General features: G+C 49.7%; 3 protein-coding genes across 3 annotated transcripts; all 3 read left to right on the top strand.

The window, feature by feature from the left end:
- The first annotated feature begins 22090 nt into the window (after positions 1 to 22090).
- LOC103781943 (lymphocyte antigen 6E-like) lies at positions 22091 to 25966 on the top strand. The gene is made up of 3 exons (XM_008949709.1): positions 22091 to 22165; positions 24742 to 24861; positions 25758 to 25966. The coding sequence occupies exons 1-3, from the start codon at positions 22114 to 22116 to the stop codon at positions 25964 to 25966; spliced, it is 381 nt and encodes a 126-aa protein (XP_008947957.1). The 5' UTR covers positions 22091 to 22113.
- A 4518-nt stretch (positions 25967 to 30484) lies between these two features.
- LOC103782049 (lymphocyte antigen 6E-like) lies at positions 30485 to 35565 on the top strand. The gene is made up of 3 exons (XM_008949821.1): positions 30485 to 30536; positions 34627 to 34746; positions 35357 to 35565. Exons 1-3 carry the CDS (start codon positions 30485 to 30487, stop codon positions 35563 to 35565), a joined length of 381 nt encoding a protein of 126 aa, XP_008948069.1.
- A 5632-nt stretch (positions 35566 to 41197) lies between these two features.
- On the top strand, positions 41198 to 46707 carry LOC103782146 (lymphocyte antigen 6E-like). Its single transcript, XM_008949932.1, has 3 exons — positions 41198 to 41249; positions 45277 to 45396; positions 46496 to 46707. Exons 1-3 carry the CDS (start codon positions 41198 to 41200, stop codon positions 46705 to 46707), a joined length of 384 nt encoding a protein of 127 aa, XP_008948180.1.
- Positions 46708 to 59589: the final 12882 nt, after the last annotated feature.

Here is a 59589-nt window from a genome sequence, read left to right on the forward strand (position 1 = left end):
TTCCCTGGGACTTAAGCACTGAAAAATGTGTGGAGCTCTGAGGTGGGGACAGATCTGTGTCAGGGGATGAGAACCCACCTTCCTGTCTTGATTTTTGAGGAGGTCACAACCAAGATGAATACAAAGAATGAAAGTTGGAGGACCAAGCACAGATAAATCCTTGGGGAGGAGGAGAAAGACAGGGAGAAAGAACCAGAAGGAAAAATCACTTCTCAGCCATGGTTGTTGGACTCAAGGATGGGAAGTGCTGGATCTTGCCTTCAACTGTGGGCTTCTTGACACACACAGACACCTCTTCTTCTCCTAGGGCAAGGCATGCTTCAAACTGTTGTCTTCCCTCCCAGAAACAAGTTGGTGTCGTGTTGACCTGACCTCTTCCTCCCCCACAATCCCACCCAAAATGAAGGATGGGGAATGAGACTGGGTTAGATTCTTCAATTGCTTCGATGGGTTTTATTTAGGGCTAGAAAATACCTGCTGGTGCAATCATAGGATTATTTAGGTTGGAAAAGACCTTCAAGATCAAGTCCAAGCATTGCCCCAGCACTGCCAAGTCACCATTGAACCATGTCCCTCAGCACCACATCTTCACAGCTTTACATCCCCCCAGGGATGGGGACTCCATCCCTGCCCTGGGCAGCCTGGGACAAGCCTGGACAACCCTTTTGGTGAAGAAATGTTCAATCTAAACCTGCCCTGGCACAACTTGAGGCTGTTTCCTCTTGTCCTGTTGCTTGTTACTTGGGAAGAGAGATTGATAGCCCCATCATACCTGGTGCTGAGAACCTCCTCTGTCTTGCAGCCCCTGCCATACTAGCAACTGGGTGGGAAATGGCAATACACACAGATGAGGATCATGCTGGAAAGATTTGAGAACCTTCTGAGATGCAACCTAAGAAATGATGAGGCAGATGTCATGCTTTGACCACAGGGAGGATGAATAATTGGATCCTTCAGGGGAAACAAAAGGAAGAGACCCCATGGAGACCAAGTCATGACGTTCTTGTTCCTCCTTGTCACTGTGATTCCACATGTGAACGCTTGTCCTGAGGCCTTTTGTGAGAAGATCCAAGTATGAGGCTCCCAGAAGACAAGCAGATCCCTTGCTGGCTTCTGTTTGTTGACTTCTGGTCTCTGTTCTCCATCCAGGAAGACTCAACAGCCAGAACATTGCAGAAGGCAGCCAAGTAAAGCTCTTTACCAGCCAGCCCCAACAAAACTGTGCCACATGGCCAAGAGTGAAATCAAGGTCCAAGTTCTCATCCTGAATGTGATTCATGTGCCTGCAAGGTTCTGCTCTCCAAGGCTGCCCCTAAGTAAGAGACACAGAGTTCCTGGGAACTGATCTGTGATGCCATCATCCCCAATATTTAATCATTTTAATTGCTAGCACATCCCCTGGTGAGGTTTCAACATGGACACCATGGTCCTGTGCAACATCTGGTGGAAAAAAACAGAGCACAAGGAGAGGACTACTCAGAGGTCCTGTTGATGTCCACCTCTTGGCCTCCATGCTGGAGATGGTCTTGGACCCAGGACTGCTGTAGCTGCTGCCTCATTTTTGCTTTGTGATGGTGGGTAGGGGGACATGTTTGGGGTTTTTTTTGCAGCTCTCTGCCCTGACTCAGCCCAGCCAATGTTGCTTCCATGTGTTGGCCACTCAGGTGCCACCACCATCTCCAGTCTGTCACGTTATTGCTCTGAGGACATGTCAGCCATGGCAGTCTCCCACCTCACACCTATGCATCAAACATACCTGAGGCCAGCATGGTAACTCCCCAACTATCTAGCTCAATGGGGCCACTGCAACCTTCAAAATGTCATTGTGAAACCTTCAAAATGCCATCGTGCACCCTTGTCCACCAACCCAGAGGACCAGTGGTCGACCACTTCCCATGGCCTTGCAGATCATCTTCCTGCTGTCGGTGAGGAGCAGACTTAAATCTCTGCACCAGGTGACTCCTCTGTGTCAGAGAGGAGATGTTCACACCATCAGTCCTTGGACATGAGGGGATAAACTGGAAAACATCAACCTGAGCAAAGCCAACGCACGTGGTCGGTGATATTGAAGAACAACCCAAGTTTTCTTGACTCCCTCAAAACAAACCCAGTCCAATCTGGTTGAAGCCAAGTGGTTCATCAGCACAGAGCTTTGCCAGGGTGCTCCTGCTGCTGCAGGACACCAAGCCTTGGCTCCTCAGTCTGTTGTCCTGGCTCCTCTGAAGACTCATCCCTGCGAGAGGACACCACACGGTGAATCACTCCGGGCCACCCTTATTCCTCAAAAATAGCTCTGGCTCTTTGGTTGCTGCCCTGTGACATCTGGGAGGGTTGACACACCTCCTGTGGCACCCACGGTGGCATGCAGGCCCCGAGCCTGGTGGAATTTCACGGGTTGGGCAAGCGCTGTGGCTTGTCCTCTCCACGCCCAGAAGCTGCACGTCCGTTGGCGAGGAAGGGTTGGTGCTCATGGAATTATCAGGGTTGACTCCAGCATCCTGTTGATCCTGCTTTGTCAGCTGCATTGGCAGAGCCAGGGCTTGAACACCGCTGTCAGAAACCTCAAAAACATCTCCAAAGCAACCAAAAAAGCTCATCCTGATAATCCCCTTATTTTTTTCCCCCTTTTTTTGATGTCTTTTTGAACTTCCTCTGGTGATGCCTTCCCTGGGATGAGTCATCAGGAGTCCCATCAGATGCTCCACATGTCTCTGATGAGCACAACCCTTGCTTCATGGCCTCATCTGACTCATCTCCTGCCCAGAAAAGTTGCCTCCAAATTATTTCAGCCCTTGCTGTGTCCATCTAATGTTTTTCTTCCACGTTTTCTGAGCCTCTGCCTCTTTTCCTTCTGCATCTACATCTTCTAAACCCTACACTGTGTAGCTGCAGCTGGATCTCTGTTCTTTTTTCCTCCAGACTGAGTCTTTCAGGGTGGAGAAGGAAGGGATGAGCAGACAGCTGATTGCCCAAGTGGCTTTGTTCAAATGGGCTGCTCCTGCTTCACCCTCTCTGCTCATTCTTGGTAAGTGGTGATTCATGGAGATGTCTGCTGATCTCCAACACTAAACTTCCTTGTAACTCTTCCCTTGGAAGCAGAAATGGGACAGGCAGTCAAACGGAGGCCCCAGAAGGGCTGAAATTATCAGCTCCAGCTCCACCCAAACATAAGCTGGCAGAGAAATTGTAAAGGCTGAGAACCTGGCTGGTGTCTAGGAGGACTTTGAATCAGATGCTCCACAGAGAAGAGGGACAAAGATGTTTTTACCCTTTGCTCAGATGTTGCAAAGGTGGAGACCAACCTCTAGTGTCCCCACTGCTGCATTTGAACCCCAAAGCCATTGCTCTCTTGCTACTCAAAACCAGGAGACAAAGTATTTAGGATTTCATAGATAACCAGCAGCTTTTTTAGGCAAACAGGAAACAAGAACACGTTTCCTGTTTATATTACCAACCATGAATATCCAGCTAGATCTACCCTGGCTGTAGATATTGGGAGTTTTCCACATCTAACCCTGGAAATGCACTTGCCAATAGTCCACCCAGATGAAAGCCATCCATTTCTGCCCCTTATTTCCCATTTTGCTTTGAGGAGGTGCCTCCACTGCTCTACCTGCCCACAGACGAGCAGGTTGGAGCTAAACAGCACAAAACCCCCACCCAGACATCAGTAGCACTGCTCCCCTGACCAGAGAGAAATTAAAGTATTAAAAGCAACAAATGGGACGAATTGCTTCAGTGCTTTCACTCCTCTCCAGAGCCACCAGAGCAGCCCGAAGGCAACGCCGAGGTGAGGAGACAACCCACGTGCATTCCTAGCCTCTCAAAGAATGCCTGATCCCTGCCCACTCTTTCAAAATTGTTGTCTTCATCATCGCCCAGCCTGATGGCAGGGAAGATATATATCCTGTCCCCAGGTGAGGGTGCTCTTCCTGGGCTGAAGAGGAGACTGAGAGAAGATGAAGGCCTCGCTCTTTGCCGTGGTGGCTTTGATCCTATGCGCAGCTCAAGGTGAGGTACCAGGGCTGGGAGTTAGACTAGGAAGAGTTGTGGGCTTTGAAGGCAGGGAGACCTCCTAGCCAAGGGAAGAAATCACAGGAGATGGGGCTGTAGCTCTTGAGATGGTGCAGCTGAAGGACATGCTGCTCCTCTTTGGGTTTCTTATCTGTAGTCTTGGTGTGGATATGTAGAGAGGTTGATTCTTCTGGAGATACATACTGGACTTCTATGAAAACATGGCAGAAAAAAGAAAAGGAAACAGTTGCCACCCTTCTGCCTCATCAAGAGACTTTCCAGTGAGTTTGTCTGTTGAGATAATGCCAGGCTGTGGTTGTTTCTAAATCTTGATGAAGTGTTTCAGCCTACAACAGCACAATACATCAACAGCTCCATGAATCTGGTCCCTTCTGCAGCCAGTGACACTGTTTATGGCAGCAGCCAGGGGTCTGGGCCAGCTCTACAACATCTGACCATTGAATGATGCTGATTTCTGCCCAACTCTGAGAGCCAACTAGCTTCTTGATTTCAGAGATTTTGGGACAAAGGCTTATGAGGAGCAGCTGAGGGAATTGGAGCTATTGAGTCTGAAGAAGAGGAGGCTCAGAGACCTTCTCCCTCTCCACAGCTATGTGAAAGGAGGTCGTGGAGAGCTGAGTGATGGTCTTTTCTTATAGGACAAGAAGAAATGGCCTCAGTTGTGCCAGAGGAGATTTAGGATGGGTATTAGGAATGATTTCTTCCCTGAAGGGGTTATCAAGCCCTGGTTCAAGCTGCCTGGGGCAGTGGTGGAGCCACTATCCCTAGGTGTGTTTGGAAGTCATGTAGATCTGGTACCTGGGGACACTGTTTAGCCACAGGCTTGGTAGAAGTCAATGGTTGGACTTGATGATCTTAAAGGTCTTTTCCAACCTAAAGGATTCTCTGAATTAGGGAGAAGTTGGGTTGTGGACCGAACGCGTTAAGCAGCCTTATGCTGGGATACTGGGTGGAGATGTCTATTTGCATATTATTTGCATTATAGGTTATGTATTTGGTTTCACAGAGCGATTGCAAACGAAATTAGTGCCCTCTTAATGTAGATAACCTCATAGCCTCCATGCACAAGGCAATTAAGCAACCAGAGAGAATAAATGTTCTCCTCATTTTGTGAAGAGCAGCAGGATTTGCCAACCCTTGGAAATGGGCCACGTTGTCTGGTGCAAGAAAAAAATGATTTTTAGTTATTTTTTTTAGTTATTTTTGCCTCCTTGTGGCCTAAGGATCCCTTTCTGCTCTTTTAGCTTTGTTCCCTTCACAGGAATAGTGATTCTGACAAATTTCCCAGTGTTAACAAGGCCCAGGAGACAGAGAGCTTGTTCTTCAGTGCCAAAATGAAGACTGCCCTCATCTGCATGAGGTGACCCAGGCAGGAAAAATGAAGTCACTGCACGTGTCTCAGGGCTGGATCCATGCAGCAAAGAGTTAAAAACCCTTCTCCTCACTTTTATTTATTTATTTTTTAAGCTCAGGTAATGATTTTATGTTTGAGGGCATCCAAGTCCCACCCAAAGAGATGGGAATAGGAGACTGACTTCTTTAGGCTATGGAGGTCCCAGTCAACCCTCTTCAACTTCAACAAGGAAGCACTTTAACTCCTAACAGTCTATATCATAGTGTCTACAGCAAGTAAAAAGGGTGACCCCAAAACTTTGGCCATCCTTGTAGGCTCCTACTGCCCTTCCCAGCTCAGCATCCCATCAAACCCAGTCCCCTTGGCCCATCCCAGTCCTGAGAGCAGGGCAGGAAGGGTTGATCTGCACCATCAATGTGTGTATGCACAGAGGTGGGTGTTTGAGGGCATGTGTTGGGTGTCCATGTCCAGAATCTGGATGGCAGAGCTGGTTTGGGCTGGGTCTGGCAGCTCATCACTTCCACCAGACCTCACGTGTTTGAGAGCCAACGGAAAGCGGGTGGTAATCTTTGCTGCCAGGACTGGTGGCCTTTTCTCTCCAGCTTCCATCCCCTGTGTCTTCTCCTGCAGCATCTGCCTTGTACTGCTACACCTGCGAGTGGGAACGAAGCAACTGGAACTGCCTGAAGGCTGAGAAGTGCTCTGACAAGGATGAGTACTGTGTGACCAACGTGGCCTCTGTAGGGATTGGTACGTGCTGCTCCTCTGTCCTCTGAGGGAGACCCAGGAAGGGGATGTGGGGTTTTGAGTGGGTTTGTTATGGGTGCCCTTTGATGACCATGGGTTGAGGAGTCAAAGGGAAGGACACGTGGGAGGTGGAGCCTTTGCTAGCCCAGCCTGTCCGTGCTGAAGGTTGCATGGTTAGACATCCTCCTCCCCATCACACCTCGAGATCTTCCCCTTTAGCCTTTGTTTTATGGCTCCATGGGAAGGCAGAGGACACTGGGAGAAGAGGCAGAGCAAAGAGGATCCTTCAGAGGAAGAATAAATCACAGAAGCAGAGTGGATGGGGCTGAAAGGGATCTCTGGAGATCATCCCATCCAACCCCTCTGCTAAAGAAGGTTCACCTAAAGCAGGTTGCACAGGGTTGTATCCAGGTGGCTTTTCAATATCTTCAGAGATGGAGGTAAATTAAATTTGAACCTTGATTAGACAAGGAGATGAAAAGAAGCAGGCAGCCAGGGTGGATGAGAAGGTCTAGAGAGACACAGAGTGGAGTGAAATGATTGTCTCCAAGCAGAGAACCTTGGAAATCTGCCTTCAATCCAGGCATGGACATGGTCCCATGGATGCCATCATACACCCAAAACCAACCCTTGATGGATGAGGGTCCATGCTGGGAGGTGCCAGACACCCAGAAGGGATATTGAATGTCTTGTATTGTTGGGTTGGGGTGGGATCAGGGTGGGTCTCGTTGGCCATGCTCAGCAAGCTCTCAGTGACAATGCTGCTTTCTCCCTTCTCTGGGCAAGGCTTTTTGTCTTTGTGGAAGAGGATCACCAAGAAGTGCTCGGAGACCTGCCCACACCACAACTTCAGCCTGGGCCTGGCTTCCTACACCTCCCACTGCTGCCAAACCTTCTTGTGCAACCTGAGTGCTTGCCCAGGACCCAGGCTAGCTCGGCAGTAGAGATGGTTGAGGAGCCCCAAGCCAGTGTCCTCCTTCAGGTGCTCAACAACGGTGGGAGAAAAGGGCTCCTGAAGACCACGGTCAGAATCCCCCAGAAGGGTATGGTCCTCAAACATGCTGCAGGACAGATAAAGTATTTATGACCACCACCACTTGCCCTGTGTTGCCTTCCAACCTGTAGCTTCTCACTTGCTTCTCATGCCTGAGCTCTGTTGCCTTGGCAGCTTGGTGGACAAGCAGCCGTGCTATGTCCTGGAGCTTGGGGGAGAGAGATGTTGCTTCTGCATGTCCTGCAGATCTCTGGAGGTGTTTCTCCTGCAGTCTTAGCTCAGGGGCAGCTGGGAGCCACTCAGCAAGCTGCAGCTTCCCAGGCTTGGGGCAAGGGGGGAGAAAAAATAACATCCCCTCTGCACCAGCTCAAAAGGGGAGTTGTGAACTCATGGTGTTGGTCCTGGAGAAGGGAAGACACCAGTCCTGGGTGCTAACCACACCCTTCCTCCCTTGCACCTCTCCCCAATTCCATCCAGTCTCACTCCCAGCCCCAGCTCTAGGGCCTGTGACCCCTCCGTGCCCCATTAACAGCCAGTCCCACCAGCCCCACGCCTCTTCCCCTTGGCTGTGCCCTGTGGTGGCCCATTTTTTGTCAAAATGCTGCTTATCTCCCCAGCCTGCACCCCTTCACACATCTGCTGCTTTGGGGTCCTTCTCTCCACCTCCTCTTCCAGCACCTGGCCTTGGGTCATCCCTGTTTTCAAGCTTCTTTGCTTGCTTCTGGCTCTTGGTTGAGTTAGGAGATCTCACCCAGGGCTTGGTGCTGCCCTGGACCTGCCACTTGGCCTCGTGTCTTCCAACAAGCTGCTCTTTTACCTGTCCCTCCAACAGCCCCCAAAGCAACCACAGGGTGGTGAGATGTGTCTGCAAACGTTTGGGTTGAGGAAGAGTGGGGAGGTTTATATGAGAAGAACAGAGATTGGCAAATGTTTCAGGTAGATGTTGCCAAAGGCTGCAGAGAAATGGGGGTGAAAAGAAGCTGAAAAACACACGCTGCTGAGAGCTCAGAGATGTTTTCAGTGCTAGAGGCACTGCTGGACCCTTTTCCCTCCTCCCAGGCAGCACTTTTTGGAGGAGTTTTGCTCTGGCCAAAGAATGGAAACGCCAAATTGGGTCAAATCTGAGAGAAACTGCTCAGCCAAAAGATGGGGGGGAGACAAGGGAGGCGAACCCAGCCCTGGTAAACAAGGGGGACAAAAGGGGCTTTGAGCTGGGCTGAGCCTTGGGCTGGTGCCCATGGCTGCTCTGCATGAATGGTGCCTTCTGAAGTGCTGCAAGAACGGGAGCCTCTCTGTGTGCTCTCTTATTAATCCACTTCTCTTTTCCTTTGCCCTCTCCTCCTCACAGCTACGAGATCTCCGTGCCCAAGGAGCCACTCTGGGTCGTGCACCTCCCTTTCCCTCCTCGTTAGACCTCCCTCTCTTTCCTACCTCATTTAGGAACCTGCATTTTTTACCCTCAAGCAATCCAAGCCCCCTCCTGTCCTTCAGCTCCAACGCCCAAAGGCTCCAATTTACTCTTCTCACCATATCTTCTCATTAAATAAAAAAAAACAGAAAAAAAATAGAGATTTATGGGAGTTTTTCTCCTGAGTGGTGGAATTCTGCAGCTCTCTGAAAGCACAAATACCAGTTGAACAGCCTCTATTAATTAATATTTCATTGTGTTGGATTTGCAGTAGGGGAGACAGAGCCCTCCACAGCCCGCAGGAAAAAGAGTTGGGTGTTTTTTTGGCTGCTTTAAAGGGAAAATGGTTGGGTTTTCTTCACTTGGTTGGGTCTGATTTTGCTGCAGAAAAGCATTTTCCCATCCCATGGCTAAAGGGAATCCTTTATCCCGTGGCTAAGGGGAAATAAATCATCCTGGGAGTAGCTGAAGAGCACAAGGTTATTTCCCTTGCCCAAAGGGCACTGCAGCTCAAGGATGTTAAAATCTGCCCTCCTCCCATGGTGCAAAGCCACCCTGGTGGCAAATTCCTCCTCTCCCATACCTCTGAGATGTACAGGGAGGAAGAAGTGGTGGGGGTGGTTTCTAACCACTAATTCTGAGCAGGAATTTTGGACCACAGAGAGATGTCAGTCGTTAACAGAGGGATGAGGCTGCCCAGAAAATGACCCCAAGCCTGTGCCCCTGGATGGGGTGTTGTGCAGGACAAGGTTCATCCACTGGGTCTGAAGGAGGCTGCAAGGGACCTCCAAAGGTCATCTAGTCCAACCCCTCCACCATCAGCAGGGACATCTCCAACGAGATCAAGCTCCTAAAGGTGTCTGGAGGACCCTAAACAGAAAGGGCTCGTGCAGAGGGTGGAAAGGAACGAGTTGTTCTCATGACTACAGGCTGCCCTGAGCATCTCTGACCCCGTGCATGACAGGATGGAGATGGGAGAGGTGGGAAAGAGGTGAAGGAGCCCTTCTGCTTGCCCCAACACAAGGCAGGGCTCAAGTGCAACACCCAAGTGGCTCAGGACATCCCCTAGTGCAAAAGAGACACTTCAGCTGGAGATGGTCCAGGGTGTAGGAGGAAATTGCTACAGAGACTTGGCAAGGTTGCTCTTGCAGGCATTTGGGGAGGGAATATCCACCCAGCCAGGCAGGGGGAGAGGGAGCTGTTGTCCTCCCAAATGGTGAACAGAGCCCAGTGCAAGGCCTGGAGAAAGGTCTGTGGGGACAAGTGCCCGAGCAGGAGGCAGCACAAAGCAAACCCAGAGTCCTGTCGGTGGCTGGAGCTGGAGCCACACAGAAGAAACAACAAAGGGCACAATAAATGCCTGGCTGCAGATAAGAAGACGTTTAAATGCCTCAAGGACTCGTGAGGTGGACGTCAGGGGGAGGTGTGAGGTGGATGCTTCAGGTGCAGGCTGTAGGAGGGTTGGGCTGGCTGTGTGTGGTTGTCACCCTTCCCTTCTGCTAGCAGAGCTCCCAGCTTGCAGCCTTCAACAGCCAAACTCCTGGGATAAATTTAGCCCTGCTCCAAGCTGAGCGTGTGGGCAAGGCTGGAGGGGCTCTGGGAGGGAGGCTGGGAGCAGGATGGAGCTGTCAAGCCAAGCAAAAACAGAAGCAGCAGTGCCCCAGGCACGGGTCCCCAGAGGAGGAGATGTCAGATGAGGGCAGCCAAGCTCTCCTGCATCCCATCTGGCCCATGGCCAAGCAGGGTGAGTAGCACACCAGGCAGGAAAACACCAAACCACCTTTTGGAAGAGCAGCCCCTGATGTGGTGCCCTAATTGATCACAAGACTCAGGGCAGGGGGTGAGGTCCATTTTTGGGGTGGCCAGTATCCTCAGGATGTTGGTGAGACCTCCTAGGTCATGCAGCCCGGGGAGGAGGGACCTGGCTGCCCCCAGAAGGTACCAGGGTGGTGCTGCAGGTTGGGCAAACACCTCTCTGGACTCGTGATGCTTCCCTGCTGCAGGATGGGATGGAAATACAGTGGGAAAATCAGCTTTGGGGGAAAATCCAGCTCCTTGGAGAAACCAGTTTTCCAATCCCAAGCTCTTCAGGCATTTCCCAGGCGCCGTTTGGGGTCAGGCCACGTTTTACTTCATGGTCCAGATCAAAACAGGTTGGGTTGGGTTTTATTTTTAGCTTTTATCCTCCTTTCTTGACTTTTGACTTTATAAAACATACTTGATCTCAAACATTGCCTTTGTGGCCTTCACTGGTTCATCTAAATGCTGGAAGCCTCAGTCGGTGCTGGGCACTTTTGGGGTGCCACCCCCTTCCTAGGACAGGCATCAAAGGTGGTGTATGAAGGACTCTTTCCAGTGGTCCAAAGTGAATCAGAGAGACCTACCATTTACACGCCTAAATGAGTTGCTTTTAATCCCAGCCTGCCTCAGTCTGTGCTGGGCACTTTTGGGGTGACACCCCCTTCCTAGGAACAGGCATCAAAGGTGGTGTTTGAAGGGCTCAGTGGAGACCCTCAACTCTTTCCAGAGGTCCAAAGTGAATCAGAGAGACCTACCATTTACACGCCTAAATGAGTTGCTTTTAATCCCAGCCTGGCTGAGAAAAAAGGGGGAAAAAAATCCAACAAAAGTGACAAAACTATCCAAAAATTCCGCCTACGAGAGGAAAACTTGCTGAAACTTGGCACATTTCCATAAAACTTCCACGTCTGGCGAGCTCATGAATATTCTGAATTAGGAGGGGGTGGGTGACCAACAATAACCCCGTTTTGCCTTTGAAATCCTGGCTGCTTTCCAGCACAGAGAGCCAGACTAAGCCCACGAGAGGGAGCTGGTGCCTCTGCACCGTGCTGGCCACAAGATCCTGCTTGTCCAGGGAAAATGGATTTTCCTAGAGCAGTTTACAGAGGGGGAAGTGGGAGCTGTGGGAGGGGTGAGAGGGCTGGAAGCAACCCAAGGAAGAAGGATGGATGCAGGATCACGTTGACCTTGGCCAGCCTCCAGCATCTTCTCGCTCCCACGCTGGGGACCTGCCTTGGGTTGGTCGTGGAGGAAGGTTTTGGTGCATCAAATATCAGCTCCTGGGCTGCCCCTGCTAGAAGAAGGAGTGCTTGCATCCAAACCCTGAAGATCTGCAAGGTCTCAACCCAAGGCCTGTGGCTGTGAGGGGTTTGGGAGTGGGTTGTGACCCTCTGTCCCTCCTTCTCCTGCAGCTGCAACGCTCCTGGGAGTCCCCAAAACGGATGGGGTGGTGTTGGCTTGGGCCTGGACACGATGGGGACGTGGTTATCTTGGCACCCAGGAGGTCCTGGGGAGTAAAGAGGGGATCAAATCAGAGGGTGCTGTGCCTTTGGGTCCTGTTCTGGGTGACTCTGTCCCCTCTGTCTGATTTTCCTTCGTGTTCCCTCCTTGCAATGACTCCTTGAACATCTCCCCACCCACCCAACACTAAACTCTGCTCTCTCCATTCCTCCCATAAATGGAACAACAAGACTGGCACCTGCAACCCCCCCATGCATGCAAATAAGGGGAATTTCCCCTTTTTATTCCTCATCCATGGGTTCTAACCCTGTCTCCAACCCCCTGCCTGATGCCTTCAGTAACTCTACGTCAACAGAGAAGGGAAGAAGTCCACAAAGGGCCTTGGGAGGTGGTCTAGGCAAAATTCCAAACGAAGCTCCACCACTTCTTCTTCATGTCTGACCTTGGCAGAGTCATTTGGTGGCTCTGATTCGTGTGCTTGGGATGGAGATAACCATGGAGGGCTTCTCCCCGTGGCTTGGAGGGTTCTTTGGTTCTCAGCACTCAGTATCTCACTGATGTTTCCCCCAGCTGGTCCAGGGATGTCCTTCCACCAGGACCAGCCCGTGCAGATGTCCGTGCACTCAGAGCTTGGCTCTCCCAGGCCCCTGCAGCCCTGTGCTGCTCTAACCCCTGTGAACACCCATCCTCTCCATGCTGAGATCCAGAAACCTGTCGTGGCAAAGCTGGGGCTGCTCCCACGTCACTCCCTCCTCCAGAAATGCTGGTTTTTGACTCGTTGTGGTGCTGAGGAGCTTGTGGTAGGAGCTCAGTTAGGAGCTGGGCGTGCAACCAGCACAGAAAGAGGTTTCTCCCCCTCTTCCCCACCCCAAGTGTGGTCGCTGCTCGTTGCATTGGTTGTTTGGCCACTGCTTGACTCGTTCTTTAGCAGGGTGACAGGTCTCGTGGTGGGCTCAGGCTGCTCAGAAGGTCTTGATGGGGTGTAGGACCCCTCGTACAGCTTCAAGTCTTCAAGGGCAAAGAGAGAAGCTCCAGGGCTAGAGCTTCAGCCCTGGAATGAGTCCAACACCAGGGTGAGATGCAGAGCTCAGAGTCCTCAGAAAGCCTCAAAAGGCAGCAGGAGGGCTACAAGAGGGGGTGACCAGCCTCTCCCTCCAGCAGACAAGCTGTCCTCCTCCCCAGCACAGGAGACCAGAGCCCAGCACTGCCCATGCAGACAGAAGAGCAAGGAGGAGGTGTGGGGGATGTGCCTGGCCCTGCCAAAGCTGCTCTGTGTCTCTTTTCCCCACCCTGAGAGCGTTGCAAACCTTTCCCTGGGCAGGTGGACCTTGCTGCTGGAGGGGATGTATTTGGAGACAGACGTTGTCCCCAAGATTTGCTGCCTGCTGTGGGGCTGGAGGATCCAGAAGCAGCAGAGCTTCATTAGTTTCTAGGTCTGTCTATATTTTCCTTTCCCAAAATACACCCTGTCACCAAGGCTGGGTGGCAGAATCCTCCTGTTTCCTCTAGATGCTGTCCTGCTTCCAAGGAAACGGGCAGGAGTGGTGCTCACATCTCCCAGGCATTGCTGAGATGGTCCTGCCTGCAGGGGCCCTTCCTCTGATTTGGAGCTGGGTTGGAGGTGGTCACAGCAACCCCCTCCCCCTAAATAATCTCACCTCCCACTCCAGACCTCCCACACTAAACCCTGCACCACAAGCCTTGGCAGGAGTGAAGACACCAACCAGGCTCCTGGGCAAGGTGCTACAGGGAGAGGCTCCATCCAGGCAGGTAAACAGCACCAGGCAGAGTCTGTCCTCCAGCCAGGAGGCCACGTGGGGTGGCATGTTTGTGGCACCCTCTCCAGCCCCAAAACAGGGTGATCCCATCCACGTGGCTCGTTGGCCCTGGGCTGTCTCCTGGGCGTGGCCTGGGAGGTGTTTCTTGGCATGGGGGAGAGCTGGTGGTGGGCAAATACGCAAGCCCGTGCCCTGCCCTTGACTTCTTGACTGGTGTAGAAGTCCTCATGGCTCTTTTTTTGTCATCAGAGCACTTGGTGGGTCTGGCCAGGACCCCACCGTGCCCTGCAACCCTCAGGAGAAGCCCAAAGGAAGCATGTGCAAGGCTTGCTGGCTCAGGAGGAGGTGTCCCACCCTTCCCTTCCTGGCCACCCTTTCCCTGGGGAACTGAGCTGGGGTGGAGTGGGTGGACAGGACCCGTCCCACCATCAGAACCAGGTGGCAGTGAGGGTGCTGGAGGTGTCATCACTTGGGTTTGGTGGTGGAAGTGACACCAGAGGCATCGGCTGGTGTGGGAGGAGAGGAAAGAAGAGGAGGAGGAGAGGAGAGGAGATACCTGGTGGTCTGCCTGCTGTGAAAGCCATGCCTGGAGGACAAGGAGTGAGCTTTTGGCTGCAGAACAGGTCTCCTGTTGCTAAACCCATGCCAGATTTGTTTCTGTTGGTACTTTCTTCAGCCCATCTCCTTTTCAGCTTGAATGAACAGCAGGTTTTCCTCCACAGGGGGAGGCAGGAGACAGAACCTGTGAGCACAACCAGGGCCTGATGCCAAGCACTGTGTTTACAGCCCAGAAATGAGAGGGCCACGTCCCTGGGCTTTGCTTTCAGGGGAAGCAAACCTTCGTGGGCCTCTTTTCCCCTCAGAGCTCCTCTTTTGTCCCCGGCCCTGCTCCTGCAGCAGTGGTTGGGTTGCAAAGTGAAGCAGCCGTGAGCATCTGCTGCAGGGTGAGGAGCAGGAGCCACCACTCTGCCACCCCTGTGACTTTGGCCATGCCTCTCCTCACTCAGAGTCAATTTTGAGGCTTCACTGAAACACTGTCAAACCCCTTCCAGGTGTCATTGTCTTCTTCTAGCATTCCAAGAAGCTGGGAGGGGGTGAGAGCCTGGCACACAGCCTGTACCCTCCAAACGGGGCGAGTTGTTCCTACCGTGCCCTCTCCTTGGCAAGTGGGTGGGTGTCTGCAAGCCCAGGGTGGCTTTTCCACCCTGCTATTTGCTCTTTGGCTCAGCGGGGGTGGCTTTTGGTTCCCATGCCCCTCCCAGGCTGCCATCCCTGAGGTTTTACAAGCCCTCGTTGGGGAGTTGGGCTGGGAGGGGCCACTCTGCTAGAGGATGGGATGGACCACGGCACGTGAGCTGCTCTCACCAGAGCCTACAAGTGGTGGGGAGGGAGGGGGAGAGAAGCTAAAACTCAAGCTGCAGCGTGCAGGGATGCTGCTGAGATGGTCCAAGGCCTTCTCCTCCTGCCCTACCACCAGCACAAACCCATGCCCTGCTCTTCCAAACCACACAGCCTTGAATTTTTGGCTAACCCTCCTGGGAAAACACCCTTCTGCTCGCTCAGAGAAGAACACGATCGTGTTCCCAGATAGCATCCTGTTTGTTTCTCTGCCCCGCTGATCACACCCATCAGGCTGGATGTTTCCTTGGTCCTGCAGCTCCTCTGCCTGCCGTGGGTTGTCCTACAAGGACTCCTCCTGCTCTCCTTGCCCTCCTGGGCAGCCGTTGCAGAGGTTTCACCACCACGGCTATTACCTGAGGTGTGACAAGTTTCTAGACGTAACGAGGGATGGCCCAAGCTCTTGTTCTCACCAACTTGTGCTCTTGTTCTCACCATGCAACTGGGGTTTTGATGTTTAGACGTGACCAAGCCACACACATGGGTCAGCAGGTGCAGGTCAGGAGAGAAACCAGAGCATCCTGATCTTCTCCCCACCTGTACATTGAGTTTTTCTGTTCTCATGGAGTTTTTCGGCTCTCAGCTGGGATCTTCTTGTTCAAAACCAGACCCAGAGGCCCTAAACCTAATTAAGAGTTGAGATGTTGAGCTATGGAGCTCATCACAGCTTTTCCACAGGCAGAGAAATGAACTTTTCTCCTTTTCCTCTCAGCTTTCACTCAACCCGTTGAGCGGAGTGTCAACGCAACTCAGAAACTTCAGCTCTTGGGTTTCAGCACAGGAACTCCCATCCTAAAAAAAAGAGGAATCAAGGATGGAAACCAAATTTTTAATAAAGGGGGAAAAAAGAATGATTTTGAGAAGCCTGCCTGTTGCCTTCTGGGGTGGGTGGGTGCGTCTGCCCTTTGGAACGGGGTAGACACGGACAACTTTATTTCCTACAGAAGCAGAATGGATGAGCAGATGTCCAAAGAAGGCCTTCTTGATGTCTAAGCAGACAGCTGGAGGGTCTCCAAGGCCACCTGCTACCACAGCTGTCTCATAGCTGAGTTACTTTCACACATCACTGACTTGGCAAGTTCAGATGGCTGCTTTCTACAGCACCGTGTTATCTCCAGGATCTTAAAGTTTAATTAAAAAAATAAACAAAAACAAATCACAAAACGAATAAAAAAACCCATACAGGGATCAGACAGAGAATTGTGAAGACAAACATGACAGCTGTCATCTGCTTGACTTCCTGGAGGAGCTTGGCCAAGATCTTCCATGGCCAAGCTTCTGATTGACCTTTCGTAAGTGTTTGCACTGGGGTTGAGGAGCAGCCACTCGAGTGCACAAACACCATCCTGGGAGCTGCACACACAGAATCCCAGCACGGTGGGGGTTGGAAGGGACCTCTGGAGATCATCTCGTCCAACCTCCCTCCTAAAGCAGCGTCAAATAGAGCAAGGTGCCCAGGAACACATCTAGGTGGGTTTGGAATCTCTCCAGAGGAGATTTCACCACCTCTCTGGGCAGCTGCTCCAGGTTTGGGCACCTTCATAGTTACACCTGAATCTTTCCACGTAGGAATGGAATCTCTTCCCATGGGGTGACTCCAGTGAGCCTCTTTTGTCTCCCCTCTCAGACTTGGGTGCTTTTCTTTTCCTCAGGTTCAGCCCTAGGTTTCCTGGAGCAGAAGCTTCAGCATGGAATCTTATAAAAATAATTTATTCAGATGGCAAAGTGGAAAATAAAACAGCTTGAGCTGAGTGCCTCTGGAGAAGGACCCTGAACAAAGGAATTCCTGGGCAATTACACCCTTGCCATCCAGGTACCCGCCCCTGAGGTGCTCTTCATGTGCCTGATCCAATGGTGATGCCTGGTCTGGGATCTCCTCACGCCTCATTGGATTCCTTCTGTCTCCATCGAGGCTATTTATGGTTCTTATCTTGTCGAGTTGCTGCTGATGGCTGTAGCCTCCTTATCTCCTGGTTTGCTGGGGCTCTGGAGGCTCTTTTTAGGTGATAGTTCAGCGTATCTTGGTGAAAGGTCACAGCTTGCTGACTGAGGCTTCAGCAAATCACAGAACCATGGAATGGTTGGGGTTGGAAGGGATGTTAATGATCATCTAGTTCCAACTCCCCTGCCACAGGTAGGGCCACCTTCCACTAGAAGAAGTTTCTCAGAGCCCCATCCAACCTGACCTGGGATGGTTCCAGGGATGAGACTTCTACCACCTCTCTGGAGAACCTAGGTGGCTGTTTCTCCACCCTCAGGGTGAAAAATTTCCTCCTTCTATCTTTTCTATATCTCCCCTCTTTTAGTTTAAACCATCCCCCCTTGCCCTGTCCCAACAGGCCCTGCTAAAAAGATTATCCCATCATTTTATAGCCCTCATTTAAGTACCAAAAGTTTGCAACAAGGTCTCCCCAGAACCTTCTCTTCTCCAGGCTGAACAACCTCAACACCCTCAGCCTGGCCACACACCAGAGGGGTTCCAGCCTTCTGATCATTTTTGTGGCCTCCTCTGGACCCTCTCCCACAGGTCGATGCCTTTCTTGTGCTGAGGACTTCTAAGTTGGACCCAGCACTGCATGGAGGGGTCTCACCAGAGCCTCCACGACTTCTCTGGGCAACGTGTTCCAATGTCTCCCCATCCTCACAGTGAAGAAAAATCTACCTGCTCGTGCTAAGTGAGTAAAGCTGCACAGAGAGTACAACAAATCACAGAACCTTCTGCTGCAACCCCTGCACCCTGACGTTGGTGTTGACTCTGAGGGATTTGTTTAAAACTTACTTATTTAAGCTAAACAACTATTATTTCTTAACACTGACACGATTCAGGTGCTTATCCCAGCCCAAAATTTCCATAGGTCAGACCCTTGCTTGCCAGGACCAGTGTGAACACGCCACAGAGGGGACCATCCAATTTTGGTTTCATGTCATGAAAGATCAGGAGAGCTGGACCCTGGGCAAGGGGAAATTCCCACTTTTGATGGAAAAGTAATGGCAGATGTGGGAATGACCAACTGAACTTGAACTTACAAGGGCAAACTTCAATAAACCTGTGAGGATCATTCCTCCCCAAACATGGTTGTGTCCAGTGGTGCTCTCCTTGGGGAGGACGGACATTAACTCTTTTGGGAGAATCCCAAGAGGGTTTTTCTCTCTCACCTCTTTTTGTGCCTCCCAGCCATCCTTCTTCACTGCTTCTTTTCCCTCAGACCCTGCAGGTCTCCAGTCTTCCCCCTCCTAGCTGCAGAGATGCCACCACAGAATAATGAACCTTGGCCCTGGATCCAAGGAGGATGACTCACATTCATTACTTTAATCTCTTTCTTCTCCAAACAGGGTGATTACATCCAAATTGCTTGCAATGAGCAGCCCCATGTCAGGGAACTGTCTGCTTGGGGTGTGCCCAAGCCTTGTTGATGGTCCAATGGCATGGATGGCATCGGGGCTGGGCTTCTACCTTGTTTGATGAGTTACTCTGGATCTGATCCTTCAGGAAGGGCATTGGTGGGGATGTGAATCACAGCGATTGACTCCAGGCGTGATGGTGCTGTTTGATATCTCCCAGTGAGCCTCCAAAGTGATGGGACTCTTAGGACCTTGGAGGTTAAGGGGATGTGACAAAATGGGCTTGGTTCCCTGTTGGTTGGTAGCTGTGGCCTCAAAGGACTCAGGCTCCTCACCCACTGTGACTGACAGCAAGTGTTGAGACAGAAACCTATCCAGATCACCTTGTGCTTCAGCAAGACATGGAGGGTCTGGGCTACCCTTGTTCCTCCTACTTAAAGGTTTGGTAGCCTCTCTTTCCACGAGGAGCTCCATCCTGTTGTTTGGAGCCTACCAGGTCAGCTACAGACCCAGATGTGCTTTGGAGAAAGGCAGAATAGAGCAGGTTGCCTGCTACAGTCAAGCCTTAGGTGGGAAAAGCAAAATATCTTCCTTTTTAACTGGGGTTTTTGGATTCCATGATCTCCTCCTTCCCAGCCATTGCTTGGCCAGATGAAGCAATCCAACCTTCCCTGACCTAGCGAGGAGGGGGAGGACACAACCAGATCAGCCTGATGCTGTCAGGGGCTGGACTGCTTGCCCTGCATGCACCATCTGTGTGACTCAGGGACAGAAGGAGCACTGCCCATGGCTTCCTTCTTCTCACCTTGTCCCATGGCCTCTACAGTTTACAACCCTGAGCTGGAACAGAGAGTTTCCTCCCCGCACCATCGAGGAGAGCTGCGATTCCACCCTCCAGAAAGAAAAAGGGAGAAAGTGAGGAGAGCTGATGTTAAAACCTTCTTTGAGCTGGCAGTTTGCTCCACCTGGCTGCTCCACCACAGACTGAAAACATGCTTTTTCTGGCTTCAGTCACACAAAAGGGACAGGCCCTGCCCAACGCCCTCCCCAGGTCTTGCACAAACACACGTGGTCAGCTGCCAAGCTCAAAGTGGGTTAAAGTTCCTTCTGTAGAACTCCCAGGCTCTGTTAACTATTTAACACCCTTCATGAGACCCACCTCACCCAGCTTCTGCAGCTAGATTCACCCTACTGCCCTCCTCTCTCTTCTTTTATTTATGCCCATAGCTTCAACACCTCCACGCTGGGTTCTCCTGACACCATCTGCACTTCCCACTGCCTCGGTTGTCTTCGTCCTGGATTTCTTTCAGTCCTCTTCATGCCTTCCTTGAAAAAAACCCCAGGGCTGCTCTTTGCTTTGAAGCACACACCCCTCCCCTCCCCACCACCCTGGTGCTGGTTGGAGCCCAGAGCCCTTGCAGTGGCCCTGGGCGTGAGTGCAATAACAACAGTCCAGAAGAATAGAGTGGTGCTGGGACTTGGCCAAACCCCAGTCGAGGTCCTGAAGCTCTTTTGCAGTCCTCCAGGGACGCAGGGAGAGGGGCCAGGTGATGCCCCAGATGCTTTTCCCATCCAGGCGCCACGGACTGACGCCAGTAGCTGGTTAAACTGGGATTTGGGGAAGGGTAAAAAATGCTCCTCAGACCTTGAAGGGCTGCGGTTAATACCTGAACAGTGTCTGCACATAATGCCACGAACATTTGGCACAGCACTAAGTGATGCCACCGAAGGAGAAACGATGAAGTGTTGATCCCATCTGATTTCTTACGCTCATTTTGCCCCTCTTTAATAATCCCCCCCCTTGAGCTTTGTGTGTTTGCTTTGATTTATTTCCCTTTGCACCGATATTTCTCAGCTCCCTCCTTCCCTCCTTCCAGTTCTGGGTGAAATATTAATCTTGTTTATTATTATTAACTTTCCCTCCCTTTAATCTATTTAAATGCTTTCTCACATTCCCACTTTCTACAGCCCATTTCTCACTTTCAGCTTTTCTGTTCGGCTGCACTTTGTTTTAACAGTGTCATTTATTTACTTTCCATTTATTTGTTTTTGTTCCAAAGCCTTTCTCCTTTCTCCTCGTGGGCTGTGCTCCTGCACTGCTCCCTTCCTCCTGCTGAGGAGCTGCATTTTTCCTGCTCCTTTGGCTCCAAGATGAGCTGAGTTCAGTGCAACGATTCAGTTTCATTTCAGGATTTTTGACGTGGATGGATGGGAAGGAAGTTTTTGGTTTCAGTTCTCTAGCTGGCTGAGGGAAGCCTGGTTATTGTGTGTAAAAACGTGCACAAATACCACCTACTTCCCTTCATGCTCTAGCAGATCGTGTTTCCTGCCTGCTGTGGTTCATGCAGGTATTTATAGGAAGTTTTGTTCTGAGATTGTGGCTTTTTCACCAACTATTTCTGGAGTGTAGTTGGTCTGTTATGTGTCAACGTGGCTCTTTCACATCTTTGCTACAAGAGCAGATAACTAAAGACACATGCTCAAGGTCATGGCAGAGAGTGGAGTGGAAGAGTTTGAAAACTGGATGCTCTTCACCCTGCTCTGGGAATGGGGAGAAAACAGAGATAGAAATAGTTGGAGGCCAAAGCTGCTGTGGAAAAAGGAGGAACCAGGCAAAGGAAAAATCCCTGGAACCAGAAGACTCATCACAGGGCACGGGCATGGAACCATCTGCCCAGGATCTTGCAGAGAGGTGATCAGAGGAAAAGCCTCTGAACCAACTCCTTGGGGAGGGATTTGGGGGACACCAAGAGCAACTGGATGTCCTTTGTTCACTTTCCACACCATTTGTGCACTCACAAACCTTGACTCTGAACTCTCCCTGGCAATTTCTCTCTCTAAAGATGAAGAGTCCTGGTCTACTGAGAAATCCTCTTGACCAGAACTCATTTTACTTCTGGGTTATTTTCACTCCTGTTTGTAGTTTAATTCCTGCAGCTGTTTCCATGTACTTCGTGTCTCTGCTGCATCCTGAGTCATTTGACAAGAGGTTGTGGGAGCAGAAGGAAAGAGCCCAGAAGGACTGGAAAGGTCATGAGGGACTGGAAAAACCTGACTGAGTTCAGAATTGGTCTACAGGTAACAACAAACACTGTCGCTTGGAAACTCCAGATGCTTCTAGAGGACAGAAAAGAAGGGCAAAACAAAACCATTAAACTCCATCCCTGCCTGGACCATGGGAAGCTCTGAGTGACACTCCCCTGGAATGACAGAAGCTGGTTTTCTCCTTCAAGCACTTTCTTTAGCACAAGTGAGATAATTCTGACTGACGATGGGCAATCCAGTGAAAATCTTTTTTTTTTGCCTCCTCTCCCACTTCCCACAGACACGAAGCTCTCGTAGCATGGCTGAGAGAAAGGACAGAGGATGCCAGGGGACACCTCCTATCTTGCAAGTGATGAGCCACCCTAGACTGGCTCAGCTGCCTCTGCTTTGCTCCAGGTTTCGTGGTTCAGCCCAATGGAGTAAGAAGGGACTCCTGTGTTTGAATCAGATAAATCGTTCCCCAAATTAGCAATGCAGACACAGTCAGCAGGAGGAGGCCTTGGAAAAAAAAAAAACAACAAAGAGATTGGATCTGAACGAGATGTAAGGAAAAAAAATGCTACTTGGAGCCTCGTAATAGATTCCTACACAAAAACACACCCATCACTGATCGCATCTGGTGTGGTGTCAACTCCTCAAACCTCAAATTACTGTAATCAGAGGAAGGAAGTCGAAGTAAACGCGGCCCCGGTATAAAACCTCATCGTGGTGCAGCATCTCACATTGCTCGGGCTCTGAAGGCACGACGACCATGAAGGCTTTTCTGATTGCTCTGCTGGCAGCAGTCCTGTGTGCTGAGCGAGGTAAGGAGCTCTGGAGGCTGGGAGAGCCAAACGGAGAGGATGAAAACCCCAGAAGAGAAATCAGAGCGAACGCAAGGACGAGGTTTGGCTGATTTTATTGCCAGCCCTTAGTTAAGGTTTGGCTGGGAGAGCCAAACGGAGAGGATGAAAACCCCAGAAGAGAAATTAGAGCTAACACAAGGACGAGATTTGGCAGATTTTATTGCAATTGGTGAGGTCTTGGTCGAGCAGTTTTATTTGGGAGTCAGCTACGCCAAGCGATATTGAACGTGGTTGAGTCTCAGCTTCTGGGTGAGTCCTGCTGAGGTGCCCAGAAGCCAAAGGAGATGAGCTCACCACTCTGGTTTCTCACACCCTCAAGTATCGAGCTCCAACCACTCACATCTGAGGACAGACATGTGAACTGGGAAATGCTGATATGAATTCAACTTGGGCTCAGGGTTTTACCTTTGGTTTTATTTCATTCCTGCGTGAAACTTGAGGAGCTGTTTTCAGAAGGTATCACGGCCTCTTCTGCCAGCATTTCACTTTCTTTCCCACAATGACATTACAATTAAGAAACGAGCTTGCTGGCAGATATTTGAAAGCCTAAGAGCTCTTGGCTTGTAGATTTGAAGAGCTTTTTGAAGTGCCTGGGAGGGAGAGTGTTTGTAACGGGATCTTCAATGCTCTGTGCTTGTCCTCTTTCAAAAAAAGGTGTAGATACAACGAGGTAACGGTGTAGAAACAACCATCTGAAGAACTTGGGCTCTGTGCACGTGTCTGCAAACCCAAGGAGCACTGCTTGCCTTTTTTTTTTGCACCGTTAAGGCTCTTTCTGGCAAAACCAGAGCTAAGGGAGGGTGGAGGCCAGATGTGGACAAGGCTTTCTGACACTTAGAATGGTTTAAGCTCTTCTTGTTTCCTGACTGGGAGGGATGTTCCTTGCTTTATGCCCACGCTGGGGTCTCAGCTCCATCTGCAGCAGGAAGTGGTTTGAACGACTTTGTGAAGCTTGGCAGGAAAGCAGATGAGAGAAAGCTATGGGGTCTGTGCAGGGTTTGCTAAGCAGAGAGGTTGCTCTAGTGTGGTCTGTGAGACACCCCGTGGCTTGGGTTGGGGAACCTCCAGAGGAGAGGTCAGAGGCTTAACTCATCCAGGTGATGGAGAAACGGTGAGCACTGACCAGTCTGTTAAAAAGAACTAAAAACCAGGATGCAACGAGGATGATTCTATCTGTTGTTATGGAGAACACCTTCTCTTGCAACATCTGGGTGGCTTTCAGAGTGAGATAGTCTATGCTGAGACACCCAGAGCTGGCTCCAGAGCTGTACCCAAGGCACCTGAGCTCCCCACATCATACAGGGGAGGCTTTTTCTTATCCTACGTGGGGAAGACAGGGCCTAAAATGGCTTTTAATTCTCTTCTGAAGTTGTTTCTGCAATTGTCTAACCAAGTGTCATGGGCAGGTTCAGCTTCAGAGATGAATTTCCATCAACAGCAGTTGGGCTTTGGAAAGTCCCTGTGAGGAGTTTCTTTGTTAAAAGTAGGTTCAAATCCAATAAAAAGGGGATCTTCTGTGCAGAAGTAAGAGCCTTTCTGGGTTGAGAAAGCCAGGAGGAACCAAACTGGGGCATTTTCAGCCTAATGGAGGACCCTCCCTGGTTTGCAACTTGGTCACCTTCAGCCAAGAACTCTCCACCACTGGGGACAATGGGCCAGGCTGTCATGAGAACCCCTTTCACCCCTGCTCAGAAATCCCTCATCCCTCTGTCATCCACCACCTGGGGTGTGTTCCTCACCATCTTGGGGCAGAGCTGGTTGGAACATCTCAGGGGACTCTTGAGCAGGAGGGAAGGAGTTTCCATCAGTGGAGAATCCACCTCGGGGGAACAAGATGCCACGTGCCTGTGTTTCTAGCATGGCCATGGGACACAATTGGCTTCATTTTTGTTCAGAACTCCATATCCTACCTCCTTCTGGCTTCGTAATAGACCTGGCCCAGCCCTGACAACAATATCACTGAGAACATTTTGTTCCAGGTGCTGGTGGAAATAACCTCTCTATTGTCCAGAGCAACCTCTCCCAGGGAACTCCCTTTAATGTGGTTCTGTGCTGACTAATTTAGCTCGCAGGGGTGTCAGAGGCTTTAATTAATTCATGTCTGTACGGTGTCTTGCAGCTGCAGTCTGCAAATATTAACAAGAAAGGTTCCAGTTCATCCTCTCCATGCCAGACCTACCCTAGATCCAGCTGGGCAAGTCTTTAGCTCTGCTTTTGCAGGTTGGCTGTCCACCAGGCCAAGGTGGACCTAGAGGAGAAAGAAAACTCACCTTAAAGTGCTCCTCAGACTGAAAAAAAAATGTGTTTTCAAGTTTAATCACTGAAAATCTAAAGGAAGAAAACTTGGTTCGTTCTCTTTGTTTCCTTTTTCAGCTTCATGAATGGAAACCAACTTCTTATTTCATGGGTCATGAAAATTGGTTGGTGAAATACTTTTCACCTTCTTCCCCAAGAAGGGACGTGGCTTTTGACACTTTCTCCCCAGGAAGGCATTGCTGGAACCCACTAAAATGTGGCACGTTTGCTCTTTCCAGCTTCCTCGCTGTTTTGCTACACGTGTGACAATGAACACTCCAACTGGAACTGTCTCAAAACCTACAAGTGTGAAGACCATGAGAAATACTGCACAACCACATACAGCTCTGCTGGGTTTGGTGAGTATCAGCAACACCTCAAGGCTTTTTTTTTCCTCCAGAGAAACATGGGTCATATGATTTTTTTTAGGGCGGTCGTTGGTCTTCTTGGGAAGAATTGATCATTGAGGTTTGTGGGTCAGCACAACATATAATGAGTGTGGATCCCTCAGCCCTTTGTGATCCATCACTTGGGGTGTTTTCTTCACCATCTTGTGGCAGGGCTGGTTGGAGCATGCAGATTTTCCTGAGCAGACCCTGTTGACTGAGCTGAGAGCTCACAGACTTAGTGGTGGAGGATGGGCAGGGGCTGGATGTAAGTCAGGTGGTTTTAGAACCCAAAAATGCATTGGCAGTGATTTTTTGCCCTCCTCCAGGAAGCAGAGTGTGGATTTCATGGTGTGGTCAAGGACTTCCTAGTGTCATGCATTTGATCCAGGTTATGTGGATACTCATCCAACGCTCATCAAATCCATTGGTTGCTGTAATTGCTGCATTGCCAATTAAGCACAGTGCAGTTTAACTCCTGCTGTCATGGAATTATAGAATATCTGGGCTAGAAGGGACCTCCAGAGGTCTTCTAGTCCAACCCCCCTGCTATCAGCAGAGACATCTCCAACTAGATCAAGCTACTCAAAGCTTCATCCAGCCTGATATTGAATGTCCCCAGGGATGGGACCTCCACCACCCCTCTGGTCAACCTATTCCAGTGGTCCATCACCCTCAGATTGCAGAACTTCTCCTAACATCTAACCTAAATCTCCTCTTTTCTAGCTCAAAGCCATTCCCCCTCGTCCTGTCCCTCCAAACCCTTGTGAACAGCCCCTCCCCTGCTTTCTTCTCCTCTCATCCTCTGGTCAGCACTCGCAGAAGAATCTCACATCACAGCTCTCCTTTCCTCTCTGTTCTCCATCCAGGCAAGGACCAGGGACACCGCATCACCAAGAAATGTTCTGCAGACTGCCCCGAGACGAACGTGAACTTCGGGGTGGCAGCTTATTCCACCAAATGCTGCAGCACCTCCCTGTGCAACTTCAGTGGTGCCAACAGCATCAAGATCAGCTACGCCGCCATGTCCCTGGGCATCGTGGCCAGCTTGGTCTGTGTCATCAGGGCAGGATTGTGATGAGGGGTGGGAGAAGATGTGAACAAGCCAAGAATCCACAAGGTATTCCCCAGCCGAGAAACAAATATCCTCTGGCTAATGTCTCCAACAGGGTCTTTGCCACCCTGTTTTTTTCCAAGATGCTGTTTTGGGTCTTGCCCAAAAAATAGCACAGCAGCACCTCTCCTATTTTTTTTTTCCCCCCTGTATCATTTGTTGTTTTGTACTAATTTTCCCTGGGAAAGCTCTTTTGATAGCATGTCAGTGATGATTGTCAGGCACAATAAAAATTCATGTTATGCTAGAGTTTGTTTCCTCTATCCACATGAAGATCAACCTGAGAAAACAGCTCTTGGCACAAAGGGCTGTGGTTTGAATCTCTGCTTCACGTTGAATTCCTCTTTTTAGCACCTAGGAGTCTTCTCCTGGCTGCCTTTCTCAGCTGTATCCAGACACTCCAGATGTTCTGCCTGATCACTCGGTGCTCGAGAAGGGAGGTGTCAATCTGGAAAGGTCAAAGATGTTTGTGTTGTTCCTGTTGCAAGCAAGAGTGAGAATTGTTTTGTAAGGACTGGGGGGCTGCCAGGCATGGGGTGTGCTCCAGGCTGTGCTGTGAAGTTCTCCCGTGGTCTCTTCAGGGTGGGTGATTTCAGCTTTTAAAGCAGGTAAAGGGCCCACCCCAAGATGCTGGAGTTGTCCAAGATGAGGACTGTGCTGCTGGAATATGTCTTTGTGGAAAGGAGACCTCTGTGCCTGCTTGGAGAAGATGCTGCTCATGACTCCCCTGGAAGGAGAGGGGAGATGAGTAGAAAAAGCCTGGCAGAGGTGATGGATGTCTGATCTGATGGGGACATCTCTGATGGGGACATCTCTGCTCCTTGCCTTTACTCTGTCACTGTATTTCCAACCCTGAGGATGAAGGAGGTGGGGTGGAGATCCTCTGCAGCTTGTGCTGCAGCATGGTAGCTAAGGTAGGCAAAATCCACGTGCCCTTGGAGCTGGATGGTTCCCAGCTGAACCTTTTATAAGTGCAGTTCATTTATAATTCTGCATTTCAGAAGGGCTGGTATAGAAATGGCACCTGGGAAAAAAGCCCTAAAGCTCACAGCCCAATGGATTTGAGAAGAGTGTGGCCAGCAGGTCAAGGGAGGTTCTCCTCCCTCTCTGCTTTGCCCCAGTGCAGCCACAGCTTGAGTATTTGGTCCAATTCTGGGCTCCTCAGTTCAAAAGAGACAAAGAACTACTGGAAAGAGTCCAGCAGAGTATATGAAGCTGCTGAGGGGCTGGAGCATCTCTGTGCCAGGCCAGGCTGAGAGCCCTGGGGCTGCTGAGCTGGAGAGGAGAAGCCTCAGAGGGGATCTGAGCAGTGCTGAGCAAGAGCTCAAGGGCCCCGGGGGGCAAGAGGCTGGGGCCAGACTCTGCTCAGTGGTGCCCAGGGACAGGCCAAGGGGCAACGGGCACCAACTGGAACCCAGGAGGTGCCACCTGAGCAGGAGGAGAAACTTCTTTGGGGTGAGGGGCCCGAGCCTGGAGCAGCTGCCCAGAGAGGCTGTGGAGTCTCCAAACTGGAGAGATCCCAAACCCACCTGGATGTGACCCTGGACCTATGGTGATCCTGTGGGTGAGCTGCTGGAGCAGGGGGTGGGAGGAGATGATCCCCAGAGGTCCCTCCCAACCCCACCACACTGGGATTCTGGGATTCAGTGGAGTCCTGCTCCAGCAGCACTCAGGACAACCTGCAAGGTGTCCGTGTTTCTGTGCAACGGGGAGAGACTGCAGCATGGGCTGAAGGTTGTGAAGATCAAGAAGGAGAAAGGGTTGTGAAAATCAGATTAGGTTTAATCATCCTATAAAAAAATTAATTGAAATCCAAGCTGGGCTAACTGGACAACGATGGTGTGGTCGAAGTTATGTGCTGAGGGACCAACAGAAACTTGGGTTGGGTTTTTTCTCCACTTCTTTTTAACCAGTTTTCCCATCACTTCTATCTAATCATCCCGATAATTTCTGAAACAATTCTCAAAGCTTTTGGCCTCCTTGAAAACACACATTTACTAAAACCATCTGAATTTCACAGTTACTTTTAAATCTCAGCTTTTGTGTCACGGAAACGACACGTTTCCACCAGAACGAAGGCAATAAATTTACCCTTCTTACATAACAATTTCAACCAGATTTAAAACAAGATCAAACAAAACACTCCCCTTCCTGCTCCATTCAGCAACGGTATCAAGGGACATAAGTCCTTCATTCCAACCTCCACACCCAGTTAAATCTCTTTTTTCCAAGATCTTGATGTTTATATCCTCCAAATGTTTATAAACTGAGATATTCTCCTTTGCCTTCATCCCTCTGGAATAATTCTTCATCCCACAGAAATAATCTGTGTCCTTTCTACCTCCCTGGGTTCTTTTCAGTCTCTGTCACCCGGAACTGGTGGGGGATGAAGATAACATTAATATCAAGGGGACATATGGGGCCAGCTGGAAGAGTGTAGGACCATTGTGTAGACGTGGCACTTGGGGACATGGTTTAATGGTCGTGGTGGTGTTTGTGATGGTTGGACTTGGTGAACTTAGAGGTCTTTACCAACCTTAATGATTCTATGATCTAACGGGAAATCTCAACTGCCAGAAATCCTGCAATAATTTCTTGAAGAAATTCAGCCTTGCCATCTCAAAATCTCAGCAGCTTGCAGGAGACAAGAGATATTTTAGTTTTTGCTTGGGTGAGAGCACAAGGAAAGAGAAGAGAAAAAAAAAAGAGGTGCCTGGCTGAGCTGCTATTTCTGTTCCTGTTAATGGATGTGGAAACATATCTGAACGTGGGCTGCCTCTGCAGCACGACGTAGGGGCTGCAGAATGGCATCTCCTTGTGACTAGAGGCCCTTTTTCTGTGGTTCCCTCAAAGAGTCAGCAATAAAAGTTGATAAAGACTCAGGAAATCTCTTCTTGAGTGGGGAAAATAAATTTTTTCCAAGGGAAGAGAGGGTTGCACTGCCTGGCGTGGAGGGTGCCAGCTTGTGTTTTCTCCCTGCCTGGTGCCTTCCAATGGTCTTGGGCTTCTGAAGCCAAACAAAGCTCCTCCTTTGAGCTTTCTTGGTTAATTGCCACCTCTGTTCCCACTGAGTTTCGTGCTCTACCTATTGAGAAAGCACAAATTTCCTCACCTTAGTCATGCAGGTCTCCATACGAGCAATATTTGTATGTTCCCTTTGGAGGTGTTAGAAAGACTTACATCACCTCAAGAACCAGGCATGCCTTTTGGGTGAGATCATGCCTGTAGGTGGGTCACGTTGGAAACCCAAATATTTCACGGGAGATAGATAGAAATCTGAGGAACTCTGAAACAAAGGAAAAAGGGAAATAAACCAGATGGAGAGCAGCAAGGGGCAGAGCTGCTGGCAGAGGGTTGGGGCATGTGGGTGGCTCCTGCAGCTCTGAGTGTCATGTGAAAGGGATCCAGCTGGACCATTTCTGGGACTCTGCCTCCACCTCCATGACTAGATGGCAGAAAGACAACGGTGAGAGGAAAAAGAAACAACAGTCAGAATAAAGATGGGAAAGATTTATGCAGGGAGAGAGATGATAAAAAAAGGAGGAATAAAGAGCACCATATGGAAATGCAGAGTACTCCTCTTTGGCATTTCTTATCATTTTGGCTGGCTATAATTTCTTGTTTTTCTGAAGATTTAATGAGTGGAGATCCCTGATCAAGCAATCCCTCATTCTCCATGCTTTAATTGGTTTGATTTCTTCTCCCTGATCATTTATTTTTCAAATTTCTGGGGAAAAAAAAAAAATCACAATACGATGGGAGTGGCTGTTATTTCTATTTTATTTTTTTTTAATTTAAAGAGTCATTTTCATTGCCCAGTAGATTTCCTAATAACACTTTCCTTCCTATAAAATATTCCAGTTTTTTTTTTTAACAGAAGCACTTCTGATTCTGAACTGCTGTCTGAAAAAAGGCCCACAGAAAATGATGCCTCGTCCCCTGTGAAATGCAGTGGAAGGATACTGTGCTTCTGATCTAGCTGCACTGACAATCCTGGGAGGCATTTCGTAGCTGTTTCCATCTCAATTTCAATTTTAAATTCAATCCGTCTCCACAGGCACCAAAACAGTGCGTGAGGAGAGGATCCTGAAGGGTGTGGTCTGCTCAGAGATCCAACCTGGCCTGGAAAGAACATTCCACTTCTCATTTGGACGCTGTTTTGTTTGTGTGGTTTGCTTTTTCCCCACTTAGCCAGAATTAGAAACTGTCTCATAAATAACCTCAGATGAACAAGCTCCATTGTGAAACAACAAGATGGAAAAAAAAAAGAAGTGGGAGGAGAACGTCCGTGTGTTTAAATTTCCAACAAAGGTTGCTTCCACAGACAAGCACGGACACGTTGCTCTCCATTATCCATCATCTGACAGAGCAACCCTACAGCAATTATCCTACCATCAAAGGAAACACTGCAGAGGTATAAAACCTACCCTGGGTGAGCCCTGCTCGGTTTGGAGGCTGCAAGACCTCATGGATCCATCAAGGATGAAGGCTTCTCTTCTGGTCCTGCTCGTCGTAGCCCTGTGCACAGAGAGGGGTGAGTCTCTTTGCATCAGCAAGACCCTCTCCTCAGAGGTGGGGCACGTCTTGGATGTTGCAGGAGGAGAAGGGGATTTTTGAATGGTGAAGCTGAAAGGGTTGTTGGGCTCCGGAGAACTTTCCAGTCTTTAGGATGAGAAACCAGGGGATGGATTCCAAATAGAAGCTGGAAGAATGCTAAGGAGCTGAAGTGAGGGATGAGATACCCACCTCATTTGACTGGTGAAGTCCTAGCCCTTGGAGTGGCTCCATGTAGGCAGCTGAGAGCCCTTGGTGCAGCTCCATGAGCAGGGGGGTTAGTTGGGGGATATGCAGAGCTGGGCTGGGAGAGGTCAATATGTGGAAAAAAGCAACAGATTTGACAAAGAACTAACTACAGCCCCATTTAATCATTTCTTTTCACTTTGTTTATTGGTTGCCACTGCAAACCATCATCACCTAAATGGGTGGAGGGGCTCCCACCACAAGAAGATGCAATCCTAGCTCCCATCTCACAGCTCGTTACCTTGAGGTGTAACTTTGCTGATGTTGATCCCAGGTTTGGGGTGGAGACAGAGAGTCCCATTCTCACTCTGATAACTGGTTACATTTTGGGTGGGAGGAAGGATGCAGGTTGCCTCGTTGGGCTCTGCCAAGGACTGTGCCTCCAGGAGATGTCCTGTTTTGCACAGGAGTGAGTTATGGGTCAGGCAAAGATCAGAAGGTGCAGCCCTAAATATCTCTCTGACTATTCCAGGAGTATTGTTGAATCCTTCAGCTCCAGGGGGGCTTTTGCTTTATTGCAAACTGAATTTTTTTCTGAGGCTCTGCTGTAGGGTTTTAAATTCCTGGTGGTTTTGGTCCTGGTCTAGCAGAGCACTTAGGCTGAAAATGATCTTACTGTGGGAGTGGGACTTAGAGGCTTTAAACTGGGCATGTTCTGAAATCATCGTGCTCAGCAGGGTTGAGAAAACTGAGGGGGAAAAAAACCAAAAGGATTCTTTCCTGGGCTTATCAGCTGTAACCACATTTTTTCAAATAAGATGATGTTATGAGACAGTAAATTTACCAAAGGGGTCGGTGAAAATTACTCCACCCTCAGCACCACTTCACTCTGCATCCAGCCAGAAGCCTGGTTGCTGCTGTGGTTAATCCTGCCCCTGACTGATTTGAAAGGTGTAAATCCTTCACCTGCCAGCACTTGCTCTTGCTGATGCTTTCCATGTGTAAACTGTTCCTCTGGGTGAATTACTCCCACGAAAATCTTCCTTTGAGGAATGTTCTTTTCCAGCTGGAGCTGAGGTCTTGGTGGGTCTTGAGACCTCCAAAGGCAGCCTGGGTTTGCATCCCCTTCTCCACTCAACCCTTCTTGCAGCAGATACCTCAACAGATGTGACAAAAAAGCAGAAGTGATTTTCAGTAGCACGAGCAAAATTGTTCTGCCTGACTTCAGGGTCTCAACAGACCACGTTAGGAGCCCAGAGTCCTCTGCAGTGACTTATGAGGGAGAGAGAAACCTCCTGAGCAGAGACAGAGCTTGGCTAAGTCACCCTGTCAGGGCACTTGCCCTAGAAGGCTCCCAGGGCAACTGGACTCTGAAATCAGCAGCTCTGGGAGGCTGGGATGAAACAGGACTTGGGCACGCAACAAGCTCCATGGATTCAGCAAGTTTCTCTTGGAATGGGCTTGATTAAAGGAATCTAACGAGCTACGTGTCTGGAAAACCCAGTTTGGGGACTCTGCTTTAGTGCAGGGTTATTCTGGGAGGAAAGGGTGGAGCAGAAAGGGGCTTGTCTGGGGTTTGCACAAGAAAAGAGAATGAAGCCACACCACTAGATGATCTAAAGGAGGGTCCCAGACTTGGATAAAAAGAAAATTAGCTTGCAAGGTCAGGACCATGCTAATGCAAGAGCCATCCAGGGCAGTTGGGAGGTTCTGGAGAGGAAATGACCAAGGCAGGAAGCAAATTGCAACAGCCTTGGTGTCAAGTCAGAGCGAGACGGGCGCCTGGTCGGAGGGTTTTGAAACCATAAGGGTGCTGAGCACGGGGACAGAGGGAGGTGGGATCTGAGTCACTGCAAGCCCAGCTGCCTGGCCTGGGTGTCCTCTGCTAGCTGCTCTTCAGTGAGAAGCAACAGAGGGAGAGGAGGAATTGTGAGGAGTACGGATCACAAGTGCTGGGTGGCCATGGGAAGGCAGAAGGGGCTGTTAGCTGGAGTGGGGAGAGAAGACAGTTTTCACAGAGCCAGAGAAGGAAGAACAGAGCCCTACAAGGCAATTTTGGTGGCTTCTTATGAAATACAGTGACGCTGGTCACTTGGAGTCATGGGCTGAGCCGGGGCCAGGTCTGGGCCAGGAGGAGCAGAGAGCATTTGGGCCAGGTGACCTTGTTCAGGGTCAAACAAGGGCAGCAATGAGGTTGGGATGGTACTGACAAAGGTGCTACAACAGCAAAGAAGCTTGGGCAAGGAGAACAAGAGGGAGGGAGATGAAGAGCAAGGAAGGCAAAGTTAAAGGGCAAGATGGTAGAAGAAGATGGAGATTAAGTGGCCATCGGTGGGGATACCCTGGAAATGAGGAGAACATCTAATCCTGGTGGGAGGCATTACTGCAGGGGTGCTTGATCCACATAGATGAGTGGGAAATCTCCCTTATCATGAAAAGAAACCTTCTCCAAGTATTTTTTATTGCTGGGGATGACTTCTCCAGCTTACCTGAGCTCCATCTGTTTTCATTCATTCCTGTTAGCACAGAGCTGTGCAGCTGCACAGTGCTGCAGACGTAGACATGGTGTAGAGTTAGGCAGTCACCACCCATGGAAGGCTGTCAAAAGGAGTCTACTGCAGCCAAAGAGGTGTTTTGCTGAGCCCTGTCTTCTACAGGTCCAAGATTGCCTCCTGATACGGGAGAGCTTTGAAGAGGAGCCAGCCAAATGCAAGCATCCATCTGCCCAGCAACCACTGAGAAGCAGATTTAGGTCACTTTGTCCTTCATTTGAGATCATAGCATGGTTTGGGCTGGCAGGGACCTTTCAAGGTCATCTAGTCCAAACCCTCTGCAATTATCAGGGAGATCTGCAACTAGATAACATTGCTCAGAGCCCCAACCAACCTGACTTTGATTGTTTCCAGGGATGGGCATCAACCACCTCTCTGGGCAACCTGGGCCAAGGTTTCACCACCCTCAGGGTGAAACTTTTCTTCCTCAGATCTAGCCTAAATCTAGGTTGAAACCATCACCCCTTGTCCTGTCACAACAGGCCCTGCTAAAAAGACTGTCCCCATATTTCCTGTAGGCCCTATTTAAGCATTGAAAGGTCCCAAGAAGCTCTGCCTGGAGCCTTCTCTTCTCCAGGCTGAACAACCCCAACCTCCCAGCAGGGGGGTTCCCATCCTTGGATCATTTTTGTGGCCTCCTCTGGCCCTGATCCATGTCCATGTCTTTCTTGTGCTGAGGATTCCAGAGCTGGACACAATGCTCCAGCTGAGGTCTCTCCAGAGCAGAGCAGAAGGACACATCTGCTGGTCACAAGATACTTTCTGGAGGCAGGCAGCAAAATATTCATGCCTAGGGTGGCCGAGGGGGTTACTCTCCCTTTTTTTGTACTTGAAAATAGCTTTTTTAAAGCATTCCCTGTTGATCTGTGTGCTCTGAGATAGGATGTGGAGGCCAGGACTCTTCCAGATGACTGGAAGAGGATGTGAAAGGGTGTAGACAGGAACTGAGTGTTCTCTTTCCATACAAGAATTAGTGGCCATCAACCAAGGCTTGGAGGAGACAGGTTGGAAGAAACCACCAGAGCTTCATGCTGCAAATGGTAGATTTGGGGTGTTCTTTCCAAAAGCCTGCTGGAGATGCCAGGTATTTAAATGGATTCAAGGAAGACTTGGGTAAGCATCCAGAAGAATACTTGAGGGATGCTAAGTGAAGAAACCACCATCAGTGTCACGAATCTGAGCTCAAAGTAATTTGGGTCCAGGAGGGTCGCTGGGACCAAGTTTCAAACAGCCAGGAGGTCATCTGCCCATGGCAGACCCTCGCTGTGGACCAGCACCACCACTTTTGTCCTTCTGGAGGTGACTGATGGGTGTCGTGTCCTTCTTTTGCAGCTTCTTCTTTGACCTGCTTCACGTGCAAAGATGCAACTTCCAACATACACTGCCTCAGCACCACTACATGCTCTGACCACGAGAAATACTGTCTCACCACCTATTCCACCACGGGATTCGGTGAGTGGGAAGCTTTTCTAAGGCTCTGATGACGAGATGGGGTTGGCTGCAGAACCTCCTCCCACCATGAGGTGTGGTGGAAGAATTGATGAGGCTCACAGCACACGGAGAGCAAATCTTGTGGCAGGTGGGAACTCAACGTTGCCTCTCTCTGTTGCAATAGAACAACACTACACTGTTGATTAAACATACCCAGGAGCCCGAGACATTAGAGGAGAGAATTTCTCAACAGAAACCCTTTGTCTCATCTCCAAGCTCACAGATATATGCTCATGAGGTGGTGGAATTGGAAAGGGGCAACATCAAGACATGGTGCTGATGCCACCTCGCAACCTCGCACTGGCCAAATCCATTAGATCTCCAAATTCCTGCCCTGGGTTGCACTCAGCTGGCCCTGAAAACAGCAAAGGAGTCCTCAGGCTTGGAGATGGTCCCCATAGGTCACATCTAGACAATGAATGATGCAGTGTGATGGGAAAACCAACATTAAGTACAGAACAACGCATCCCCCATCAGATACGGCACAGCCAATCCATCATCAAAGCCTCTAATAATGATCCCAGATGAATTCCTTGACTTCTCTCCCTATTTTCTCTCTACCCCACTCCAGGCGACGAGCGCAACCAACGTATCAACAAGAAATGTTCTGCCTACTGCCCAACAATTGACCTGAACATTGGCGTAGCGGGCGTGGCCACCAGCTGCTGTGAGACCTCCTTGTGCAACATCAGTGGTGCCAGCAGCGTGAAAACCAGCTACACCGTGATAGCTCTGGGTGCCTTGGCCAGTCTGGCTTGCATCCTCAGGATGGGCTACTAAAGGGGCTGGAGAAAGAGAGGAGCTGCTTGGCTTGGCTTTGCAAGGGACCCAACTCTCCTCCGTAGAGTCCAAACGCCGCCCCGTTCCTCCTACCTTGGCAGGTCACGTCCCACCAGCGAAGAGTTTTGCCCTTCCCGTGCTCTGATGGCCACACAGAAGAGCACAACCTCACCTCAAAGCGGGGTTTGGAAGGGCAGAGCACGATGTGGAGTCTTACACGTGCAGAAGGGCACCACATTGTCACCCCCTCTCCTCCCCTGGGCCTTGATAACGTTTATTTTTAATCCCCTTTATTTCGTCCCCGCCGTTCGGTGCCTTTTTCCTCTTTATACCATTTTCTCCCCTGTGCCATTTTGCTCCGAGGAAGCTTTTCAGAATACAGTTGTTAAACAGAAGCTGGGCACAATAAAGTGTGATCTTATTCCATCCTGTGACCGTGTGGCGTGGTGCATGGAGCGTCGTGGCCGGGTGAATCCACGTCAGCAGCCCCAAAAGCAGAGACATTACTCTGCAAATCTCATCCAAATAATGCTGAAATAGATTGCAGTTGTTTTACATTCACTTCAGGAAGCCTGTCCCCAGATTTTCTCTTTCCTGATTGGGCAAAAAAATGTCATTTTTGTGACCCTGTTTCAAAGTCAACCGTATTTTAATCGACTTGCTTCCAATTTCTCTTCTGGGTCAGCTGGCTGGAAGGAAACGGCCTCTGAGCTCTCCAGCAGGCAAACAGAGGGGACAAGGCAGGACCCAACGTGAAAGGGTCTTGAGCATTAAGTTTTCTCTAGACTGATTCAAGGTCTTCCAGTGGAAATTGAGTTATAAGTGTTACGGATTATTCTGGAAGGGGAGAAAAGTATCTGGCTTGGTGCTTAAAGGAAAATCAGGAAAGAGAGCTGGTTTCTACCATGTAGCTCCTGGAGTCTGGAGATTTTAGCATCAACTATAATAAAATATTAGCTTTGAAAAGAAATCTTTTAAGTTTCCAGTCAAGTTTCCTATCGAGGTTAAACTTGAAGTAACTCGTTCCTCTCCAGTAACCTTCCTTGTGGATAATTTTGGCTAGGACTGAGAGATTGACTCACTCAAACCCTTCCAAAGTGAGTCACCAGGAGGCTGAAAGGCTTTCTCCAGAGCTGAGGAAGCTCTCTCCACTAGGATTAGCCCAACAAAGCTCTCCCAGGGTAATTAGCTGGGTGCAGCTCACCGAGCTGGTTTTCTCTCTGTAGACTCATGGCACAGCTACACGCTTTGCTCACTCTGCCAGCAGCAGAGGGACAAAGAGCACTCAGAAGGAGATGGATCTTCAGAACAGGTTTGCAGAGAAAATGTGGTCTCATGGCTCCAGCTCACCCTTCTTTCCTTCACTCCTTTTCCCCTTCTTGTCCACCCTTCCTCCCACCCACATCCACCCCCCAGCTATTCATTCCCTGGCTGTTTTCTCTCCCAGCTTTCCTTGTTGGCTTCTTCATCCAGTCTTGGCTTCACCTCCCACCTCTATTTTCTTGCTAAAGCCTCAGCTTGTATTTCATTCCTTGGTGGAAACACAAGGTTGGCCAAGGATACTCTGTCTTTAGCCATGAGACTCTCCATGGTCCTCACAGTTTCTATGGCACCATCATCCCCCGGATGAGCTGGCTCCAATCTTCTGTCCAATCTACTCTCTCCACCTTTCTTCTCCTCCTGCCAGATTTAGAGATATCCAAGTGTCACACACATCTGAACACCTCCAATGAGCCAAGAACTCTTCTGTGGTCTTGCATGGTCGTATTCTGCCCTGCACCCAGATCATAAAGTGGTAATGATGGAACTGTCTGATGTACTCTTCAGCCTGTGCTATCCACAGGTTCAGGATTTCTCATGGAAAGGCCAAGCTGGGGCTTGTACAGCCCCAGGTCTTGTCCTGCTGAGCTTATGAACATAGATCTGCTCTTAGTACCCAGGTTTAAAACAAAGTGATGTCTTGAGTTACTTGAACTTGATGGGTGTCTCCATTTTGGGTTGGGAGGGAACCTGGTACATGAAGGAAGGGTGGATGAAAGCACAGAATCATAGATTTCTTTGGGTTGGAAGACACCTTTAAAGGTCATCTAGTCCAACTCCCCTGAAGTGAGCAGGGACATCTTCAACTAGAGCAGGTGGCTCAGACCCCTGTCCAACCTGACCTGGAATATTTCCAAGAATGGGGCTTCTACCACCGCTCTGGGCAACCTGGGCCACTCTTTCAGTACTCTCATTGTAAAAAATGTCCTCCTCTCTAGTCTAAATCTCCCCTCTTTTAGTTTAAAAACATCACCCCTTGTCCTGTCCCAACAGGCCCTGATAAAATGTTTGTCCCCATCTTTTTTATAAGCCCCTTTGAATACTGAAAGGCCACAGCAAGATCTCCCTGAGGTGTGTGGTAGATCCTGCTTCTGATGCCATGGAGCATCTTCATGGTTTTCTTATGACTATTGCATGGAGAAGTTATGAACAGCACTGGGAAGCCAGAAATCCTACCCCTAAGAGACCAGCTCCATCCGTGGGCCTCAGTTTCCCTGGTTTCTCCATGATCTCACAGCTTTTGCATTCCCTACTGCCCAGCAACACAATCGATGCATATCTCAAGTTATATAAGAAGGTCCTTATCTGGAGGTGGGAACAGCAATTGCTCTGAGGCACAGGATGACCTAAAACCATAAAAGCTCCTTCAGTGGAGTGAACCCTCCCTTGGCAATGGGTGTTGTGTACGAGGAGACTCCTCTCTGCTTACTCTTCCTGAGAAATCCTGATGTGACATCTCCCAGGAAAATTCTGCTGCCTAACTCCACATCCCTCCACCCAGGGTTTATTTGTTGGCTCCTACGGTTGCCTACTCCTTGGAGGAGAGCAGCAAGGTGCTCTGCAGAGACTTCTGGGAGGCCTGGAGGGCTCTCAAGAAGAAGATGAGTGGCTGACTCAAATAGTTGGGATTGCTCCTGGGAGGCAGCTGGCTCTCTTTGGGAGGATTATCTAAGAGCTCAGTTTTCCATGCCCTGAGTCACTGACCCAGGACCTGAATCAGCCCAGGGGCCCCTGCTCTGCCAAAATTGAGCATCTGAGAGGAGGTGGTTTAACTTTGACCCATCTTTCCCTCACTCAGGGCTCTGTCACCAGTGATTTTGAAGGACCTATGCTGCCTTCTGCTCTCCTCAAATAATTTGGCTCTTTTCCCCCCCAAGATGAAATTGTTTCCCTTTCTCTCTGCTTATTTGTCCAGGTCTGATTAACACCCAGTGAATCAATGACAAAACAAGGGACAAGGAGGATGCAAATGATCAAAGCAAGGTCTTCAGTGGGTCTAAAATGATTCTGGAAGCCATGGAAAGTGATAAAAACATCCCTTTTTTTTCAAAATTAACTGCTGCTTTCCTGCCAAATAATCAATTCACGGCTCTGTTTTCATAGAATCATAGAATGTTGGGGGTTGGAAAGGAACTTTAAAGGTCCAGCTCTAATTTTTAGGTCCACTTTATTTCTCCTGAATGGGTAGTGATGAGATATTACTCTACAGACGTGACTCAGCTTCGTTGCTTTATTTTTGCAGTCTTCTTCAACCTTACTTGGTATCCTTGGCTTGCCTTCTGCAGGGCCTCCTTCCAGGGTGAAGGTTGCAGTGCTGGGCAGCAGGAGACACCCTCCCCACAGTGGCTGCTTGAAGTGTTGCCTCTGACCACGCTGAGTTTCACCATCTGTCCTCTTGAGGAGGAAGGAATCACTGCAACCCACTCACAGTGCTGCAAAATTACTGCTCTCCAGATGCTGAGAACATTCCTCCAGCGTGTCCAGGTACTAACAAAGCCATTACCATCCTGGGAACAGCTCCCAGATAACTGTTTGATGTAGAAGAGCTTGTTTCTTACTCCAATTTCTCTCCTCAGTACCATTTTGTTGGCAGTGCTGAGGATATTTTGGCCTTACCCTTCTTTTGAAGCTGACTGGCACTTGAGCCAACATCCTACTGCAGAGAGGTTCATGTAGAAACAAATGGACCTTGGCAAAGTCAACATCAGGGAACATCTGGCAAAAATAAGAGGATTCCTTCATTCATGGAGGAAAAGAGAAGGAATATATGTAGCAGAAGTCTATAGATAATTGATAGATGAAAAAAAGGGAAAAAAATGGTGGTTTCCTTTTCCCCTACTTGCAAAATATCCATGAGAGGACACACCCACCACTTAGGAAGAACAACTTGTTTCCCTCACACTTGGGCAGTAAAAAGAATTCCCCTCTGCAAAGCAGAAGGCTCCATTTGATGATCATCACCACCACGTCCCCTGCTGACCTCTCAAACCTCCAGAAACAAGAGTGGGAATGTCTGTTGGATGGTTGGACTGGATGACCTTAGAGGTGTTTCCCAACCTTAATGATCCTAGGATCTTATTTTGCCATCGGGCTTGAACAACTCTGGAGTTCCCCACTTGATGATGTCATTCCAGGAGCAGGTTAGGAGGGCCTGAAAAAGTGTCAGAAGCTCACGTGGAGATGGAAATCATCCAGTGTTGGAATGATTCATACCAAAAAGAGATAAAAATACCCTACTGATGGCTCCCCCTAAGGAGCTGCCTGGGAAATTATTTCAGAATTGGCAACAAAAGGGGGGATTTGATGATTTTTCTTCTTTTTCACATTCTACTACCTGCTCTCCAGGACTAATCTCACTTCAGAAGCTCCGTTGAGATGGCAGCTTGAGCTCTTCCAAGATGCATCTTGTATTAGGGTCTATTTCCCAGGATGTCAGAAACAGATTTTAAGACATTCAGAGGAGAACAACCCGGAGGAATAGAAGAAAAAGGATTGATTTCAGAGAAAATTGAAAAAGAGGCAGTTTGAGAGATGGCTTTTTTTTTATAAAGTGGAGCAGCAATTCCAGGATGTCTGTTGGTGATTTGGTAAATGGAGGTCTGATTTCCAAAAACCTGGCCGTGGAGGAAGGCAGAACCTCTAAAGGAACCCTGAAACAGCAGCAAAACTTCATTAAATAAAAAGCAGATAAGTCATTTGAGAATTACAACCAAGAAGGGAACAAGCAGGGGGATTAACCAGAAGCAATGGAAAATGGAGAAAGAAATGAAGACTGACATGAAAATTTGAGGGAAATCTGCCTAACTTAGAGCCAGCTCATTTCATTTAGTGTAAAATACACTGATTTTATTGGAGGTGAAACCAGCACAGGCCAGCTCAGAGCCCCAGCTTCTGCTGCTGTGGAATGATTAAAGAAAATGAGTGGTTTGAACTCTGCTACATCCCATGCCAGCTATCCAAAGGGTTTAGAAAAATGCTCTGCTAGGACCATCTCCTGTGCTTCCAGGCTTTGCTCTTCCACCAGTGCAGATGGGAGGAAGAAAGCTGGAGGAGAAGACAGCAGATCCTCATTTCCCATTGCTCATATGACTGGAAGAGCAAGAAATGTGTTGCCAAAAGGACTATCCCCCAAGGTGCCAGCCTGCTCCACGTTCTCCAGCGTGAAGAACTCCCACATGCACCTTACACACCCTTGGGTTGATTTCATGACCATCCGTGAGCCACCTGGAACCTGTAAAACTGCTGCTGTCCCAAAGGTATATAACCTGCCCTCCAAACAGCTTCCCAGTCCAGCTGGGAAGATCTGGTGGAGATGAAGACTGCTTTTGTCACCTTGTTGGCTGCTGTCCTGTGCGTGGAGCAAGGTGAGCCTCTAATTATGCTCCTCGTTAAGATAAGGCTCCTAGAGAAATTGGGGAAAACTTCGGGTGGCCAAAAATTTAGAGAGCTGAACTTTGCAGGGTTGTGACGCCGGATCCAGGCTGCCACCAGCTTCCTTTTAGCACCTTGATTAATGGATTAATGCAGAAATAAGGCTCTGATAAAGTAATTCTTCTTTCTGGTGGTAGAGCTCTAACTGGGCAGTGCTGGATGCCAAGTTATATCCATACCATGCTTGGTGGGATCTTCACGAATGATGCAGGCTGAAAGTTCCATAAAGCATCAGAAAACGTTAATTTTTTTTAATTCATAGCAGTTTTTGGGTCTTTTATAGACTTTTTTATACCTCTGCTTCCACGTGGTTTGCCACATGTCTTGCTCCCTAGGAAAGGCACTGGGGAGGATCTTCACAAATGATGCAGGCTGGAAGTTCCAGAAAGCCTCAGAAAACTTTAATCTTTTTTTAATCCATAGCAGTTTTGGGGTCTTTTATAGACTTTTTTTATACCTCTGCTTCCACGTGGTTTGCCACATGTCTTGCTCCCTAGGAAAGGCACTGGGGAGAAGTTTTAGAGATTAAATCAGAGGTGAAAGAGCTCCTCTGTGCCTGGGTCATGTCAAAGGCATCCTTCTCCCAAAGGGAAGTCTGAGGGACCTTCCATGTGTGTCCTCCTTCTGGGACCAACACACACGTGTTGCCACATCTCTACTTGCACGTAGGAATAACGACCAGAGTTCCAAGAATTCCCCCACACCTGCTGGTTTCCCAGAAACCATGATACAGATCTAGAAGGGGTTGAGAAAGAGGCAACTAATTGATTCTTGCTCTCTGCTGTATCAACCCCTCTACTCCTACATTTTTTTTTGGACAGATGGTTCTGCAGCGTGTCTGGAAGTTCAGAAGCTTCAGCCAGTTTTAGGGCAAGGGGTGTTCAGCTCTAAAAGAAGCAACAACTCTGTGCCCATCATTCCAGAAGGCAGTGACACAACAGGGACAGAGAGGAGTAATTCCCAAAGGAGACGTCCTCGGTGTCACCCAGGATGAAGTGGGGAAGCCAACAGAGAAGCAGGGCTCTGGTTCCACATACTCGTAGTAGGCTGATGACATTTTTTCTATTGGCACCAGCTTCCAAATGGATTTAAGGACAAACTTTTGTACAGAACCTTTCTGAAGCCCAGTTTAGGTTGGAGAAAACCCATAACTCTAATATGAAGCTTTCCCATTCAAGAGCAAGAGATTGCAGCTTTCTGGCTGAATAAAGAGACAAAGGAAATCTTGAAGACAACTATTATTTGATCCTTCTCACGTATCTGAGGTCCCATTCACCACCCTCAGAAGCAACTTCTAATCAAAACTATTGATTTCTCAGCCCACCAAAGGTCTGTTGCTCTTTGCATCCACAAACTCACTGCTACAGCCAGATTATACCCTGGAGAAATCTTCAAAGGTCGTGATCCTTTTCCTTGCTCTAGTGCTGGACCAAACCAGGCAGATATTGGTCTAACACGCTCTTGAAAGGCTTCAACAAAGAAGATTCCACAGCCTGGAATTGCTGAGACTCTTCACCTTTTAGAAAGTTAGTCTTAATATTGCTTGACATCTGTTTTTGCACAGTTCTCCTGAGTTTTCACCAGAGGTGGTGTAGAACAGTCGATCACTTCCTTCTTTGGTGCTTCTTTTTTCCTTGCATGAAAAGTTCCTTTGTCTTTCCTCAGCAATTTCTCATTTTTAATAAGCAAATTAAATGCTTCCAAGCTTCTTGACAAGGTCATATTTTCAAGAACTCTGTCCATTCCTCTTCCCTCTCTCCTGGTCTCTCTCCAAATGCTCTGCATACTTTTTGAAGTGCCAGATATGGATTTGGTCATGGGTGTTCCAGCTGAGCTTTTGCCACAGTGGAAAGGCCACTTTGCATATCTTGCACATGACATTGCTGCTGGTGTTCCCTTGGCTGACGTTTGTTGTTGACACAGTTGACTCCTGCTGTTTACACTACCACCCATAATTGTCACTCAGCCAACTGCTGTTCCTCATCCTACGTTTCACAGAACCCCAGCGTGGTGGGGGGGTTGGAAAGGACCTCTGGAGATCATCTCCTCCAACCTCCCTGCTCCAGAAGGGTCAACCTAGAGCAGCATGGGCTCCAGGCAGGTTTGGGATCTCTCTAGAGAAGGAGACTCCACCACCTCTTTGGGCAGCCTGCTCCAGGCTCTGGCAACCTCTTGCTCAGTTTCCTGGGTTCAAGTTCATACCCATTGCCCCATCTCTTGTCACCACTGAGAAGAGTTTGGCTCCATCCCCTTAGATACTGCTCAGCAGTGATCAGATCCCTTCTCAGTCTTCTCTTCTCCAGCCTAACCAGCCCCAGGGCTCCTCAGCACCATGCTCCTGTCCTCTCAGCATCTTTGTAGCCCTTGAGCCACTTCATTTTTATCTTGGTGTAATACATTTCTCTTTACTGGACTTAGAACTCTACTTACAGTTTGTTTTCAGTTATTTTGTCCTTGTCATCATCTGAAAGTGTGATGTCCATCCTCTGTCCCATCCATACTGTCACTGGTGATGAGGCTGTACAGACCCAATTCCACAGCAGAGCTCTGGAGAACCTGATGGGTTCCATTGCTCCGATGGGTTTGACCAACAACCCTCCCAGCCTCCTCTGCTGCTTTGCACCCATTCTGTTCCATTTTCATCAGCTTGTGTCTCCTGGGCTGGCTCATCAAAATGTCCTTCAGGACTGGGCCAAAAATTCAGGTCTTTACCCTGTGCACAAAGCTCCAACTTTTTTAGTGAGGAACACAGCAAAAAAAAGCTACACAGTGTTGTGACCCTCTCAGCAGCAACAGCTGGTAACATTTTCCTTCCCTTCCAATCCCTTCCAGCCGGCCTTTGGTCTCTCTGACCTACAATTGCCCTTCCACTTTCTTACTGCCAACTTCTTATCGGGCAAAAATGCACTCCCAGGAACGTGTCCTCTAATACTGACAGGCTGGCCCCAGACTTAAAGAGTATTCTGGGCTACGTTTCCTTCCCTTTCCAATAATATCTGTGTTTTAAAAGTATCTCGTGCCCTCTCCTACACACAAACCCCACACACTTTGGGGGATTTTGCAAACTCAGAACCCAACCACCGCCCTAAAACCTATAAACCGATTCATCCGTCGAGCTGGGGAGTGCTCTGCAGATGCTTTGATGTGGTTTCTCATCCAGAATGTGTTTTTAGTCTTCTTCCTTTTTTTCTTATGACTTCCCAGTGGCTTTCCAGAGTTCTGTCCTATCACCTTGAGGATTTGGGGTCAAGTGTGTGCATCCTTCACAGATAAATCAGCTCCTCACTGCCTGCTCCTCCTGACAGTCATCTCCTGCACATTGCAGATGTACAAATTATCCCCCCAAACCTGCACTTACCATTTAAACCATACTTCTGGTTAAGGCTTCCCATTTATTCTCTACCTTACAAAGAAGTTTGACAGAGCATCTGACTACTCCCACCAGACTTCCTAGGACTGAGGTTAGGCCGGTTCAGTTAATGACATTCCACCACAAGAAAGGCTATGGGATGGTAGTCTCCAAGCCAGAGGAAAGAGAAGTAGGACACTGGGCATCGTCCACCTCCTCAAAATGCTCCAGGCATCCTCAAATTCTCCTTGGCAAGCTCTGCTTAGCTCTGCAGTAATAGGCAATTCACATGGCAGAGCTCTCAGGATGGAGGATCTATTGCTCAGCCATAATCTCCATCATAAAAGACCCTAAATCCTTGAATTCCACTCACATCTGCTGCTGCCTGAGATTGCAAACAGATCAATAACGCTTCACAGTCTGAGACACATGAGGCAGAGAGGGATTTAACAGTGCTGCCACAGGTCAAGGGATAAAGTCACTGCTCATTCACACACGAGCCTTCACCAGGCTATAACTCCAAAAAATGGAGAGATCTGGATCGTGGATATCACGGTTTCTAAACCATGTAATGTGTTTTTTCTTATTATTTTTTTTTCTTTTATCCCCAGCTTACCCTCTTCTGTGCTACGTGTGCCAAGAGGAAGAGTCCAACAAGAACTGTTTGACCATTTCCATGTGTGCCAAGGAAGACAAACACTGCGTGACAATCCGGAGCAACGTTGGGACGAGTACGTTGCTGAGCAACATCTTGTTTGTCCTGTGGAAGAGCAAGGCCAAGAATGGGCTTTGAGCAAAGTCAGGGCCACGTAGGGCAACAAGAGCCCCCGATCACCAAGAGTTAGGAAACATCAACCCTCTTCTTTGCTGTTGTGGTCACTGCAGTGTCCATGGGTACTTGATATTGTTACCAGGAGCTGGGGAAATGCTGAAGGTCCATAAAGCAGCAGAAGGTGAACTCAAAGCTGGGGTTGTGAGCACTTCTTCGTGGTTAGCTCCCCCCAGCTTTCTGCATCCAGCTCCAGCTAGGTCTTCCTAGGGCAATAGTCACCTCCCAGGGTTGTTTTGGGGCAAAACTGCACCATGATTGCCTCCCTCTGCCACACACAAGCCTTCAGGTCTGCCCTTGGGGCTCTGCCACCCTCAGACACCTCCATGGGATTAGTTAGCCTGAAGAAGAGAAGGTTCTGGGGAGAACTTACAGCAGCCTTCCAGCTCTTGTTGGGAGAGGGACCACAGGAAGGATGGGGAGGGACTCCTGATCAGGAGCTGTAGTGATAGGATGGGAGGTAATGGTTGTAAGCTAAAGCAGAGGAGATTTAGGTTAGATGTAAGAAGAAGTTCTTCATTATGAGGGTGGTGAGACACTGGAACAGGTTGCCCAGAGGAGCTGTGGATGCCCCATCCCTGGAAGTGTTCGAAGCCAGGCTGGACAGGGCTTTGAGCAACCTGCTCTAGTCTCTTGGGTCTCTTTCAACCCAAACCATTCTATGATTCCATGATTCCATGTGCTTTCAGACCCAGACTCAGGTCATACAACACATTCTCCTTGGTTTTATGCTGTAGGGCAACTGTCCTGGTGAGCAGTGGCCCATCCTGAGCATTGCTTCAGGCAGCTTGAACCAGAAACCACCCACACGTGCTAATTCCACTCTAGGGAGGGATGAGACATGGAGCTCAGAGAAGACCAACATCACGGGACACATTTGTCCTGGGAACAAGTGCCTGCCCTTCTTTTATTCATCAGTGAAGATTTAACCATGAAAACACTTTAACAACTATTCTTACAGTCTCCTCTTTTTTTTTTCCCCCCCTTCTGTTCCACACCAGAGCCCGACAAGCCCAAATATGTCCTCTCTAAGATGTGTTCTCCAACGTGTCCAGCAACGAGCCAGCAACAAAACCAAACCCACCAGAGGGTGTTTTGCTGTGAGAAACCTTTATGCAACGTGAATGGAGTCAGCAGCAAGCAAAGCAGCTACGGGGTGATGTCCCTGGGGGTCCTGGCCAGCATCACTTACCCCTTTGCACGTGGACAGTGATGGGGGAGGAGAAGCTCCCCCCTGATGGCATTGAAATAAAAGTGTGATGCTCTGGGGTGCTGACTGTTTTCAGAGCTGTGCTTTGCAGCTGAGCTTCCCCTTGGGGTTTTTGAGTCTAAAGAAGCCTGGTGCTGAACTCCCAACGATTTCCTGAGCCTGCTGCAATCCTACCTCTCCCCAGATGCTCGAGTCACCTAAGAAAACCCATAAACCACAGCCCTTCTGATAGATTTGGGCTGCAAATTGTTACAGCCCCGGAGAGAACCTTGAAGACAATTTTATCTCTGAGTTTCAAAGCCCTGTGAGGAGCAACAACCCCCCCTGCCTGATCCACAGGTAGTAGCTCAATGGGGAGGTCACAGAGGGCACGTTCAGTGTCTTCTCTTCACAGTAACTTGGTGATCACACATCAGCCAAGCAGTCCGTAAAGCAAGTAGAGGTGAAGTTTATTTGGGGAGTATTTTGGGTGTTCCTCCAGCCTCAGTGAGGAATAATTTCTGTCTCCTCTGGCTCTTTGCTCTCAGAGGGACGTCACATTTTGAGATGAGCATCCCCAAGCTCCAACGTATTGGCTGAGTCCGGGGAAAAGGCAGAGAGGAGCAAACGTGGCTGGGAGAGGACAGGCAGGAGCAGCAGAGAGGGAGAAGGGAAGGGGTGAGGGACAGCACAAGGAGCACTGTGCTGGGAATTCCCTTCACGTTGCCTCCTCGGGGACCTGGTCCAGCTGGACAATGTCTCCATATCTATTTCCCTCTTTTTCTGCTGGGCCAAACCAACCCGAGAGCTATTGGCAACCCCAGTCATTTAGAGATCGTGAGATGTTTTCTACAAAACCATGTTCCTGGCGTAGGAACGCTGGATTGTGTTGGGCTTTGTTTGGTTTTGCACTCCAGGCTCTCTGCTCCCTCCTCTCCCTGAGAGAACTGCAGCTGAGAGGAGACAGAAAGGCTCTGTAGGAGGCCTGGGGGTGTCTACAGAGAAGAAGAAGGGCAGGCAGCCAGAGATGAACACAAACAGCCCAGAGCTTGGTCATAAGCCCTGCTGCAAGCTCATTTTTCTGGGAAAAAGCTAAAAAACAAAAGAGTTGGCAGCCTCACTAGCTCAGCTGTGTTCTGGGGGGAGCCAGAGCTCAGCCAGACAATCCAAGGGTTTGTTATATTCTTGGATGAGATGTTGTGTTTGATGGTGGAACGAGTTCTTCAGTTTGTCTGAAGCATTGCTTGGGAAGGCTGCTGTGTTTTGGTTGCACATGTGGAAGGATGAATGGTTTGGAGATGTTTCACAGGGCCTGGATCACAAAGCAAGAGGACGATCAGTCCAAGGTGCTCCATCCACTTAATGTGTTGGGCTGAGAACTCTGAAGCCTGGTGCTTGGTTTTAATCTTTATTTTAGTGTACAGGGGGGGACCAAAGTGAAGGAAGGAGGTGACACCATGATGCTGGGCAGAGACAAGAAGCTGTTGATGCCCATTGATCTGGTAAACCATGGCCAGGGGTGACAGATGTCAAGAGGGACAAACGTGAACTTGCCAGCAGAAGGTGCTGCTCATTTTCTCTCACCAAAAACAACCACAAAAGGGAAGGAAAGCTGTGATGGAGAAGTCTCCTTGGAGTCTTCTTCTCTGGAGAGTTTCCCAACCCACCTGGACACGATCCTGTGCAACCTGCTCTAGCTGAACCTGCTTTAGTAGGAAGGTTGGACGAGGTGATCTCCAGAGGTCTCTTCCAACCCCTACTACACCTTGGTTCTGTGAGAAGGGGAAGGGAAAGACTTTTCAAACCACAAGGAGGGAACAGATGTCCAGCTGCTAAGGGCAGGGGCTGGCAGCACTGGCAGGGGCTGTGGTGCCCATGCTGCATCCTGATGCCATGAGCACATGCTCCATGAATACTCCACAGAGAAGGAAGACACTTCTTCCCTGAAATACCTTGAGTGCCTTCAAAAACTCGAGGAAATTTGGGCTCTGGGCCAAAGCCATTGCTGTCTTTCCCACCAGGCAAGTTAGCACAGGAAAGGGGAAGCAGAAGGAGCAATTTATAGCTCAGCCAGTTGCACTGAAGGTGAGAAGACAAAGATCTGGTGAGTGGGACCAGCTGGTGGGGAGGAAATGAGTCCAAGGTTGAGATAAGTCCAGTGAGGTTGGTGGAGTTTGAGGGATGAGGATGAGGAGCAAAGGAAGTGGAGCAAACCTCGTCCAGAGCTTTCTTTAGAGCAGTAGAACAGGAGTTGCTGCAGGGTCTGGAGGGGGAGGTGGTTCACTCAGAGCCCAGCTGAGCCCAGCAAGCTCTGCTGAGGACTCCCTTTTGTGGCCTTCTACTTCTGTGGTGGAAGAACTCTTTTAAAAAGAGGTTTTTTTTGGTTTTGCTTGGTTTTGCTTATAGGGACTTCCTCTTACTGGCAGATTCCTGCAGGCACCTTGCTCCCTTGCAGCCCCTTTTTGCCTTCCAAACCCTTCTCCTCCTCGTCACCATGCCAGCTGAAGGCTACGTGTTGATAGCACCCAAAAGGATGTTCCTTCCAACAAGCTAACATGGACAGTGGGGTTCCTAGGTCTCCTCCTCTACAAATTTAGAAGAACCATTTCTTTTCTTGACATTTCTGGATGCCAGAGCACCTGACCATAGCAGGATTATGCAGATAGATCCTTTGCAGGTCAAGTGCCTTGAGGTTTCTGCTGTATTTAAACAGATTTCCTAGTGGCATTGACAGTCATCCCACGACCCACCCGGTGCCTGGACTCAAAGCCCACAGGAGTTGAAGGTCTCTGAACAGTGAGCACAGGGGTAGGATTTATGAATGGACTTTGTCAGAGCTGATGCTCCGAGTGGGAAATCACTGAAACTCTTCCAAATAAGAAAGTGGGACAGTTAGAACAACCTTTCTTGGTTGGGGGTGGTACTTGGCTTCCCTGGGCTGGAGGAAGGTGCAGGAAGAAGACCAAGGTTCCTTTGGCTCAGGAGTTTAGCCAGACAGCCAAGTCTCCTCTTCCTCCATGGGTGGAATCAGTCACATTTACCTTCTCAAATGCAGCTGCAGTGTAACAGTTGGTTGATCTTGAGGCATAGCTGGGCTTGCTGGGAGAAGATGATGCTTGGAGGTGGAACTTCAATGTAGACTCGGTTTTGCAATCTCACAACGTTGAGTTGCACACCCAGATCCAGGAGATGTGGGGTTTTTCTTTGCTTCCAGCCTGTAGTACGTGCAAAGTGAAAAGGAGAAGAGAGGTGTGGAGACACAAACCACATCTAACACAAGAGCAACAGCCGTTCTGCTGCTGCAGATGTTCATGAGATGGACAGGGATTCGCCAACGAACACATCAAAAGTGAGAACATCAAAAGGAAGCAGGGCACAGGTCTAAGCAGAGAGGAGGTGGTGTCCTCAATCTGCCTATGCACAGCAGTGAGGGATGTCAGCCAAACCAAGGGGTGTCTGGGAACAGAGGTGATGGGAAAAGAAATCTTTGGCAGGCACCACAGCTACCAAGCCCAGCCTGTTTCACCTGCTCCTGTTCCTTCACTAGAGGGGAATCTGGGTATTTCAGAAGACTGGACCACCAGTTGGACCAGACTGGGCCAATTGGACCACCAGATTGGACCACCAATGCAGCATCCATCTTTATAAAGGGGATAGGGGAGACTCTGAGGACAAACAGAGCAGTCAATCCAGACTTCAGGCTTGGAAAAAACCACTGAAATAAATCATAGAATCCCAGAATTGTTTAGGTTTGGAGGAGACCTTTAAGATCATGGAGTCCAACCATTACCTCAGCACTTCCAGGTCCCCACTGAGCCATGTCCCTCAGCACCACATCTACATGTCTTTTAAATCCCTGCAGGGTTGGGGGCTCCACCATTGCCTTGGGCAACCTGCACCAGCTCTTGAGAACTCTTCTGGGGAAGAAATTTGAGCTAAAGCCCAGCCTAAACCTCCCCTGGTGGAACTTGAGGCCAGTTCCTCTTGTCCTGTCCCTTGTCCCTGGGGAGCAGAGCCCGCCCCCCCCCTGGCTCCAGGCTCCTGTCAGGAGCTGTGCAGAGCCAGAAGGTCTCCCCTGAGCCTCCTTTGCTCCAGGCTCAGCACCCCCAGCTCCCTCAGCTGCTCCTCCCCACACTTGGGCTCTAGACCCTTCCCCAGCAGCTCCGTTGCCCTTCTTTGGACATCCTCCAGCCCCTCAATGTCCTTCTCACAGTCATCAAACAATTTTCAGCGGTGTATCAAGGAGATGAGGATGAAAAGCAAGAGCTCTGTGACAGATGAGGACTTTTCCCACCTCTGACAAGATGGCAAAATCTCTAGTTAGGGTAAAAGTGGCACCTGTCACATCTCAGTGTTGATAAAGCTTTTGGCACCATCTCACAGGAGAGCCTCATAAGCAAAACTATGAAAACACAGCCTGGGTAGAATGATGAGGAAATAACTGTCACCAGCTTGTTGTCCAAGTGGGATGATCTATCAGACAGGGCCCTCTGTGGCTCTCCTGGGCTCTGGCACCATGCGATGGTTTAATCACCACTTTGAGGGATGGGTTAGAGAACGAGTTCATTGAGCTTGCAGGTGACCAACTTGAGAGAATCTGCAAACAGGAGAATCTCCTCCTGTGGCTCTCCTGGGCTCTGGCACGATGCGATGGTTTAATCACTACTTTGAGGGATGGGTTAGAGAAGGAGTTCATTGAGCTTGCAGGTGACCAGCTTGAGAGAATCTGCAAACAGGAGAATCCTGGGGGGCTCTGAGAGATGGAAGTGAGAGCCTGAGAATGAGGATCTCACTGAGGAAGGACAAACCCAAAGCTCTGCAGTCCATGTGGCCCCATCCTCTGCACAACCACGGCGTGAGGAAATCTCCCTTGCAGCAATCTGGCAGAAAATAGAAGTTGTGGTGGGTGTTCTAACAGATCACAGGGTTTAACGTGCCAGATTTAGGGGAAAAAAAATGATGAAAAAGAAGTTGGCTTTGTGAGAACTTTTCAATCCACTGAAGTCTTCCACGTTGTGCTGGGAAGGATAAACTGGTGTGTGATGGGATGAGATCCTTCCAGTGTCTTCTTCTCCAAAGGGAAGGCCTGGGCTGCTCCATTCTCCCTGCTTTTTGCTTTAGGGTTCACACAGCAGCAAAGAAGCCTTTGGATAGGATCAGAAACGTCTTCCCAGACAGGGAAGAGCTGGAGAAGTGCCTCCAGCATCAGCAGCTTGAGCCTTGTTATCAAGATGCATCAAAGCATGAGAGAAAACTACTGTCCTCAGCATCTCTGGTGTCTCCTCTGGGGTTGGAGAATGAACTCAGCTGCCTCTCCTGATTCTCTCTGTCTCTTTTCTGTCCTTCCCAGGTACCCATTGTGGGTGCTGGTTCCCTTCACCAGAGCAGGATTGTGGTGTTCACTCTTGGACTAGATGACATTTAAAGGTCCCTTCCAACCCAAATCATCCTTTGATTCCGTGGTAAATCAAAGTCATAGAATGGTTTGGGTTGGAAGGGACCTGAAAGATCTTCTTGTCCCAACCCCCCTGCCACGGGCAGGGACATCTCCCACTAGATTAGGTTGCTCAAAGCCAAATATATATAGCAATAAAGGTGACCCACGGATGCTCTTGTACTGACATCATGTAGGAACTCGATTCCAACGGATGTTCAACCCCCAGAACACCTCCAGGGCTCCAGGATCTCAGTCAACAGTAAAAACAACAGTGCTGAGCCAGTGAGTGGAGAGACAGCTCTGCATAACACCAATAACAAGAGATTTTCTCCTCTTTCAGCTGGTTCCTCACTTAGGTAAATCCCCAAATCCCACACAAAGCATCGTCAACATGGGAGTGACAGGGGGGCCTCAGTGCTCCTTGGCCAGGAAATACCCACAGGCTCTCTGCCCAAGGCTCACAATAGCTCATCTGAGCCCTGCCCCCAGCTCCAGAGCCTCCTCCAGCCTTAGATGTTAATCAGCAATTAGATAACGTGCAGCCATGGCTCCTGGGAACAAGAAACTCCCTTCTGCAGCCTACAGGAAATGAGTGTAATAAAACTGAACTGCAAGATCTCCCAGGAATAGAAAGCAATTTTATCATGCCCAATCTCTTCAGGAAGTTGATTTTGCCCTCTCGAAGCCATCCTGACAGGTTGGCTGGGATCACACAAGCACCAACCTGTGTTGGATCATCTGGCCAACATCATTTCTATGCCACAAGTTGCCAAGAGGTGACAGCTCTGCCGTTCTCCTCATGCCCCCGAGCTCCTTGGCACAGCACTTGGACTTGTTCTTTTGGCTCCTTTTGGCTCCTCTTGTCTCCTTTTCTCTGTTTTTTTTTTGCCCCTTTTGGGTGAAATTCCTGAAATCTCCCAGATCTTTGTTTATTTTAACTCACCTGGGTGTTTTGTGGCTCCCACCCAGTTCTTTGTCCTCTGGGGACTCTTAGCTAAGCTCATTGTGTTCCTCCTCTTCAGCTGAATGAAGTTAGACCCAGAGTGCTCTCGAGCAATCAACACATGCCTTTCCCTTTAACCCTTCTTATCTCTTCACACACTTGCACATTCCCACCCCTGCATCTTTCAAGGCAAACTTCACACTCTGAGCACCTCGCCTCCAGCTTCAGCAGAGTTTCTGCAGCCTTCCTCCAGCCTGGTGAATTCCTTGTTCACAGAGAGGCACATTTTTGGTGGAAGGGATGGGGAAGGGCTTGAAAAGACTCTTCCATCCTCAAAACAAGCAGGGGATGAGCTCCCTGCTGTGGGAGAGGAGATGCTTCCAAGCATGGGAACCTTTGCAGGTCACTGAAGAACCTCATTGATGGATCAGAAGAGGCCAGGACTGGAAACAAGGCTACAGTGGGGGTCCCAAGTTCACTTGGAAGATGGAGCTAGGACTGGAGACAGGTATGGCTACGACATAGGTCAAGGGCCATCCAGCAGACAGGCTTGGACACAAGGTCACAACCTGAGTCCAGTGGCCACCACAAGGCCAGAAACAGAGCTGGAGACAAAAAACCTGCAGCATGGACCTAGGGTCCATCCAGGAGGTGGCTGGAGATAGACACACTTGCAGCATAGTCCTGGCAAGGACAAAAGGCTCAGGCTGAAGCTTCAATGGGGCTCCTGGTCCCACAGGAACAGTCTAAAAAGGTGTCCCTGGTGAGACTGGTCAGGGTGTGACAGTGTAGAATCATAGACTCATGGACTGGTTTGGGTGGGAAGGGACCTTTCAAGGTCATCTAGTCCAACCCCCCTGCAAGGAACAGGGACATCTACAACTAGGTCAGGCTGCTCAGAGCCCCATCCAACATCCAACCTGACCTTGAACCATTTCCAGGGATGGGGGCATCTCTGGGCAACCCGGGCCAGGGGCTCACCACCCCCAGCATCAAAAATTTCTTCCTTAGGTCTAGCCTAAATTTCCCCTCTTTTAGTTTCCAACCATCACCCCTTGTCCTGTTGCAACAGGCCCTGCTTAAAAGATTGTCCCCATCTCTCCTGTAGCTATTTAAGTATTGAAAGGCTGCAATAAGGTCTCCCCAGAGCCTTCTTCTCTTCTTCTCCAGGTTGAACAAGCCCAACTCTCTCCTGCTGGCCTCCCAGCAGAGAGGTTCCCCCCTCAGACCGTTTCTGTGGCCTCCTCTGGACTTCATCCAACAGATCCATGTCTCTCGTGTGCTGAGGACTCCAGAGCTGGACACAGAGCTCCAGGTGAGCTCTTACCAGAGTGGAGCAGAGGTGCAGAATCACCTCCCTCAACCTGCTGGCCACGCTGGGTGCAGCCCAGGGTATGGGTGACCTGGGCTGTGAGCACACACTCCAACACGACCCCAATTCTAATGTTTTCTCCAATCCCAACTAAGCATTTACAGGCCAGCAAACCACCTTCACCTTCTGGGAGTGAAGGACAGCAAAAACGTTGACATCAACCAGAAATGGAAGTTCACAAATGGGTGGTGACTGCACCTTGTGGCTCCAGCAGGTTGAGGTTGAAGTGGGCAGAGCAAAGTCCTGCTCCAGTCAATGGTGCAGCTCAAAGACCCACCCAGCTATGTCTGAGGAACCTCAGCAGCTAACTGAGACCTGCCTCTGGTCTCTCCCCATGGGTTGCAGCAGAGAGTGGCCTGGCAGGGTGACAAGAGGACAGTGAGCTGGTTTCCACTGTAGAAGGCTCCAAGAAGAAGCTGTGTCTTGGTTTGCCCATGAAAAGTCTGTGTCCAGAGCATCCCTGATGATCCAAGAATGTTCTTCTGGGCAGCCCTGATCCAGAGCAACCAGAAAGGGTCATCAGGAGGAGAAACATCCAGGGCTGGGATGATGGGGAAGGGTTGGCATGTGAAACCAGACCTCTTATTCAGGCAGGTGGATTTTGTCCCTTCCCTGTGACATCTCTGCAAAGCAGCGTGGGCAGGTTTGCTCCACAAAGCAGCTCTGCTCCACTGCCTGGGGAAACCCCTCGTTTGCAAAGTCATCTGAGAGGGTTTTAGGTGCCTCCCAGAGACCCACGTGCACAGCCCTGGCCGGGCTCAGGAAATCTCACCCAAGCTCTGAACCAGAGATGTGGTGGGGAAGGACAACCTGTGTGTGCCACCTGGTTCCACCAAAGCCAAACCACCTTCTAGTGGATCCACGTTCTGAGCCCAAATTCCTCAAGTGCCAGTTCAGCACCGGAGCCTGGCAGAACTAATGATTCCAGTTTTAATTGCTGAACCCATCTCTGCTCCCCTGCTCCCTCGAGCTGTGAAAGGAGCTGCCACATCTTCATCTCCTGATGTTCAAATAGCCATTTTTTCCCCTCACACTCAAGCAAACCTTGGAATATTTTGCTTTATGCTCCAGCTGGTTCCTTATCTCCTTCTCCCTGAAGCATGTTTAACCTGTGTCCACCTCTCCCCAGCACAGGTCACATTCCTGTTGCTGAGCTCTGCTCCTGCTGCCTTTCTAACCCCCTCCCTTCTTCTTGTGAAGAGACATTGGTCTGCCTTGCCCTTGGCTTGGTCTAGACTCAGACAAGTTCCCCAGGGAAGTGGTTGTGACCTGGTGCCAGTCAGTGCCTGAGAAGTATTTGGACAATATTTGTGGGTATCTGATGTAACTTTGAGGTTGCCTCGTGTGGAGTTTGGAGTTGGACTTGATGATCTTCATGGGTCCTGTCCAACTCAGGATATTGTATAATCATAGAAGACCCTGACATCAGAGCTGCTGTGTTGAGCTTTGCAGTCATGGAATCACAGCATCACAGATGTTCTGTGATCACAGAGAGCTCTGGAGAGCATCTTGTCCAGCCCCTCTTGCTACAGCAGGGTCACCTAGAGCAGGGTGCCCAGGGTCACATCCAGGTGGGTTTGGGATCTCTCCAGAGCAGGAGACTCCACAGCCTCTCTGGGCAGCTGCTCCAGGCTCCATCCTCACCCCAAAGAAGTTTCTCCTCCTGCTCAGGTGGCACCTCCTGGGTTCCAGTGGGTGCCCGTTGCCCCTTGGCCTGTCCCTGGGCACCACTGAGCAGAGTCTGGCCCCAGCCTCTTGCCCCCTGGGGCCCTTGAGCTCTTGCTCAGCACTGCTCAGATCCCCTCTGAGGCTTCTCCTCTCCAGCTCAGCAGCCCCAGGGCTCTCAGCCTGGCCTGGCACAGAGATGCTCCAGCCCCTCAGCAGCTTCATATCCTCCCTTGGACTCTCCCCAGTGGTTCCTGCTCTCTCTGCAACTGGGCAGCCCAGACCTGGACATAATACCCCAGGCGTGGCCTCACCAGGGCAAAGCAGAGAGGGAGAAGAACCTCCCTTGACCTGCTGGTCCCATTCTCCTCAATGCATCTCAGGAGACCATTGGCCACGAGGGTCCATTGCAGGCTCATGGTGACCTCGTTGCCCATGATTCTGCTGTCCCACACCGTAGCCTTGCTCAGGAGGTAGGACACACAGCCTTAGACCATCAAGCTGTTATGAAGGGCTTCCTTTTGTGTTGCACCTTCCACCCCAGTGAGTTTATCTCCAGCTGCTTTGCTCACCTCTTCCACTTACAAATAACCTTTGCTGTAATTAATGGTGTCCCCACCCAGCCATTTCAGGAGTATCGAGATGACTCCAGATCCCATGGTGAGCAGTGTCCCAGGTGACTCTTAGATCCTCTCTCTTCCTTCCTAACAGCAGACAGGTCATCTCCAGGAAGTGGTGGAGGTGATACTGTCAAATTTATGTGGGAGAAACCAGGAAGCTCTACACCCATTGCACAGGGACAAGAGGAGTCTACAAGACAACACAGGAACAGGAGAACTAAAAGGATGTTCTGTGACCTTCCTGACACCCAGAAATGGCATCTCAGGTGTTGCAGCTCCAAGCAGAGCTAGATGTTGTGAGCTTGTAGGCTCCCAAAAGCCAGCCTGACTCTTGAACATGGTCTGTACAGGACCAGGGTCTTGTGAGTGTCTCAGAATTACAGTTGCTTAGCTCAAACTTCCCAGTTTTTCAGCATTTGGTTTGTAAACCCCAAAAATGAAACAGTCCCAGCAGCCTGTTCCAGGGGAAGACATCAGGCCACAGAAAGACCTGACTGGGGAGGGACTTTTTAGGATATCAACAACCGGACTGGGGGGAATGGGGCAAAGCTGGCAGTGGGCAGATTCAGGCTGGATGTGAGGAAGAAGTTCTTCCCCAGGAGAGTGGGGAGACCCTGGAATGGGTTGCCCAGGGAGGGGGTGGAGGCCCCATCCCTGGGGGTCTTCAAGGCCAGGCTGGAGGAGGCTCTGGGCAGCCTGATCTAGTGGGAGGTGTCCCTGCTCATGGCAGAGGGGTTGGAACTGGGGGATCCTTGGGGTCCCTTCCAACCCTGACAGATTCTGATCTGTTTTAGCAGAGGACTTTAGAGCCCTAATGGCTCAAGGGTTGGACTTGATGATCTTGGAGGTCCCTTCCAACCTAAAGGATTCTATGATTCTATGAGTAACTGGCCATAACAAACAAAAATGAGCCCTAGGAGGGAAAAGGGGAGCGAGGGTTTGCAGGCATGGATTCATTCTCCAAGTAGAGGACTCTGAATGCACGCTGGGATTTCTTCTGACAGATGCATTCACCAGGAAATGCTGATTCTGCAGAATCAAGCCCCTCTGTGGCACACAGAGTTTGTCAAACCTGCTTCTCTCTTGCTGGCTCACCAGCTATCTCTGGAGCATCTCTGCGAGGAGGAAAATCTGAGAGCCCTGGGGCTGGTGAGCCTGGAGATGAGAAGCCTCAGTGGGGATCTGATCAAAACTCATCAAGAGATAAAGGTCAGGGGCAAGGAGATGGAGCCAGGCTCTTGTCAGTGGTGCCCAGCGACAGGAGAAGGAGCCATGGGCACCATCTGGAGGCCAGGGAGTCCTGTCTGAACATGAGGAAAAACTTCCTGTGAGTGCTCCAGAGCCCTGGACCAATGTGCCCAGAGAGACTGTGGAGTCTTTTTCTCTGGAGATTTTCAAAACCTGCAACCCTGGGCAACCTGCTCTAGGTGGACCTACTTTAGAAGAAGGGTTGGACTAGATGATCTTCAGAGGACCCTTCCAACCCCTGCTATTCTGAGATTCTGTGATTGTGATCTACTGAACCACTCCAAAACCTTTCTGGTGGACTGTCCTACACTCTGAAGACCCATCCTGCCAAGCAACCCAGGCTGTCCCCCTCCACCCCAGCTGCTGGGCCCTCCTAACTTGAAGCTTCCCAACCCCATATGTCTTTATCAGAGCCCATCTAGGCTCTGGCTAATGGCTGGAGATGTTGGTTGTCTGTGTGCTTGGGGGTTGCACGGGAGCTGTGGATGCAGAGGGGTTCTAAGTGAAGAAATGGTATCATGCATGGAGGGGGTTGTGAATTCAGGGGGTCTTGCATGCAGGAGCTCCATCTACGGAGGGATTCCTGCCCAAAGGGGTTTGCCCATGCAGAGCACGTGTATCTAGAGGGTGGTGGTGAACGTGTGGGGGTGAGCTGCGTGTGCTCAGGGGGTCTGTGAGTGAAGATGCAGGGAGGAGGGGAGGGTGGCAGGAAGGCAGCAGGTCCTGGTGGTTGAAGGGTTGCACTTGAAAAGGGCTCTGCCTCGGAGGGGGGTGTGTGTGTGGGAAATGGCATTGTCAGAGGTTGATGTCCACAAAGGAGCCCTGTAAAAATCACACTTTATTCGAATAAATCCCGTGGCAGATCCCGGTGGGGTCTCTCAGAGTTGCTGGGGGACGCAGCGCCCTTTTTATCCTAATTTCCTGGCTGCGTATGTCCCTTCCCCTCTCCCCTTTGGCTGAGGTCCTAGGAGATTACAGACTTCCTGAGCCGGCTACTACACATCCCCCTTAACACATGCCCCCCTTCCCATCATGCGTTGTGTGTCTCATTAACTTCATTTTATGCCTCCCCTGGGAGAAGTTCCTATGTGTAAGTCTATTAAGCATGCGTACTGGTTCCTAAAGTTCAAAAGTTTAGGCTAGCCAAACTTCTTGAGGTAGGTAGCTGGTTCTTTTTAGTTCTCATTCAATTTCTCAGTTTTTTTCCTTGTTTTCTGGACATAAAGCCACACACCCCCTTTTGCCAAGCTGCTACACCATGCCTACGAGTTCTGCCTTCGTGAGATAAACTCTTGCCAAGCTGCTGTTCGATGAAACTGCATGTCGCATTCATCTGTATATTGCAGCTAAAATATAATTACAGAAGTCCTTTCCGTCTTCTAAACGATCATTGTTTGTAAAGACACACCTATCTTTTATCCAATCAGTGGCGTCCGGCATGCAAGGAACCTTCCCACTCCAACCTCTTCCCCCCGAGAAACAGAGGGAGGCCCGAAAGAGGGATGGAAAAGCTCCCGCGGCGCTCTCAGCCAAGGAAAACCTCGGCGCCGTGCCGCGGTTCCCCCTTTTCCCCGGCCCCGGTTCCTCGGAGCGGGTAATCGAAAGCAGGCGTGGCCGGGCG

This window comes from Merops nubicus, unplaced genomic scaffold (assembly GCF_000691845.1).
Source record: "Merops nubicus isolate BGI_N331 unplaced genomic scaffold, ASM69184v1 scaffold2130, whole genome shotgun sequence".
Classification (NCBI taxonomy): domain Eukaryota; kingdom Metazoa; phylum Chordata; class Aves; order Coraciiformes; family Meropidae; genus Merops; species Merops nubicus.

Excerpts from the sequence above, each read along its gene's own strand:
- LOC103781943 (XM_008949709.1), top strand. The coding sequence starts at position 22,114 with ATGAAGGCTTTTCTGATTGCTCTGCTGGCAGCAGTCCTGTGTGCTGAG. Across the intron at positions 22,166-24,741 it reads AGTCCTGTGTGCTGAGCGAG|CTTCCTCGCTGTTTTGCTAC; the intron begins GTAAGGAGCTCT and ends TGCTCTTTCCAG. Across the intron at positions 24,862-25,757 it reads ATACAGCTCTGCTGGGTTTG|GCAAGGACCAGGGACACCGC; the intron begins GTGAGTATCAGC and ends TTCTCCATCCAG.
- LOC103782049 (XM_008949821.1), top strand. The coding sequence starts at position 30,485 with ATGAAGGCTTCTCTTCTGGTCCTGCTCGTCGTAGCCCTGTGCACAGAG. Across the intron at positions 30,537-34,626 it reads AGCCCTGTGCACAGAGAGGG|CTTCTTCTTTGACCTGCTTC; the intron begins GTGAGTCTCTTT and ends CTTCTTTTGCAG. Across the intron at positions 34,747-35,356 it reads CTATTCCACCACGGGATTCG|GCGACGAGCGCAACCAACGT; the intron begins GTGAGTGGGAAG and ends ACCCCACTCCAG.
- LOC103782146 (XM_008949932.1), top strand. The coding sequence starts at position 41,198 with ATGAAGACTGCTTTTGTCACCTTGTTGGCTGCTGTCCTGTGCGTGGAG. Across the intron at positions 41,250-45,276 it reads TGTCCTGTGCGTGGAGCAAG|CTTACCCTCTTCTGTGCTAC; the intron begins GTGAGCCTCTAA and ends TTTTATCCCCAG. Across the intron at positions 45,397-46,495 it reads CCGGAGCAACGTTGGGACGA|AGCCCGACAAGCCCAAATAT; the intron begins GTACGTTGCTGA and ends GTTCCACACCAG.